The sequence below is a fragment of the Populus nigra genome, chromosome 2 (assembly GCF_951802175.1).
Source record: "Populus nigra chromosome 2, ddPopNigr1.1, whole genome shotgun sequence".
NCBI classification, from domain to species: Eukaryota; Viridiplantae; Streptophyta; class Magnoliopsida; order Malpighiales; family Salicaceae; genus Populus; species Populus nigra.
The window spans coordinates 35868886-35938482 of record NC_084853.1 but is presented as its reverse complement, the minus strand read 5'-3'; the positions used below and the strand labels follow the sequence as shown (position 1 = coordinate 35938482).

Sequence of the window (69597 nt, the reverse complement as noted above, 5' to 3'; positions counted from 1 at the left end):
TTTGTGTATGTTGGGAGATAATGTGAGAGAAGGTTTTTTATTTTTATTTTTAGCCTTTTTTATTTTTATTTTTTTTATTCTTCCTGTTAGGGTTTTTTTTTATGGCTCTCCATAAAATTCTCTTCTCTTTTGTGTGCATAAAATTCTCTTCTCTTTTGTGTGCGTGTGAGTCTTCTTCTTTTTAATTGCTTGGTCCCAAGTAATCTAAATTTGTTTTTGTTCTTCATTTTTTTCTTTTCACTTTTGATTCCTTTATTTTTATAACGTTTTTAGATTTTTTATTATGATTATGATAAAAATAAATTTTAAAAAATAAAAAAATTAATGTTATACATTTCAAACAAAAAAATAATAAAAAACAATCATCACAGCAATAATTAGCTGATGCGTATTGCCGACAGATCACAGAACCCCAACAAATTGGCATGAGAAGAACACTCCAGGCCAGAAAGAGAGAATTGGTGTAAAACCATAACAAAAAAAAATAAAAATGGAGAAGCGCTGTAAAGCTCACTGCTTAGTCGTATCCTTTCCAGCCCAAGGCCACATAAACCCCATGCTTCAATTCTCCAAACGCTTAGAACACAAAGGAGTTAAAGTAACTCCAGTTACTACGATCGTTTTATCTCCAACGCCATCATGTCTGGATCATCCTCCAGTTCCATTTCACTCCAAACTATATCTGATGGATATGATGAAGGAGGTATAGACCAGGCAGAAAGCATCAAGTCATACCTTGATCGCTTTTGGAAGGTGGGATTGCAAACTCTTGACAATCTTGTCGAGGAGCTTAGTGGTTCAGACTGCCCTCTTGATTGCATCATTTATGACGCCTTTATGCCTTGGGGTCTTGATGTAGCCAAGAAATTTGGGTTGGTTGGTGCTGCTTTCTTCACCCAGTCTTGTGCTGTTGATAGCATATACTATCACGTCCATCGAGGGTTGATCAAACTTCCTGTCACGGAGACTCAAATTTTGGTTCCTGGATTGCCTCCTCTAGAGCCTCAAGATTTGCCCTCTTTCATTTATCATTTGGGGACGTACCCAGATTTCTTTGACATGCTTTTGGATCAGTTCTCCAATATTGATAGAGCGGATTGGGTCTTTTGCAACTCATTTTATATGTTGGAAAGAGAGGTGTGGTATACACCACACATATACATTTCTTTGTGCTATGTAAATCAAATTCTAACTTAAATTGATTTATTTATTTCTTTTCTTTTCTTTTCATTTTGGGTTATAGGTGGCAGATTGGTTTGCCAAGCTTTGGCCATTTCGAAGTATTGGACCAACTTTACCGTCTATGTATTTAGATAAACAACTTGAGAACGACAGAGACTATGGTTTCAGCTTGTTCATGCAGAAAAATGATGTTTGCATGAATTGGCTTAATGATAGGCCAAAAGGCTCGGTTGTACATGTGTCATTTGGGAGCCTGGTAGATCTCAAAGCAGAGCAAATGGAAGAGCTAGCTTGGGGATTGAAGAGGAGTGATTGTTATTTCTTGTGGGTGGTAAGAGCATCTGAAGAATCTAAACTGTCGAAAGATTTCGCAGAAGAAAGCTCTGCGAAAGGTTTGGTGGTCAGATGGTGTTCACAGTTGGAGGTTTTAGCTCACGAGGCAGTGGGATGCTTTGTTACACACTGTGGCTGGAACTCTAGCCTGGAGGCTTTGAGTTTAGGAGTCCCAATGGTGGCAATGCCACAACGAACAGATCAAAGCACCAACGCAAAGTACATTACAGATGTTTGGAACATGGGAGTTAAAGCTGCGGTGGATGAGAAAGAGATTGCTAGGCGGGAAACAATAGAGAGTTGCATAAGAGAGATATTGGAGGGGGAGAAAGGGAAGGAGATCAAAAGAAATGCTAGTAAATGGAAGGAACTGGCCAAAGAAGCAGTGTAAGAAGGTGGTAGTTCAGATAAAAACATTGATGAATTTGTGGCTAATTTGGTTCTCTCCCGAAGCTCTTGCTGATGCTTCTTCTCCATTTATCATTTTCCTTTTCCAGTTTCTTGCTTGTTCGCATTAATTATATTCGAGATTCTTCCTCGAAATTCAGCTTAATTAACCAATGAATCTGTAGCTTCCTTTCCGAAAAGATTTCAGATTTCATAAACAGAAGAGCATCTTTATCTACATTCATTGCATTAGAAACTTACATCCGATGGAACTGACATTAGAGGCAAGGAAGCGGCAGAAGGCATCGAAGTTAGCTAACAAGACAACCTCCACTCTGTCAGATTGATCCGCCGCCGCCGCCGCCCACAGGATGGTCATCCCATAAGAAGATAATAACATGGGACTTCAATTATTTATTTGATCCACCGGAAACACATGATCGCCAATTCGCCATCATCCATGCACGATACAACCACAAACAATTACTCTCTCTCTCTCTCTCTCTCTCTCTCTCTATATATATATATATATATATATATATATATATATATATATATATATATTATTAGTTTTCGTCTAGACAGCTGGATTTTAATATTTAATTAATTAGTCATGGTCTAAATAATTGATTTTAATATATTCAATTAATTAGTCTTTTGTACAAACGACAAACTTTAACATTAATTAAAACAACTGTGTTGTAATTCATTTTAAAGCTAATTTCACATGTATAAATAAATTTTTAGTATTTTTAATTTGCATTTAGCACTTGCTGACCAAAATACAACACACACACTCACTTCAACTCTCAATCAATTTATAAACATCACCACATCATTAAAAATTCTAAACACTTACATAAATCTACCATTTCGTATGTTTTTTATTCTCTACATTTCCAAACATAACCCGCATCAACCCACTTATTCCACATTATAATATTCCAACCAATCTCAAACATTCCATAACATCATTAGTTCTTCTTCATTAAAATATCAATACATCATTACAACGTAGGTGGTTTCCTCCACTATTAGAACACTGCCATCTTTGTGACTAAGAAGCATATTCATTAAATCTTGACTGGCCTGACAGGTTTATTTAGAGGCTAGATTATTTTGGATTTGTTAAAAAACCGGAGGTATAACAACTCAGCCAAACTTGATTGACCCAGCGGATCAACTCGTGACCTAGATATAAATAAAATTTTGATTTAAATACTTCAATTTAAAAGTTTAACATAATATCTTTTGAATGTGGGATAAAAAACTTTTTTAAAATATTCTTTTAAACTTCATTATTTACAATATGTATAGCCTATATTTACATGGATTTTTTCTTAATTTTTTCATATAAAATATTAAAACTTTAATTTTTTTTAAATTTTTTCTGGTTGATCCATAAAACCCGGAACCCGGCTCCTTGGCCGGCTCAACCCCCAGGCCTGGTTTAATAACTATGCTATGGAGGCATCAAAGTAAGGTCATTTTGATGGTGTGGCACGTGTAGTTGGTAAAGGTACTTGATGTATTTTTTTTCCTCCACTTTATTTTATATCTATTATCCTTGATTTTCGCACTCATTCTCTCCAAAATAAAAATAACAAGGTTCTATTATTTTATTTTTTAAAGAAATTAATTATTATTCTTTTAATTGTTATTTATTTTGTTTTGGATCTTTTTTAATTGATTTTTTTTCAATTTCATCCCTCATTATTAGGTTTTTTGAGAATTGAGCTTCGTGATTTTTCTGGTTTTCTTTTTATGTGGTAATCCTGGTCTCATGATTTGGGTCATGAGTTTGAAATGTTAGTCTAACTTGCGTCAGTCTATTTTTTAGATCCTTTCTTAAAATTGATTTTTCTATTTTGTCCTTTAACATTGTGTTAGTTGGGGATTGAACTTTGTAATTTCTTTCATTTTCTTTTCTATGTGGTTATCTTGGTCTCATGACCTAGGTCACAAGTTTGGCGGGTTGACTCGGGTTTTATTTCCTTGTTTTTTTTAATTGAATTTTTTCTATTGTCACCCTTTAACAATGGGTTGGTTGAGAGTTAAGCTCCATAATTTTTTTTTCAATTTTTTTTCTATTAGATAATCTCATTCTCATGACTTGAGTCGTGCGTTTATTCAAGTTGACTTGAACCATTATATTTTGTCCTTTTTTAGATTGAATATTTTCTTTTATTTTTACTTATTGAAAATTGAACTTTTCAATTTATTTTGCTTTGTTTTTTATGGGTTATCATGATTTCAAGAAGTTTTGCAAGGTAATGAATGTTAGTTGGGTAAATCTAATATTATATTTTCTCAATGTTAGTCCTGCAACCTCTTAACCAGACGAGGAGTTTCGTCCCCTAGTACTGCTTAATTTTTACAGAGAACCTGTTCTTCCTGACCTAACGATATGCTATTTGTTGAAGTTGTTGGCAGCCTTCAAAAGGTCACTCAATCTCATTTTAGAAACTGATTTCTCAAACATTGAAACCTGGAATCACAAAATCTTCTTAATCAGTACATACCTAGTGAACAAGCATGTCAAGGAGAAAAGGATTGTCAATGCATTTTTCCAGACTAGAGGTCGAGAGACGTGGCATGCTGAATTATTTTAGAGATATTTTGTGGAATAGATCCAAAGAGCTCATTGCTGGAGAGATCTATGCCCGTTATGCTTGTGCAATGTTTAAGGCCAAGAGGGAACCTGCTCTTGAGACCCATATCCGGGAATTCTGATATTCAATACCCTATTCTCACTAGGATCGATGCCACCATTCAACCCCCAAAAGGTACAAATGAATCCTTCAGTAGAGTTCTCAAAGTTCCATGAAGAGTTCAATAATTATCAGGGAAAGGTTTAGCCAGCTAGACAGGCCAGTTGAGCAACAATGGTTGTCACGGCTGCAGCAAAGTTGTCAATGGCAGCAACGTTGTGGGCAACAATTAATGTTGCTGGCACGAGTCACGGCAGCAATGTTTCTGTCCATGATGGTTAATTCCTTGAGATTGTTGGTAAGGAAACAATGGAGGAAGAACATTAAAGACACTATCCTTAAAGATATTTTTTCTACAAAAGATTATATTTAAGAATTCAATAAGTTCCTCCTGGGATACAAAGCGCGAAGCAACATAAAAAAAGTCCAACAATCTAAAGAGAATTATAGTTATATTCTTCAAAAGGTGCAGAGGTTTATATATATAGGCTTGGAATCTGTAACATCCATGCAAAAATAAATGGAGAATTTAAAAGAGAATTATATAGTGCAATCAGAATTTAAAAAATAGTTGTTAGAAAAAATAGATAATTGTTGGGAAAAAATATAGCCGTTACAAAAATAAAATTTTAAAAACTTTGATTTCAGAGCTAAAAAATAAATTATTATTATTATAGACAAAAAAAAAACTCAGAAAATATAGGTTTTACCTCGTACATAGAGTCATTAAGCATCCCAGAAGCCTATTTTGAAAGATTTATTAAAAAATTTCTCTATTAATGGAGGTTGATTTCAAAGTAAAAGCCTATAATACCTCAGTTAGACACAGTAAATCAAATTTGACCCTTACATTTTGACTTCTTTTTCTTTTGATCCTTGAGATGTGGCAAAGCTTCAACCATTTTATTTCTTTCCTGCTCTTTTGGTTTCTTTCTTCTTCTTTCATTATCATTTTTTTTTCATGTGAACAGAGCAAGAGAGGAGATCAGGGCAACATCTTAAATCCAAACCCTATTTATGCAGATCATGGGTTTCTCTTTCTGTTGGAGAAATGGAGCCAATTTCATAGGTTTTCTCTTCCAATCTTGATTTGTAATAAAGGTATCAAGTTCCTTTTTATTTTTTTCTTCATGATATTGTTCAAATCTTCAAGTTTTGTTTATTAACTGTTTTGCTAATTTGTTTTTTTAGATGATTTTCTAATATTTAAGGATCGAGTTTTTAACTTTGTTGTTTATTTTAGGCTCTTGATGATCAAAACAATCTGTTCTTGGGTTTCACTGGAATGCAGAAACCTAGCTGATTGTTCTTGGTGTTCTAGGAATTGGGTCCTTTAATTTGGTTGATCCTCACCAGAAAAATGAGTTTTTAGCCTCTTTTGGTGTTGGGATTTTGCAATTTCAAAACTGATGTTAATTCCCAGATTGCTTCCATGGCACCAAACTAATGTTTTTTTTACCTAGTTGTTGGCTGATGGTGATTCATGAAAGTCTTTCTTTTCTACCAGTTACAGGTTGGTAAAAGAATTCATTAGTCAGAATTGAACGAGATTTTGATGTTTTACGTTAACTTGATTTTGACGTGGTTGGTAGTCTGAGCATGAAATCTTTCTTTTATTTTTTCTACATTGTTGCAGTGAACAAACACATAGCTGTCATCCATTTTGCTAGCCATGGTAGTAGGTAGTTGAAAGATGAATTCTTATGACTATTTTTAAAAAAACCCACTCTACGTTCATTCTTTACATGCTTGCAGGTATTAAGAATTTGCAAGGCTTGCTTTGTTGCTTCTGATTTTTCAGTTGTCTGTAAAAATGGTTGTTTCTCACGGTGGATTACATTTTAGGTAATGATTTCTTACTTTTTTGTTGGGTTTTGGCAGGTAATTACGGAGATAAAAGTGACAACAATTATTTTTTTTATTTTTTTTTACTTTTTTGTTGACGGGTCTCCCACATCCTTTTTAAAAGTCAAGGCTAGTTTCATTCAGTTTATAAATATATTTTTTATTCATCAAACTATATTTTTATTTTTATAGCTATATATTAGTATCTTAACAACTAGATCAACACTTTATTCGTTAAAAATAATAATTATCTGTTAGTTGCTTGGTGAACTTGAGAAAATATTAAAATATAATATAAATTATATCTTGATATTTCATCTAATAATTTAAAAAAAATTTAGTTGAATTAAATTTTTGGTATGATATTAGAGTCTTAATGTTTAAACGGTTATGGAGTTCGAATCTCATATCTCTATTTATTTAATAAAAATTAATCACCAAAAAACATGAGTATTACATATTTAAAGTTCAAAAAATTTCACTTAAAAGAGTGTTGTAGAAAATAATATAAATTATATTTTAAAATTTTATCTAAAAATTAAAACTTTTAAATTGAATTCTTTCTTTAACCATTCTAGAATATATCTTGATACATCGCAATGTGTCTATTTTTATATATCATGACTGTCAGATTAGCAGCATCAACTAAGAAAATGAATGCAAATTGATTTAGCAAAAGAAAAGAACACAAACTAGAAACAACTTGTTCATTCACGCAGATTCTCAAGCCCATTCTCTACTATGAACTAGACTTGCTCCGTTACAAAATTGAATCTAGGCAGCATGTTCTCTTGAGTAATTTTTAGGTGTTTTTCCAAGTTAAAACTGAACAGCACAGTGCATTAAAAAGGAGCTTGTGCCATGGTTGGTAGCATTAGGTTAGGTTAAAATCTCACAATTCTAATGTTAAAATATATTTTTTGTATTTTTTTAATGTTAAAATATATTTTTTATATTTTTTTTAATATCAAAAATATTTTTTACGTATAAATTCGTAACGTGACATTAGAACAAATAAAATAATTTTTTTGTATTTTTAAAATGTGGTCCAAGTTTTAATGAATTTAATAAACTGATTATTAAATCCAAAAATACATTCAAATATATCAACAAAACTATTTTTCTTGAATTTTTGTATTTAAAGATGTTAAATCATACCATGTATTTTTTTTTAGAGACTTGGTTATATACAAATTAAAATAAAAATTATATTTTTAAAATAAAGATTTTTAATATTTTTAAGGAAATTGATTTATTTAATACTAAAAAAAAACCCTCACGTATATATCACAATTTCAAATATTAAATTGATGAGGGCAAACAAGTGAGGAATTCAAAATTACTTACAAGATTATCTTAAAAAAAATTTAAAAATTATTAAAATTAGACTAAGATTATGTTTGGCAAAAAAACAATACATTTTAAAATCAAACTATTTTAATTAGAATATTATCTCAAGATAAATTATCATGAATCAACTCAAGATCAAGCAAAATCAAAAATCCATATAAATCTTGTTAATTTTATAAAATTCATTCGAATCACATATTAATTCAAATAAAATAACATCAACACAAACATAATTCATGCATCAATATTAATGTCAAAAAATACAATGACAACCTAAAATAATAAATTTATAATTCAATACAAATAATTAAATTATTTCAAAATCTAACCACGACAAACCAGAATGATAATGTCTAAATAGTCTAAATATTATATAAAATAATAAGCATTTATCTCTAAATTTTATAATTTTAACAATTTATCAATCAAAATAATTTGAGATTATATATCAATCGTCTGAAAATGGGGAGTTAAATAGAGAGACCGTTGTAGCCAAGAAAAAAGTGTTTTAAAATTTTGAGAAGTGAAGGAATAATAGCAGCATGTGGATTCAAGAAATGAGTGGACCGACTTTTACTCATTTTATTTTTTAGATTAATATAGGTGTCCGGGTCAGCTTGCACACACCTCGACTAATCCTACGGACCTTGAAGTTAACAACCATGTAAGCCTCTAGTGCCCCTGAAATTTATGGGACTTAAATTGGTGACCTCTGGAAAACAAATCCAAAGTCTGACCAGTTGAGCTATACACCTCATGGTTGACTTTTTACTCTTCTTCCTTCTTATTAGGGGTGAGCAAAAAAAACAAAAAAACCAATTAAACTGAGAAAAACAGAAAAAAATAACTAAATAAATCGAACCGTGAAAAAAAACCAATTAAACCGATTATAATTTTTAAAAAACCACCTGGTTCGATTTGATTTTGGTTTTATAAGTCTGAAACAAAAAAAAATAAATTGAACTGAACTGAACCCAAATAAAAAAAATTGAGCCAAACTGAAAAAACCGAGCCAAACAAAAAAAACAAGTATAATCTGAACGGGTCGATTTAAACCAGGTTTTGTTCTAAAAAAACTGAATCAAACTAGTCAATTTAAACCGGTTTCAATTCTGTTTAAGGTTTTTTAAAATAAAAAATCAATTTAACTTTTTTTTAATAAAAATTAAATCGGATCAAAAATAATTACAGCTACTTTTAATGCAGATAGTGAGCCTAAACAATACCTACCAAACATTTTAAAAAAAAAAAAAACAGAGCAAAGCCGCGGTTCTCTCTCTTTTTATTTACAGGTCTGTTTTTATCTCCATCTCTCTACTGGTTCTCAATGTTTTTCTTTCACTATGACTGCTGATTTTTGGTGTGGTTGTCGGCGCAGCTTGTGGGATAACTGGAGCTCACGGTGTCAAGGGGGTTTTGCTGTTGCCGCAGTCGTCCGTGGCTGGTTTTGTTGAAGCTGAAGAGGTCACTGATTGCTGTACATGGTGGATGCTTCTATTGTATCTCTTGGGGGAAAATGAGTACTGCTCACAGTGGTTAGTTCCGGTGGTGACTGTCATCGTGGGGAAAGGGAGTTGTTGCTGGGTCAGTGGGTGATAGTGGAGAAAAATAAAAGGGAAAGAGATGAGAAGGATTGTCCACCCGAAATTGATAGAAAGGGGATATGCTGTTGATTGTGGTAGAGTGAGGTTGAAGATGAAGCTTGATTTTTTTTCAAGAGAGAAGGTACTGGTTTTGGGAATGAAGGCCATGGTAGGAGGAGTGGCAAATTGATGGAATCAATGGGGTTTTTTGTTTACTTTGTATGTAAAAAAAAAAAGATGTAGAATGGGGTTGATGTATGATGCTGGAAAAGGGAAGGAGGCTGATAGCTTAAAAAAATAGAGCAACTTTATTCATCAAGTAATCCAAAATTATTTTGGTTTTTTATATATATATATATATATATTTTAATTTCTTTATCTAAATATTTTTTTATTTTTAATATATTTTATTTTTTTATATTTTGATATTTTAAAAAAATAAAATCAATGTCGATTTATTAAGAAAAATTGATTAATAATTTTAAAATGTTAAAAATCAAACACATTAAAAATAAATTTTTAATTCTTTTGAAAAATCTAATAAGTTAAAAGTAAATTTTTAATTTTTAAAAAAAGATGTTGTATTTGCAATTAAAAGTAAATTTTTAATTTTTTTAAAAGATGTTGTATTTGCAAAAAAATAATGTGAATACGTTAAAAATATTATTTTTTAGATTTTTTGTTATTTTTTTATTTTTTCAAAAAAAAAGAATTCAGAAATCAGTTGACGATAGTAATTAAGATAGTCTAATTGAAAGTCAAGCGTAAGGAGTCGAGCCATTTTTCGCTGAATGCACCCCATAACGTTAAAGACGCGATCATTGTATTAAAATAATTAAAAAATATTTAAAAATATCAATTTAATATTTTTTAAAATTAAAAATAATTTTTATCATCAAATAGACACATAGTATAAAGCAACATTTCTTAAAAGTTAATATAAAAAGACATAAAACATTTATATTTATGTAATTATTATAAACAAGCTACGAAACTAAGAGTAATCATTACAAATTAGTTATCACGCACAATTATTTTAAAAAATATAACAGAGTTCGTTCCGAAGTAAAAAATTAGTCGATAAGTCCCATGAGAAACTTTATTATTATTATTATTCTTGATTTTGTCTTTTTTTTATATTCCCTAATACCAACAAATTTTTTTGTCTATATATATATATGTTTTACTGTATAACTAAATATAATTTACTGTAAATTACTAATTTAATTTTACCGTAAAATTATTTTTTTTTGGAGTGAAAAAAAAAAAAACCTTGAAGGTGTGGTGTTTTGATCCTTTTCACTGATTCATTTATTATTATAAGATTATTGAGGATATATTAATTTTTTTCAATTTTTATAGTAAGAATATGTTTTTGTCCTCAATAACAACAAAAATTAGAGTTACTGACCAAATATTTTTTAACTTTTCATAAGCTTTTAAACAGAAAAACACTTATTTATGTTTAGGATAAAAAAAATTTTAGGTTGTTGGTTAAAGGTTTTTTTTTTCATTCTTTATATACAGTTAAAACATGTTATTGGCCTTGGAAGAGACCCAAAAAAAAATAAATTTTATTTGTTTTTAATTTTTTTTTTAATTACAATTTTTTATGTGTTTTTTTATTCTTTTGATTTTTAATATATTTTCTTGGTCATTTTATTAAAGTTTTATGCTTTTAATTTTATCATTTAATCAAAATTCTTTATTTTTTATTTTTTTATTTCAGTCCTTATTTTTTTTTTATTTCTTCTTATTTCTTTTATAGAAGTTTTGTTTATTTTCAATTTAGTCATTCAATTATAATTTCTCATATACTTTTTATTTTTCATTATGGTTCTTATTTTTTTAATATATTTCCTTAGCCTTTTTGTTAAAGTTTTATTGATTTTCAATTTTATTTTTCAATCAAAGTTTATGTTGTTTTATTTTTTTCAATTTGACCCTAATTCTTTTGATTTATTTTTTATCTTTTGTTAAAGCTATTTTTCAATTCAATTTAACCCTCAAATTAAAATTTTTTGTTTGTCCTCTACTTAATTTTTTTTTATGTTCACCCTCACTCTTTTAATGAAATTTTTTTCTTAGATCCTTTTGTGTATTTGATTTTTTTTTCTAATTTCATCTTTCGACATTTTATTTGTTGGGGATTCGCCTTCATATGTTTTTTTTATTTGTAGCGCTTATAATCTAATGACTCAAGTCACAAGTTTTAAAAGTTAATGTCGTTTGACATCTTCATTTTTTTTCTTATTTTCTTTTACAATCTTATCGTTCTGCATTAAGTTTTTAAAAAATATTGGCTTTTTTACTATCTTTGATTTTTTTTCTATAAGTTTATTTCAGTCTCATGAACTATGTTATAGGTTTTGCATGCATTTTTTGGATAGAAGTCTTTTTAAAATTGTTTTGTTTATGTTTGGTTTCTTAAGATATTATTCTAATTTATCTGTATTTTTTTTGTTTTATAAAAATGAACTTTACTTTTCAAAATAAAAAATATTTATTTTTAAATAATTTTTCTTATATATTCAGTCTTGTGTAATATTGTTTTTAGGGTGTGAGTTTATTCTATCAATTTTATTTGTGTTTTTATTTCTATTATTTTTTATTGATTTAAATAAATAAGTTCAGTAAACTCAATCGGGTAGATGTCTCATTTTGAGTAATTGAATATCTTAATCTACATTCATCTCTTAATTTTTCCAATTTCTCTTTTGATTATTGTTAATGAATTTTTTTTGTTTATTTACATAGAAGGTTATTGATTTATATTAATTAGATATCTGCATAATTTTTTTAATTTACTTTTTGAATGTTTTTATGTAAAAAAAACACATTGAGATATCCTGCATACCCAATATTTTTAAAAACATTAACAACCCGCTACAAATCATAGATTAAGGGGGTGTTTGGTTTGGAGATGTGAAATATCTTTTTTTGGTGGGGTCCACATAAAAAGTATGTATTTTTTTATTTCTATGAGGAGTGATTTGTGCTTTTATATCTTAAAAAAAAACCAACAACAACTCCAAGCTAAACACACGCTAAATAGCTAGAGTGTGTGTATGATGTAAGGAGGAAAAGCAGGACTATAAGAGCATGAGCGTGTTTGGGAGTGTGGTTACGATTATTTTTTAAAATTGTTTTCACTCGAAAATATATCAAAAAATTTTTATTTTTAAAAAATTATTTTTAACATCAGTGCATCAAAATGATCTAAAAATATAAAAAAATTAATTTTTTTAAAAAAATTAATTAAAAAAAACACTTTTAAACCATGAAAATAATCGGTATCTAAAATGTGGCAAAAGGAACACCACTGTTTTCGTGAATTCCGCATCAGATTGATGAGAACCTATTTTCATCATGAATTGAACACAGCAGTTCCCCTCGCTCAAGGCATGAGTGATGGGAATTCTTGAGCGAGGGGAATTGGGAACTTGCCAAACTCTGTTCAGATGACTCACCCTCGCTCAAGGTATAATTAATAACAAGACCATTTATGTCAGGTATCACAGCAGTTTAAGACTAAAATGTATTATAACCCCAATCTTAAGACCATGCTGAATAGTCATGAGCTAAACAGCCCGGTTAGAAGTTTAAGCCATGCAACCACCCTCCCATAGATGATTAGGAATGATACCACCTTCACCACCCTTTCCTCTCAACGGAACTATCATCCAATATTAATTAAATAGGTTGGGGTTTTTATCAAATTTATTAAAATTGTGTCCGTCAATGAATTGACTCAAGATTTGAATTATGCATTTAACAGTTTATTCTAAGTTAAAAAAAATTATATAACATCATTTTAAAGAGAAAAAAATCAACTTTGAATTGATTTTTTTAACCCAACTTAAAGTAAGAATTAGATTGATTTGACGAGATAAAACGAGTTTAATAACTATAATTTTTATTAATCAATTGTGTAGTGGGTTTTCTTTTTTGTTTTCTAATGCTATTAAGAGTATTTAATAAACATATTGATTTAATATATGATTTTTATTCATGTTTTAGTTTTTTCTTTTCATTTTTTACATAATGTGATTAATTTTCTTGGAAATCTATATTTGGAGCTCATCGAAATTTGAGGATCTTGTTTTTTCTTCTCCGCTTCATATTGGGTATCCAAGGAAAACGCAATATGAAAGGTTAGTTTTCTTTTAATTTGTCGATCTTGGTGATATGAATTTTCTTCTTTTTCAAATTGTTGATCTTGGTGTATACAAGTTCCATTTGATGGGGAAGTTTACCTTGGGTGTTATTTCACCTTAAAATTACCTGAAAACATAAATTTGATATTGAGAAATTTTTGGATTTCAGGTTGGTTTTTTTTCATTTTTGGATAAATTTTTGGTTGTTTTAAGGAATAAATGATTTTACTTAGGTCTATAGGTTGTTTTCTAGAAGTTTTTTACATCAAAAAAGGATTGAAAAATGGATTTTTTTGGGTTTAAAACCGCTGCATTGATTTTCTAGCGACCTTTTGGTCCCTAGATTATGGGCCTACAACTGCAGCCTTAGACGGCACGTTTTCTAAAGGAAACGATGATGTGTTGTCTATGGGGTTTAATAGAAAAGAATGAGGGCGGACGAAACTAACAATTAAAAAAAAGGTGTGGCACCTAACCTATTTGTTTTTTTAATATATTTTCTAAAGTTATTAAGCTGACCTAGGACAACAATCAGGAGGGTCAACTTGGATTCACAATAAAAATTTGTTTTTTTTAAAAAAATTAAAATGACATCGTTTTTAGTTTATTTTTGTAAAAATTCAACAGGTTTTATATTAAGTTTTGAGTGGGTTTTACTTGAGATGAAAAGGTCATGAGTCAACTCAGGCTTTTGAGAGAGCCGCATCGGGTCAGTTCTCCCCTTTTATTAAATCCGATCTGGCCTAGGCCTTGGGTCACCCGGGGACATCGGTCAGCCCACTAGGGTGGCCCAAGTTTTATAGCGGTGGCATTTTCAACCCTTTAGACTTGAAAATAATATACTATTTCATCCTTTGTTTGGTATTTAAATGTCTTTTGTTTTTACTTAAAAGAAAAGCCTTTTTATCAACATTTAAAAATATTAGGCATGCTTTTTATTTTAGTCACGTGAGCCACCCCAAATTTTCTTTCTTTTTTGTTGTTGTTTTGTATGAGAGAAAAAACTCATGTGGGGTATAGTTAAATGAAAAATAATTTTGGAGATAAAAATTTGTTAATTTTGGTTGGTGCATCTCCAGATATGCCATGTTTGCCCAGGGTTAATTAGGGTATTTTTTTGTTCTTATTTTAATTTAATACTTTTACTTTCAATTCCATCACTTGACATTAAGTTAGTTGAGAATTGGGCATTGTAATTTATTTTGGTTTGATATTTGTAAGTTTATCACGATCTCAACATATACGCCCTAGTATTTAGTTAGTCTCTTAACTAGTATTGATTATTCTCAACTTAGTAGTTTATTTTCTTTCTAAAATGCCTCATTTTCTCACCAAATTAACCAATACCTACTTCTCATTTCTTAATTCTAATTTTCATGAAATAAAAAATAAAATAAATTGGAAAATAATATAATTGGTAAAAGAATAAGTTATAAATGAATTTAAAAATATAGTTTTTGAAACAAATTTAAGAAATAGGTTATAATTCACTCGAATGCAAAATATGTGAAGAATTCATTGGTCCAAACCATCAACAAAAAAAGAAAAAAGAAAAAGTAAAATGGTGTTTTACTAAACAAAAAGACTCAATTGTACATATTATTCATTATGAGTTAAAATGATGTTGTTTTAAGCCTTTTAGCATGAAACGATGTGATAAAATTAAATTTAATGGGTAAAAAAAAAAACCCAAGAGACCCAAAAAAAACATCCATGTGGACTCGAACGTAGTAGCTCGAGCCTATATTGGGCATACACTCAGGTTGGGCATGTTGTCATGCCTAGTTAGTGTTGGGCATGTTGCCTACTGTAATAACCCAAGTTTAGATTCTCTGAAATTTTCTTGAATGTTATTTTATTGTTATTTTTATTAATAAAATCCAAAAATAAAAACCATTGAAATTGAATTGTTTGTAGGGCCTCATATGTTTTTAATAACCCTACAAGTGATGGATATCCATCCTTCTTATAGCATATTGTTAGGAAGGTCATGGATACACGCCATTAGGGCTAAGACAGCATCTCTACATCAATGTCTAAAGTATATTATCAATGGTAGAAGAGACCTTGTCCATGATAAGGAATGTGTTGGTTCCTTATATTGAAGCAAAAGATTGCAAAGATGTAAATCTCCATGCCTTTAAGATTGTGAACACTAAATGGGTACTAGAGAATATTGTGTTAAGAAGACCAGAATGATAGCTAAATGCTTTTTGAAACATGGGTTACCATTCCAATATGATCTAATTTCTGGAAATCCTAAGAGAGTTAACATAATGAAAATTAAAGCTACTGATAAGAGGTTTGGGCTTAGCATTAAGCCTAAGAAAGATGATCATAAAAAAGCTACTAGGATTAAGCGAGAAAAAAGATTGGCCCGAATGAAAGGAAGAAAACCAGAAAAAAAGGGCATTGTAATCCCACCCATCCATATTTCTTTCTCAAAGTCAATATATGTAATGAAACCTGAAAACATGATGAAAGTTTTGGGACAGAAGCTTGCTGCCATGGATGTCGCCAATATAGAAGAAGGTGAAGAAAAGGGTCAGAACTGTAATGATGAGCTAAAAACAATGAAATAAGATGAATTGTTGCCTCAGTTAACTATCCACTCTTTAGAAAAAGCTCCAGCTAACGCCTTTGTGCGAAAGCTTTCAGTTGATGAAATATTCCAAAAATAGGATATTGAAGAAGCCCCATTAGTTTTCAAGAAGTAATGATTAAGCGTCTACTTATATTTGCTTTTATGTGCTTTGTATTGTAAATTGCTTTGTGTTTTTGCACCTAGTTGGCAATCTTGGCTTAAGATGTCAACATAAGGTCTTTTCATAATTATTGAGCCAACTTTTAAAATATTATTGAGATCATGTATTTTCTTCAACAATTCTTGTTTTTTTTTTTGTTTTGTTTGTCTACAAGATATGTATTTACACTAAAAACACCTTCTGTTTTCAAGAATTCTAAAAACAAATCCTCCACGAATCCAATTGAAAATAAATGGCTAAACTTTGATAAGGATGTGATTGCAATGGATGAAGAAGAATGAAAGGGAGATTATATAAAAGAGTTTACTAGATTAGTAAAACAGTCTGAGCATGCCTGGAAACCTATAAAAGAAGAATTAGAGGTTATAAATGTAGGCACCGAGCAGGATAAAAGGGAGCTAAAGATTGGAACTTTGATTACTGCAGAAGAAAGATGTAGTTTAACCTCACTACTACAAGAGTATACAGATGTGTTTGCCTAGTTTTATGCAGATATGCCTGGTTTAGACATTGACATTGTAATACACAGAGTGCCTTTGATAAAAGGATGTAAACATGTTAAGTAGAAATTGAGAAAAACTTGTTCTAATATAGTTAAATAAAAATTAGCTTTGGAAAAAAATAAATTATAATCTCATTGAAGTTCATAACTCGGTTCACAGGTTTGACGTGCTAGCCTGGGTTATCTGGTTTATAATTTTGACGAGTTCACCCACTGGCCAAATATTTTTTTTTTGTCTTTTAATTGTTTTTAAATTTTTTTCCCTATTATATCCTTCAATAATGGATTGGTTAATAAATAAACTACATGATTTATTTTTGTTTGTTTTTTATATGGTTATTATTGTCTCAAATAAGTTTTAATTTTTAGGTTGATACTCGATTTTATGATCATATATTTTTACTATATAATTAAAAAATAGTTTATAAAAAAAGTTATTGAACTCAATAAAATCCATGACATGGGTCGATGAGAAATTGAGATCAATTCAATTTGTTATTGTCTCAATAATTTTTTTTTAAAAAAAGTTTTTATCTTGAAGTTTTTTTAAAAGTCAAGTCATGTTTTTACCAGTCATTAAAATTGTATTTAGATTCATGAAATCAATTAATTTAATTTGAGCCAACTCCCACCTAATTTAGTTAAAAACTTGAGTTAGACAAATAAATTATAAGATTTCAAGATCAAACTATTTATTATATCAGATTTAATAACAGATTAAAAAATTATTTACACAAGATTAAAAAATTATTCTTACTTTTAATAATTTTTTAATTTTAAAAAATTAATCTTAGTTGCGGCAGACCACGGAACACTAAACTAGTTTACATATCAAGTGAGGGTAAGAGGTGAAGAGCACACATGGTAGTGCAAATAGCAAAAAAAGGTGTGGACAAGAAAAAGCAAAAGGAAAGAAGGCTGCTGCGGTATCGCATTCCCTTCTTTTGTCTTCCTTCTCTCTGAATTTCCTCTCTTTCCTCCTCCTAGGGATCGAAGGGTAAGCAGCGAAACCCACCTACCTACCCACCTACCCCACTCATACACAGTCCAATCTAATCCGCCATGGATTGATCGTTACGCTGCTCAATTCTCACTTATTATCACTCAGGCAAGTCACTCTTTCTTTTAAACTGATATGATTTGTAGATCGCCTTCCCTTGTTTGCTCCAGAAATCAGCTCCATTTAGCTACAATTTCGGCTTAGATGTGCTTATTGGCTAGTAATACTTAGGAAACGAAAAGACAAAACTGTTACTCAATCACGGATTTATTGAATTGTAGATTTGCAGTTTTGTTTGTTTGTTTGTTTGTTTTCTGTTATTTTTCGCTGTTTCTGATGGTTAGGCTTTGTTTCTTCAGGGTTTCAGTCATTTTGTTTGTCTGTTTTTGCTCGATCTCTTACTTGTCTGTTGATTTAAGCTCACTTTCAGCTCGTTGAGGAATCAGCGGTAAGTTATTATTGCGTGTTAATTTGATTTCTACCTCCTCAACCGTTCCTCTGTGATGAAATTTCAGAATTGTTTTGTTTTGAGCTGCTGTTTGCTCTCACTTGTTGTTAATTTATTGGGTTTCGAGTTTTAAAACATCTTGGAGGTTTAGTTATCCATGCTGTTTAGGGTTTTGAGATACCTGATGTGTGTTTGTGTGACTACCAAGGCTAGGTGATAAACTCGCATTGCACAGCCGTATCACATTCAACTCATTAAAAAAAAAGTGGGAAATATATTCTTGCTTCATTTTGATTTATGTAGTTTAATAATAGTAAGACCCTTACAATTGTGCTCTATTACAGGTTACTGGATCGTTATCTGTACTGTCAGTTTTGGTTATGAAGAGAAGTGTCTTCGAGATTGTGATTTTTTTTTGTGTCGTCATTTTAGGTTACATCAATTATTTGCTGCTCCTGGCTGAACCTGGATCAGCCTGTAATTATTTACATTCTGTGTTAAAAATAAAAATAAAAATATAGGCAGTGTATTCTGGTCTTTTCTAAAGAAGCTTTTACTGAGGTGGTTGTTGGTATTTTGTCACTTGGATTCATAGTCCACAACAAAATTGACACTTAGTTAGCATCTGTTCCCTTGATGGAATTTGGGTTTATCTTATTCAATAAATTCATTGCAGTTCAAAGGGGATAAGAAAAGCGGTGTAGCAAAGGACCTTAGATGATTGCATTTACTATCATGGTGCTTTAATGATCTTAAATTGTTAGTTTGAAACGAGTTCATAGTACTTTTGGAAAGCTTTCAGTTTTAGTTTGTAGGCCTGTTCCTTCACAATTCCTCCAACATCAAAGTCAAATTAGCACCTGTTAAGTTCTTTGAAAGAGTTTCTTCATCCTGTTGGATTTTCACCTGGGCCAGGCTCTAGGTGGATAAAGATTATCTATTTCTATTCTCTACCACATGCCATCTGATGATTTTCATGCTGCCATCCTTTTGTTCTTGGGTCAGTTAAAATGCTATAAAAAAAGATAATAGAAGAATAAAACCTTTGACAACAACTATATGTTCCACTTGAGTTCCTCTCTGGTGCATCAGAAGCCTTGGTTGGAATGCTGTATTTTTCCTTATTCTCCACTATTACTTCCTCAAATTGTTTGAGTTCGTAAGGGGGAGCTGCCTTCTTCCAAACCAGTTCTGTAAAGGGGACTTACATATTATGACGATGCATATATGAACTGACCGGACACGTTTTATACCAACCTGCAAGCCAATGTGTTGGCATTGATTGTGTATGGAGGATAGTTCTGATGCCAACGTCCACTTTATAGTGATTCATGATTTTAGCCATAGCATTTGTTGTCCATGTTGTTTATTTCACATGACCGAGTAGGTGTATTACACCCATTATGACAATGCATATATGAACTGACCGGACACGTTTTATACCAACCTGCAAGCCAATGTGTTGGCATTGATTGTGTATGGAGGATAGTTCTGATGCCAATGTCCACTTTATAGTGATTCATGATTTTAGCCATAGCATTTGTTGTCCATGTTGTTTATTTCACATGACCGAGTAGGTGTATTACACCCTGGAGTAGAACTTGGTCTCCAAATCTTGGAGAATTCTGACATCAGTTTTCATACTTTTGTCTTCAAAGATGTTAGGAAGAAATGTTGTCACTATTTTGTTATGACTGATGAGCAACTTTATTCAAGTACCTGACCTGTCATTTTGTGTTAACCTTAATATGTAAACATGTTTTTTCACTATATTGTTTCCATGTACTTTGATTGGTTCTTTCATCGGGTTTGACATTGATCTGTTCTGTGTACCAGAAAGCCACCTGCATCATCTAGCATATGATAGTTGTCAATTTATGTACTTTTTTTCTAAAAAACAATTGTCATACATAGCCTTCCTTCTGTTTTGTAATATCATTTGTCTCATTTTCCTCAGCTTTCTGCTATGGAAGATTCTGAATCAGTTGCAACACTCATGGACTCAACAACGTCTAAGATACATCAACTTCAGAAAGCATTTGCTGAACTTGAAAGTCACCGGGCTGTAACACTCAACCTGAAATGGAAAGAACTTGAGGAGCATTTCCATGGGCTTGAAAGATCTTTGAAGAGGCGGTTTCACGAGTTGGAAGATCAAGAAAAGCAGTACGAAACCAAAACTAGGAGAGCCAGGGAAATATTAGAGAAACGAGAAGCTGCTGTTGTGGCCAAAGAACATGTTTCATTGGAGAAACTCCAAGAGAAACGAGATGCTGCTATCTTTTCCATTTCGAATGCTCTACAGAAGCACAGGAAGGTATCTTCTGTGGAATCTGCTGTTGTGTCCTATGATGACCAATTTGGATCACCGGCTATTGATGACCAACCACCTGAAGCCATGACTGCTGAAAGTAACTTAGGTGAAATAATAGATCCTTCTGAAAATGGAAATTTGGAGTATCCGCAGTTAGTCGAACTATGTGAACAGATGGACTCAGAAGGACTGCACAAATTTATTTCTGACAACCGCAAGAACCTTGTGGTCCTAAAAGAGGAAATTCCACTTGCTTTAAAGGCTGCAGCAAACCCAGCTCAATTTGTGTTGAACTCTCTGGAAGATTTTTACCCCAAGGAAGTGTCAAATGTTGATGGAAAGAAAGACTCAACCTTATTGGGTGTCCGCCGAACCTGTATCATGTTGATGGAATGCCTTAGCATTTTGTTAATGTATGCAGATCTAGTTTCTGTATCTGATGTAATTTCAGAAGATGTTAAAGATCAGGCAAAGGCTATTGCTGAAGAGTGGAAGCCAAGATTGGATTCTTTGGACGTGGATGCTAACAATGGGAACTCCTTGGAAGCACATGCCTTTTTGCAACTTTTAGCTACCTTTGGGATTGCTTCTGATTTTGATGAGGAAGAGTTATCCAGGCTAATCCCAATGGTTTCTCGTCGTCGCCAAGCAGCTGAACTATGTCGTTTTCTAGGGCTGTCGGAGAAAATGCCAGGTTTGTTGAAATCCTGTTGCACTTAAATCATCATATCAGGAAGCATATCATTGCTTAAGTTAAAAAATGTAGGCAATAGCACAAATTCTGTGGCACAGTGTTAAAAACCTTATTACTGAAGAGTATATGAAATCTTCCCTTAGAAAGAAAATATGAAACTTTCGTGTTAGATTAGAATCATGATGATTCGATGACTTTGTTTTGGTGTTTATTGAACCAAGCATGTAAATTTTCCTTTTTCTGGATTCTTGTTTAAAGCAACATTGCATAAATCTTGTTGGCTTTTGCTCAATTGGTAAGTTCATACCTTGGACAAATGAATTTGGTACAAACTGCAAAGAGCATAGAGGCTATTTGTTTCCTTTTTTTTTGTGTCAATCTTGCTACTTTTTATTTCCCACTGTTTTTCTTTTTCATTTTACCTCTTATACACATGGATTCTTCAGGTGTAATTGAAGTATTGGTAAATAGTGGAAGGCAAATTGATGCAGTGAACTTGGCCTTTGCATTTGACTTAACGGAACAGTTCTCACCAGTTACTCTACTGAAATCATACTTGAAGGAGGCAAGAAAAGTTTCTTCATCAGTCAAGCCTGGAAATGCATCCCCCATCACTGGGCAGGTGCGTGTCCTTTCTCCGCTAGATTAATTAATTGTCCTTTCCTTTCTACCATTATCTCTAGACAATTTGATATTGTGCTGTTGTGTATTCTGAAGTAAATTGTTGTTTGATAACTACAACTCGTAGCTAAGATTGGTTTGGATTGCTAATGCTAAGACTCCCACCTAAATGAATTGTGGCAGGTGCTTATTATACATAAAAGGGGGCTTTCTAGTTGGATGCCAAGAAAGGATAGATAGATGATATTGTATTGCATATATGCTCAAGAACAATTTCCATAGAAATCTTATCTTAGCTTTTGATGTAAAGCCACACTCATGCTACATCCCTTCTCAAAAACTCTTGAGGACCTTTTAAGAAATCTTCTGTTGTTTCAGAATGAGGTCAACGAACGAGAGCTGGCTGCCCTCAAGGCTGTGATCAAGTGCATCGAAGAGCATAAACTTGAGGAGCAGTATCCTGGGGATCCGCTCCAAAAACGCCTTCTTCAGCTAGAGAAGGCCAAGGCAGAAAAGAAAAGGGCAACCGAAGCTGCCAAGCCTCAACCCAAGAGACCACGCGCTAGCGGCGTCGGATGCGGGCCCCGCGTCACTATCAGTGCTCCTGAGAGGACATTCTATCCGAGAGTACCTGATAGGTACCCACAGTACGTGTACGACAGACCATACATTTACACTGGACCTGCTGACAACCATGTTCCTCCACTCATGAGTTCTGCTGCTACATACAACTTCTCTCCCAGTCACGGCAACTACTTCGGAAATGGCTACCAGTACCAGACCCCGTATCATCACTAGTTAGTAAAGATGGCGAAAAGGTGACCTTGATCCTCATTTTAACTGCTAGCCTTAACCCGTCAGCTCGTTGATGTTGTATGAATGAATTTAGTATCTAAAAAACCAAAAAAAAAAAAAAAAAAAAAACTTGCTATGTGAATTTTTAATCTGCTGTACAAGAGATAATTTGATCCTCTAATATATGCACTCTGTTTTCTGTATATTTCTGATTCGTTTTGTCTTGCCCCCCCAGCTCTCTTTTGTTTATGGAAAACTCTTTCGAACGTGGATGTCTATAGTGTGAACAAAGTGCAGCAATTATATTTTTTAAAAATTTTATATTTTTTTATTGTTTTAATAGGTTGATGGAAGAAATAAATTTTAAAATATTAAAAAAATTTATTTTAATATATTTTTAAATAAAAAATATTTTAAAAAATATAACGCAGAAGACATAAAAGAAATGCTAAAAGTTGGATTTTTGCAACACTCCCTCCCTAAAATATTTAAATTCATCATTAGTTTATGAGACTTTTTTCATTATAGGGATCCCTCTTTAAATCATTTCTATAAAAATAAAATGCAAGCTACAAAATATAAAACATCTTCATTTATAAATTATAAAATCATAAAATATAAATTTATAAAAATACTCCACTAATCATAACATAAAGTCTGCGTATTGTAATGAAAATTAAAATTATTACTTTATAAGACAAAAAAAAATTAAAATAAGTTTGGATAATGGAGGCAAATGAACATCTTTATTTATTTTTTCGCTCTTTTTGGTTAAATTAAATTAAAATTTATTAATTTTTAATTTGATTTTAATAAATTCAAAAAATTATTTATTTAACAAATAACGTGTTTATTATTTTAATAGTGGTTATTTTCAAAGTGTTTTTTTGTTTGTAAATATATCAAAATAATATATTTTTATTTTTTAAAATATAATTTTGACACAATCATATTAAAATGATATAAAAATATTAAAAAATAATTAATTTAAATAAAATAAAAAAATTTAATTTTTTTTTAAAATAATTTCAAAATACAAAAACAATGAAGCTAAAATTGAATAACACTCAATATTGAATGAATCAAATGAAATTACCCGACCTTGTCTTGTAGCCTTATGCAGGCTACTAGAAGCCCAACTATATATTTATAGCTAGGCGTTATTGGCAGGCACGCCTTTCTCTCTCTCCCTCTCTTCCCTCCAAAAAAGAAAACCGTTTTCGCTCCTTCAAATTCAAAATTAATTTCAGATTTTCTCCCTCCCTCTCTTTCTCAAAATGAAAATCACCGAGATGTACTCGCCGGATCTCCGGAAACCAAACCACGACAACCAATTTATTCAGTCCAACCACCTCCACCAACACCTCCTCTCTCAGATAGAATCCCTAATCATACAAACCGAAAACCTATCCCCTAACTACCATTCCTTACCGGAAACTATCTCCTCAGATCTCCGCCAAACCCTAACTCACCTCACTCAACTCCCTCCATTTCCTAACTCACTCAAGCTCCATATCTGGAAGCTTGCCTACCGCCTCTGGAATGCCTGCATCGACATCTCCAATGCCGTCTCCATCCTCCCTTCCTCCCCCTCCCACTCCCCCTCCCCCTCCTCCTTCGAAAACCACGCCAAGCTCCGTCACATCGCCGCCGATATGATCTCCCTCGCCGGAGACGTCACCAGCGTTACTTCTCCTGCTGTCAAATCCGCCTCTTTCTACCTCAAGACCGGCCTCATCTGGCACGATCTGAGAAAATTTGATCTCGCGTCGTCCTGCTTTGAGAGAGCTACTGATATCGTTTCAAAGTTCGACGTAGCCGCAATATCGGACTCCGGAGAGAGAAAACTGCTGTTAGATTTAAATCTCGCGAGATCTCGAACTGCCTGGGATTTATCGGACCGAAACCTCGCGATAATACTGTTAACTCGGGCGAAAACTCTCCTCTTCGGGTCATCAGATCACTACAAACAACTAGCCAATCAGTACTTGATATTTGGAAAGAGCGTGTTATCCAAAAACAACGATACCGATAACAGTTTAAAAGAAGCTTTGAAGCTAATGAGCGAAGCTCTGGATTTAAGTGAGAAAGGATCCAGTGCAGCGAGAACAAGAGAGCAAATCATGGAAATCAAGGAGTTAAGATCAAAATCACTCCGATTCATCTCGGCTGTTCATTTACAAAAAGGAGAGTACGAGAGTGTGATTAAATGCGTTAAGGTATTGAGGGAGGGAAATGGCGGTGGTGATGGCGGGGACCACCATGCTAGTCTCCCTGTTTTGGCAATGAAGGCGTGGTTGGGTTTGGGGAGGTATGGAGAGGCAGAGAAGGAGCTGAGGGACATGGTTGTCAATAAGGGAATTCCTGAGAGTGTTTGGGTTTCTGCAGTAGAGGCGTACTTTGATGCTGCGGGGACTGCAGGGGCGGAGACAGTGAAGGGAGTGTTTTTGGGGCTTTTAGGAAGGTGCCAGGTGAGTGCCAGAGCTGCATTCAGGGTGGCGAATAGAGTGCTTGGGTGTGTTGGAAGTGGTGGAGAAGGTTCGAGTCTAAGGACTAAAGTGGTGGCAGATTTGGTATCTGATGAGAGAGTGGTGGCGCTTTTTGCTAGCGAGGCGACTGCTAAGGAAAGGGCGGCAATGCATGCTGTTCTTTGGAACTGGTGAGTTTCAAAAGAATTTCCCGCCAAACTTGTGTCTGCTTTGAATGAAGAGTTGTTTATTTTCTTTATTTTTTTTCTTTGTATTGCATTTCATGAACTATAAAATTTTGGTTTCTTTATCTGAGTTTGTGATTTCTGTGAAACATGAAAAATGATGGCTTGCATTCATTGTATTGATCAAGGCCTGTGTTACGTAGGCTTGTTGATACTGGCTAGGATAATCAATTTTTTTAACGGGATTTGGGATGCCCATGGCTAATGTTTCCTTGAAACTTGACTTGTTATTCCTTTTATCCTGGAATTGCTTAATAGAAGGAAAAGAAAACAGAAAAGAAAACCTGAATCCCTAGAATTTCTTCTTATTATTATTCCGAAAAACCTGTTTGATTTTCTTACAAAGAAATTGTGGTTTCCAGGAGTAAAATAAGTTGTTTACCAAGTATGGAAGCGTTGCGATGGTATATAGGATTGTTCAAATTTATTCAACCCATGTTAACACATTCCATGGAGTAAAATAGAACTCTATATTTGGATACATCCTAGATACTGGGATATGATATGGCCCATGGTGCTGTGACCTCAGATGCTAGGCAGCTGAATGGATCATTATTCCGTAACCTTCACAATCTGTTGTTTTAAGTGGTGCCATGCATATCGTTTCTGAAGCCCTTTGCGGCAAACCCTGCCTACCGTCCACTTCTTTTCACTGATTTAATATTTGTCTCACACCTTTGCTGAACAAAAAGCAATTCATACGTGAACCTTCATTTGCTGCAAATTAACTGTCTTCCTAAACTTGATTCATTACATTGGATTTTTTCCTTTAAGATTTCTCCTTGCTGCTGGAATTTAACGGCAAGTCAAAGGAAAGGAAATGATTTCTATCCAAAATCTTTAAAAAATGGAGAGTTTCATTAGGCATGGAGACAAAAGCCTAGCATTTTAGAAACTGGTATTCATTGAAAACATTCCTTGTGATCTTTTAACCACTCCCTCTTTGTTTTTGCAGTGCTTCTGAACATTTTAGATCGAAAGATTATGAGACAAGTGCAGTGATGTTTGAGAAATCACTGCTCTACATATCACATGACATCGAGAACAGAATTCTCCGTGCAAAGGGCTTCAGAGTTTTGTGTCTATGCTATCTTGGCCTCTCCCAGCTTGATAGAGCTCAAGAATACATTAACGAAGCTGAAAAGGTATCTTAATCAACTGCAAGCTGGTGTTTCGGTGTATAAATTAGCTAAGCGTAAATGATCTTATTACCTTTGGAAAAGCTAAGCTGGGTAGTAATTCCATTTTTTTGGGATGCTTTCCATTTGTGCAGCTTGAGCCCAACATAGCAAGTGCTTTTCTTAAGGTACCCTCCCTCCCTCCCTCCCTCCCTCCCTCCCTCCCTCTCTCTCTCTCTCTCTCTCACACACACACACACACACACACACACACACACACAAGTACAAATACATACTGTATTTAACATATTGATCGCTGAAATTTTCTCCTGTTGAATCAGCACAAACCTTTATTTCATCTTCGCAATACCAGGACTTCCTAAGATTATTTTATTGATGATTACCACATCTTGATATTTCTTCGTGCTCATGCAGTTTAAAATCTATCTGCAAAACAACGACCATAATGGTGCTATCAATCAGGTCCAGGCAATGAAAACTTGCTTTGATTTCACTCCAGACTTTCTCTCCCTTTCAGCTCATGAAGCTGTTGCTTGCCATGCTCTTCCTGTTGCTATTTCCTCTCTATCCAATCTCCTGAGCTTCTACACCTTGGGAAGACCCATGCCAACAACAGAAGTTGTAGTGCTACGCACATTGATCACAATCCTCGTTCAAGACCCTGGAAACGAGGTAGAAGTCCTCAAATTCATGAAAAGGGTTCACGACCGGGCATCTGAGCTTGGGACAGAGTGCTTTTTTGGAAAAGAGGAGACTGGCAGACGAGAAAAAAACTGGTTTGCTGTGACTTCATGGAACATTGGGACTAAATGTGGAAAGGAGAAGAAATATGAATTATGTGCAGAATTTTTGAGACTGGTATCAGGATTTTATGGTCTGGTTGACTGTCAAGAGGAAGAAAACAGTATTATGGTCTGCAAGTCATTGATATTGTCTGTCTCAGCCATGGTGGCTTCAGAGAATCAAAAGAAGACTGCATTGACGGACTCTGAAGTGAAACAAGCTGTTGAACTGCTAGATAGAGCAGGGAAGGTATGCCCTATCAGTTGTTTTCTTGATTATAATACACTGAGTTGAAAAAACAGATTTGTTGGAAACTCTCTGTTTGTTGATATCCTTCGCCCTCATTTATTAACATTTTGGTGCATGGACGCAGATCCTAACTTCAATCTCAGCAGGAACCCAACTTGGTGGTGACAAAATCACCACAGTTGAGCCAGACCTCTTCTTCGTGCACACCTTCAATGCCTACGATATATACGGCAGACTTGATAATTTTGGGCCACAGCAACAGCTCCACTTCGTAAAGAGTTTTGCCACCTCAAAGGCATGCGATCCCAAGTACCTTCTTCAAATTGGTCTTAGCGCCTCACAGGGTCCGCGGTCTAACCCTGAAGTAGCCAGCTTTGCTCTAAACGAGTGTCTTTCAGCTCTCCTTTCCTCCCCCTCACCGGACTACCCCGACGTTGCTCTTGTAGTTCGAAGGTTGATTGCATTAGCAAGCATTCACAAAGGTGATTCAGATGATAATGCTGTGCATAATCTGTACAAGCAAGCATATAGGATAATGGTCGGGTTAAAAGAAGGCGAGTATCCCACGGAGGAGGGAAAATGGCTTGCAATGACTGCATGGAACAGGGCGGCAGTCCCAGTGAGGCTAGGGCAGGTTGATGCGGCGCAGCGGTGGATGGATGCTGGGTTGGAGCTTGCAAGGGAGGTTTCAGGGATGGAGACTTACAGGGCATGCATGGAGGATTTTGCAACTGCTTTTAATAAGAAATCTCATTCGCACAGTAATGGTTAAAACCAGTCTCATCTTGTACATAGCACAGACTATACATGATAAAAATCGCTGGCGCAATATTCTCTGTCGAGTAAGATAGCAATTCATACTGCAGTCCTGTTTGATACATTTTGAACCTCGCAAGTGTATTTAATTAATAAGCATTATTTTTTAAAATATTTTTTATTTATAAATTAATTAAAACAATATTTTTTAAAAATTATTTTTAATATTAATATATACAAAAAATTATTTTGAGTGAAAGAATAAAAAAAGAGCTCGATGAAATATTAACTGGAGTTTTTGATTTATTATTATATATTAATATTAAAAATAAATTTAAAAAAATAAAAAAATATTATTTTAATATATTTTAGTATTCTAAACACCATCTTGATTTGTAAAATAAAATAAAAAAACCGGTTATTATGGTTGGAAGTAATTAAATTGTTAAACATTAACAAAATATAAAATGAAAAAAAAAAACACCTCAACTTTACAAATAAAAATCATGATTTAACAACTCATGTTTTTTCTTATTATTTTTCTTAAATATTTAATATTAATGGTTGTCAGAGAAAAAAAAAATCAAGTCTTTGATTGATTGTCGCCTACCTATCAGAATCAATGGGCGTTTGTTTATATATTGCAGAAACATCTTCTCAAGTGGGCAAAATCATGAGTTGTTTTTCTTCGTCTTGGGACGGAACCCTCTCGCAGAATGATTTCTCTGTTGCTGCTCACGTTTTTACCGAGAGATGGGAGAGGAATAACTCTTCTTCCCCTTCATGGTTTTGGGTCAATTCTCCAAAAGGACCTCCTTTCCTAGCTTCTTCTCAACATGTTGCTGTTCTTTCTTTCTTATCGATTTCTTTTTAATCTTCAATTCCTCCTTCGCTTCTCTTACTTTTTGTTTGTTTTATCTTTCCTTTCTTTTCCCAGGTGGAGGGATACTTGTCTTTGGAGAGCATGTGTGTTCTTGTCTCAGCTGAGGTCTGCTCTGGTCTTCATCATATAATGAGCCTCTAATTCCTTAAGTTTAACCCCAGAAATTGTTATTGAATTTTTTTTTTTTTAACAGGATAGTAATGAAGAAGTAAGTTGCACTGTGGAAGAGGAGGCTGGTTTCTCTGAGATTGAAGGGGCAGCTGATAGTGCCACACTTGTATTTCCTTCCTCCTTCCTCAGATAGTCAATGTTCTATGTTACTGTTTCTTCATACAGGCTTAAGCTTGTGTACCTAGAAACTTGCTCTTGTGGAAGTTATGTGTTACAATTATCCCCTTTTTCACTCTCATCTTCTTGCCATTATCGATGTTGTTCTTGTCCTTTGCTGCCAGGTTCATAGCAATCGTCATGAAGCGCATTACTACGATTTTCATATAGTCTATAGTGCATCATACAGGGTTCCTGTGCTATATTTCCGTGCATACTGCAGTGGTATGTGCTTCTCTCTTTCTCTATGCTGATGGACATACATGTATAGTATGCACGCGCACCTCTTAAATTTTGTGAACATCTTGGTATCTGGAGTTATGTCTTCATCTGACTCTTTACCAAACTATTCTTACAGCCACTGATCTTAAATGATCCAACGCAATCTAACAAAAGCTAATTCAACGTATTGATCAAGTCTAAATGTTGGGCTGATATTATTCTAGGCTTCTAGCTGTAAATGACAGAGGAATTGAGCCATTGTGTCCATGATTGTTTTCACAGTGATGTCAATGAGTTGTTTGAGCATCTTGATTTTTGTTGAGTGTATAGATGGAAGGCCGTTGCGGTTGAATGAAATTGAAAAGGACCTTCCAGCTTGCTCCTCGAAGGTGTTGTTGGAAACAAAGTGGACTTTCATAACTCAGGAGGTGCATTTTTTTCTTCTTTTTTCTTCTCAATTATCTTATCACTCTGCATTTGTTTTCTGGTTTTCTCTAATTTTGTTTTTTTGTTAAATTGCAACAAAACCATTAGATAGATATGATCCTTGTTTCTGGTAGGATGAACAAGGAGACCGTTTTTTAAGAGTGAGTCCATGTTTGCTCGGGTTGGGGGTACCACACATGATTTTGTATAATCAAGGAATGCACCAGTTGATTCACATAAATCTTTGAATTTTTTGAGCACTATCAAACTGGCATCATTTTTATTTCATGAATACATCGTAAGTGTTTATATGATGAGATCTACACTTGTCTGGTGTCCGGCGATGCAAGCATTGAAGGGATAATACACATGGATTCGAAGACTTTGGGCACTGACTGCATACAGTTTCCCTCTCCGGATAATGAAAAATAACATACTAACTTTATTCAGTAGCTGCTTCTGCATGTATTTTGGATATTGATCAAGCATTACTTGTCAATTCTTCTTGAGAAAGACTTTGTTTAATTGTTGAATTCATGCACGGGACTTGGAAATGGTAACTCGTTGAATGTTATCAATTCAGGAGCATCCATTCTTGAATAGGCCATGGTACAAATTACATCCATGTGGGACCAGTGAATGGATGAAGTTGCTTTGCCTTGGCGATGAGGTTGCAGCTAAGAATGGACTGGCCATTGAACTATATCTGGTGTCATGGTTCTCGGTCGTTGGGCAGGTGGTTGGTCTCAAGACCCCCCTAGAAATGGTGAAAAAATCAGTGTAATCGACGGCAATGCTTCGGACAAAAAATGAACTTAGCAGTAAATGGCTTAAAGAAGTGGATTACTACTCTTGCAGTGAGCTTTGATGCGTGCGTGTTGAATCGTGTTACTACTCTCTGTACGAGGCAGGGAAGCATCCTGGATCCAATTCTGACGATTCCTATGCCTCATGTCAGGCTGTTCTTCGTGTTTTTGTTCCGTAGTTTAAATTCTTCATCGATGATCCTAGAAATCGTTTCTTATTGCATAAGCTTTTTATACCCTTCTGATTTCCATAAAATTTGGATCAATAATCCACACCTCGTTTGTCTATCTTGGTGACTACCATGGATGATTGAAAGATGGCAAGCCTGTAAACCTCAATTCATAAACAAAATATTTCTGTAAAGGTTTATTCAAGAGATTACATGCATTAAGTTGTAAATCGAACACATTGTCAGTTGTCTCCATAGCAGGGGAGCGAGATTTACATCAGCAAGGTGGAGAATGCATTGAGCTTGACACACTGGACTCCTCACCAGCATAACGCAAAATACAAAAACAAATCAACTGTAACATCTGCGAGAAAATCACATAATTAAGGTCATAGGAGATGGGGTGATAGCATCACGTCTTGCATTTCTTGTGCTTTCAATTCTAGGAAAAAAAAAAAAAAGCTGGATGTAATTTACATACATTAGAAGCCATGGATTCTTGTTTCTGTAAGGTGCGAGTGAACTTCACATGGAACATGATTCATCCATGGGGTCCTGGCATAATGCGGAGCCTTTTTTTTTTCATGCCAGTAGTGATCATTCTGCACTATTTTCATGTATTCGACTGAAGTGCACAAGAAATTCTATGTTACCCTCAGCACCCTTTAGAGGAGACTCAATCCAACCATTGCTGCGGAATCCAAAGCCCTCCACGCCTTTTGTTATCCTCTCTAGAACCTACACATTAGAAGCAAATTCATTCCACATTTTTGCTTAGCACTATCATGTAATTTCTACTCTTGTTCATTTTGTGAATTATCTCAATTGTCCAGTGAGTCTAGAAGCAAATTTATTACATTTTTGGCCTTATAATTCATAAATAATATCATATAAGACATTACTCCAACAAATACATTCTGCCAGCTTTTGCCATATATATATATATACTAGGCAACCCGTGCTCCGCCTGAGATTAGATAAAAAAAATTGAAGACAAAAATGATGTTCGGTTGGCAAAAACACATTTTAAAAAAGTTAAAAAAAAAAACAATGATAAATGATGAAAACAAAATAATAATAATAATAATATCAACCTATGTACACCCATTAAGCTCGTGACCTGTCATTTGATAAGTAATAAACTTGGAAAAACCTTGAAACTTAATTTTTAACTAACCAAATGTTGAATGACTAAATTAAAAAAATAAATCAAATATACAAAAGGAAAAAAATAGTAATTATAAGTTAAAAGACAACCCAAGGCTACTTAGGCCAACCCGCCTAACCTACAAATCAAGTTATAAGATCAAGATATCCTAATAAAAAGTAAAATGAAAAATAAATAACGATACCTATTTTTTTTTAAAAAAACAATGTTAAATGTTGAATCATGAGATGAAAAGGATTAGAAATAAAACAATTATAGGCAAAAAAAAAATCTTGAACTTACCTAGGTTAACTTGCCAAACTCATGGGTCAGGTTATGAAATCAAGATAACTTCATAGAGAAAGGAAAACAAAGAAAATCATGAAATCCAATTTAAAAAAAAAAACCAATGTCGAATAATGACATGGAACAACAATAAATAAATAAAAAAATGATATCAACTCTTGTTAGCTTATAAAACCTATGTTATATGATCAGAAGTATCAAATATGAAAAATAAACCAGGAAAATCAATTCCCAATAAATTAAATATTAAAAGATAAAATAAAATGAAAACAATAACACAAAAGGGTCCAAAAAAAAATTAGTTATTAAAAAGGGAAAAAAAAGCGTTACCTAGTTTAACCCGTTAAACCCACATATTAGGTCATGAGACCGGGATAACTCTATATTAAAAAAATAAAGAAAACCATGAAGCCTTATTTTTAAAAATACCATCGTTGAGTAATGAGACCAAAAATAATAAAAAAAAATTACAGGAACCATGCCAACTTATAAAACCTGTGATTCGGGCTATTTGATTGGAGACACTAAATCTAAAAAAACCACAATTCTCAAACTTAAAAAAATCAAAATGGTGAAATTAAAAAAAAATCACCAAAAAAATTCAAATGAAATATTATAAATTATAAGAACAACGGAAAACTTTGAAAGAAAAAAAATGAAAAGAAAAATAAATTCCACAAAATAATTAAAAGACAAAACCACTAAAAGAATAAGGATCAAATTTAAAAACAAATTAACAAATTAAAAATCTTGATTAATAATAAAATTGAAAACAATTGAAAGTTTATGAAAAAAAATGAAGGAAAAAAAAAGAACCAGAGTTAAATTTAACAAATTAAAAAAATAAAAATACTAGATTGAAGGATGCAATTTTTTTTTTTAAAAACTCACAAAAGGATCAAGGATAAAAATTAACAAATTAAAAGAATGAATACTGATACACAAATATACCCAACCAAGGGGATTATCCTGAAATTTTAAATGCCAAGCATGAATCTCAAGGGAGGTGAGAGAAAAATAAAGCATCTCCAGCGACAATCCATCCATAAAAAAAAGCAACATGCGTTGCCTAGATGGAAGAGGATGTTGTGAGGAATCCAATGACATGATTGGAGAATTTTTTGACCGTTATATGAAGGTGCCGCCCCGCCGAAGCATGAAGGTGCTGCCCCGCCGAAGCATGGTGACCTCTCCCATGTGCCTGACAACTTCTGTTTTATTTCTTTTATTTTTTAATCACTTTAAAAGACCAATCTACCCCTCAACTAATCTGCTTATAACTAAAAACACTCACATAAAAACACAAAATTGCCCCTAAACCAAGCTTTAATAAATTCTAAAATAAATGTTAATTTCGTGATTTCACTGTGCTAAGAGTAATGAAAATCCACAAATTCCCCCCAAAAAAAGCATAATTAATTCTTACATAAAGGATAAGGTAGTAATTAAACTGTAAAAAAAAAACATGAAATCTCAAAAAAGCCTTTGGCAACCAAATATGCAAGTGTTTTCTTTCAAGGATAGTGAAGGTTTTTCATTGCTCAAAAATAAAAAAAGAAGATAAAAATATGTTTGTATCCCTATCAAAAATAAAAATGACAAATGGATTACATGGAAAAGACTATATTACCCAAAAGACCTAATTTGAGGAAAGGCAAAAACATCATTTTACTATTCCAATCCATGGTAAATTCTCTCTTGTGCTCCAGTAGATATCTCACACCCTATATATTTTTGGTAATATATATATATATATATATATATATATATATATATATATTGTGAATTAAAAATCTGGAGAATCATGTTGCGAAAAAAGATTCAGAGATGGCCTGGGGGATGCATACCTCTTGGTGGACTTGGGAATCTCTTACTATCCCGCCACTTCCTACCTGAGAAGGGACTATGAATTATTTATTCTGGAGATGATAATTAAACTGTGTTCCCCAAGGAAGAACAAAGGCTAACTTGCAAAATACAATGAAAAGACCATTTGTATCAACTCAAGCCTAAGAAAAAGGCACACTACGAGTCCACATATAGCCAGCCATTCGTAAAAGAAACTAAAGTTATTGGAAAGTGTTTTTCAAACATTAAACGGCCAGCTCATTTTATATCATGTACACTACTAGTACTACTAACCGATGTAGACCGGCAGTAATGACATACAAAAAACTGAAAAAGAAAAAAAATTAGGATAAGCTACTACTCCACCACCAAGGCATGTTTAATACTTTCTTCCACTCAAGTCGGCTGTAATGTTTATTACATTATGTGGCAAATTCTAGTAAAAAAATAAAAGAAAAAAAAAGTGCATAAATTGGGCTATGCAAAAGGCTGTTATTCTAATGCTCTTGCTTGATTGGAATTTGAAATCTTAAGCCAACGCCTAAACTTTTCAACTTTATTGTAAATGGTTCTGCATGAAAAAATAATCAGATTTAACTACTTTGAAACATCTTTCTTTAGCCATAATTGAATGGTGAAGACAATCATAAACAAAGGTAAACCTAAAGAAGTCTTTACAAGTATTTTTTTTGAGAAAAAAGGTAAACCTAAAGCATTATTACCAAAAAATTAGAAAGGTTTTCTTTCAAGTTTTGTGTAGACACACTTCATAGATTCAATTTTCAACAATAATCTGGATTACAATTGGATAGCAGTTAAAATTTAAAGACAGGAATATTAAAATTCTACTTTCTTACTTGAGATCTGCGAGCTTCAAATTGAGGTTTAACCAGGGTCACTAACGTTGCCTCTTCCTTCATGACATTGACTACAGCAGGCATGACCTGCAAAAATAACTAAAGTTTTTGAAGCACCACAAAAAGGTATAACACAACCTTGGACTAAAGAGGCCTCTCCCATGAAAGGAGAAAAAGGAGTAGCTGAATGAAACAGTAAAAAAATCTGTAAATATAGCAAGAAACTATTTTACCAATGTTTGAAGGCTTACCAGGAGAATAGAGATGAATGAGAGGTCCAGAGTCACCAAATCAACTTTTTGGGGGAGTTCAGAGAGGTATCTTAAGTTTGTTCTTTCTATCACACAAACACGTTCATCTCGACGTATCTTGTCTGCCACCTGATGTGGAAGTCACTGTAAATATTTATCAACAGCCACTAAGAAACCACCACCAAGACTTTGGTGTCTAAAGGTTGCATACACCATCATTTATAGAGCAACAAAAGTCATGATCTTACTAGTAAGAGTTTCCTGTTTAACAGTCAGCTACACCATCATTTCTATAACAAAAGTCGATTTAAATTTGCTATAATAAAAAATAAAGATTTACATACCTGTCCATAACCTACATCAACTCCATAAACAAATGATGCACCATACTGAAGCAAGCAATCAGTAAATCCTCCAGTGGACAATCCTGAATCCAGAGCTACTTTTCCAGCTACATCAACATCCAGTTGTTCAATGGCAGCTTCTAGTTTATATCCTGCCCTGGATTAGCAAACCAAAAAGTAAAGTTCAACACTTCAAGCCTCACAACCCTGACCAAATTTACTGCAGACTGGAATTTCATGTATTCAAATTGCATTACGAGTTGTTTCAGGGGGGGTAATCACCTACATACATATTTTGGAACTTCAGCAATTATCTCAACAACAGATTTCTCAGACACAGGTGTGCCAGCTTTGTTCGCCACCTTTCCATCCACAAATACTTTACCTACACCAAAACATATCAAACTATTAAACTCAAACTCCCAACATCAACTATGCTTAATATTACGACGATGAATGAAAATACAAAGCAGGCTATCTCACAGACATGACACTGTTACATAGTAGTATATGAACAAACTCAGCTATTAAGCAACACAAATTGCCATGCTCATACAGAGGAAACTAGTAATGTGCATCAATAACAACACTTTGCGGCAGGCTTACATTAGCTAAAATCCATACCAGGTATTTGTTTCCCATAATATTCATGGGAGAAAAACTGGATTTATAACCTCTTCCTTGTCAAAGTAACTAAATCATAGGGCTAGAGAATGTTGATAATACAATTAAGTTATTTCACCAGTTATTGAAAAAGGTTATTCGATTGCTTAGATTGCAGCGGACTAAAAACTTGAGGTGATCACCAATTCAAGAATATGGCTAACCTTGTAAAATCCATGATTGTATAAATGTTCGGCTGTATTGCTGGAACCTTTCAAGACATATTTCATCCAGCCTCCGTTTCCTGAAATTGTCAAAAGTAAAAAAGTGAAACAATGAAAAGAATATATAAAAGAGCTTTTGAGACAAGTTCCGACACCAATTGCACAACTTACTGTCCTTTCTTGATTCCTGAATACATGGTGTTTAAATTAGAAAAAATCGTAGTTTAATGCTATTTCCTGTTTCTTATAAGCACTTAATATGGTGGATAAAAGCATGAATAAAATTAACAAGCTGAGCAAGCAAGCGAAAGCAATGGGAAGTAATCATGGAAATGTGTGTATGGTAAAACATGGGAAACACAATGAGAAGAGGAAGGATAGCTTAGCTTACTTTTTAGGTAGTTGAAGCTTTCCAGCCTTAGCAGGAGCAGCAGCAAAGCTTCTAATTGGACTACAGTGCATTTCTGGTTTGACCCATCTAACTGAAAGTTCGAGAAAGGAAATAACAACAACAATAATGATAATGCATGTTAAGAAGCTGCAGCTCAGAAATGAACAAGTCTGTTATTTTAGTTTTCTTTTCATCTATTAGCAAAATCAATTTGAAGAAAATCAAACACCCGCCCCATAAATAATAATAATACTAATAATAATCATCATCATGAAAAGAAAAACTCCCTTAAAGACTAATGGGTCATCGTGATAAAAGAAAAACTCCCTTTCTTATGATGTTAATTTATGAAGCCTCCAAGTGTTTGTGAAAATTACTGACTGCATGGAAAGATGCATGGGGAAAGAGGGAAAGAGAAGAAAACCTGGAGGAAGATTAGAAGCGTAGTAATGGTGGCAGTGGTAGGATCTGGATAAGAGAAGCAAGCTTGAATTTTCAGTACTACAGGCGGAGCGTGAGAAAATAATGGGAAGCTTAAGATACTGCGCCATTTTTTGCCTTCGCTGCTCCTGTCTAGCTCCAGCCGCACTCCAATATCTACGTCCTATTTTATAGTCAGAGATGACATGTCGTAAATATTTATAAACGACGTGTAGCCTTGTAGGTAGTTTTTAAAAACCGAATAAAATCGCAAAATCCGCTTTCAATTCTCTAGGGATTCGTCTGCTTAAAATATGGCAAGCAAATCCAAATTATCCGACTTTAACTAATTTTGGGTCAAATTAGATACTATAAATATTATAAATAAATTGATTTTTCAAAAAATATCTTTACAATTAATTATCAAATATATTAAAAAAAAAATACTTGAAAAGAGGAATAGTTACATTAAAAAAAAAGATTATTCATTGCATATGAATAGCATATCTTGATTATCAAATTTTTTTTATTTATAATTTTATTATCTCGAGTCATATTGATATGTTTTATATATTAATATTTTTTTATTTGTATTTTTATGCACATGAAAAACATTGAGGAATATTTCAATAATGAATTAAAACTTGATTTTTTCAAAACACAACTTTATTGATAGTTAAAAATAAATAAATAAAGAATGATAAAATTTAAGAAAAAAAAAGACTCCAATTTCAATGATGAAATAAAGATTGAATTTTTCAAAACACAACTTTATTGATAGTTAAAAATAAATAAATAAATAAATAATGATAAAATTTAAGAAAAGAAAAGACTCCAATTGGATATTATCACCAAATACTTCAATTTACTCCCTAAAGTTTTAGTTTACCTATTTATTTAGTATCTTTTGTTTTAGAATTTCACATTTCACTCCAAAACTTAAACTTTTTTTTATATTTAAGCCCATGTATGTTAAGAGAGAAGAGAGAACAACATTAAAAAAATATCATGGAGAGAAAGTGCATGGATGACGACATTCTACCTATTAAAAAAACTTATCTTAATGTCAATGGATTTGTCTTTTTAAGAAGAGTTTAATGGAGATGGTGTTGTCTTTTAATCATGCTTGAAAAAGTAAATTGAGGTCCTTAAAGTTTTTCATTTATTTATTTATTGTTTTTTTTATAAAGATTAGAGGCTGTTTATGGGTTTAAAATGACTTTATCAAGGTTTCTAGGTTTTTTTTTTTATGTTTTCAAGTGAAAACAAATTGAAAACATATTTTTAATATCCAAAAACTTGATGTGATTTTTCTGTTATTGGTGGTGATCTAAGATTAGTGCAAAAGATAATAAGTTAATCTATTATAAAAGACGACTTGTTGTTCATTAAAAAAACAAGTGTAAATAATAAATCATCCACTTCTTTAAAAAAACAAAAAGAAAAAAAGAAAAATAACTAAATGCGTAGTCTTGGCTTGCGGGTCATAACATCTCACTATTTTTAGCTTTTTATTAATTTTTTATTTAAATTTTAATTAATACATTCTCCCTTATTTTTTATGTTATTTATTTTACATTATTTTTTATTTAAATCTCAATTAATACATTTTATATTCTTCTTTAAATAGTTTTGTTCACTTTTTATTAAAATAGTAATTAATCTTTTAATTTATTTTTGTTTCGTAATGCTTTAAAGAGAATATTGTGATTTATTTTTAAATTTTTCCTTCTATATTTTATATAAATAAATTGTGTTTACGTGATATATTTATAAAAATAAAAATTGTTTGATTTTAGTGACAAGGATTAACTTTTAAGGTGAAATAAATAACACATAAAATAAAAAGGGCATTAAAGTTAAATATTAGCATGTACATTTTTCTTTACTTTCTTGAGAATTTCAACAACAACCCAATTCTTTTATTTGCTTAACAACATTTAATGATCCAATCTAACATGAAAACCCACCTAATATCACTGATTCGAAAAACTTAAAGGTTTCTCATTTTCATTTCTTTTTTTCATTTAATTTGATTTCTTTATTTGTTTGATTAATCAATCAATTATTGCTAATAATAATAATAAGAAGAAGAAGAAGAAGAAGAAGAAGAAGAAAAAGGAGAAGGAAGAGAAAGAGAACAAAAAAGAAAAGTAAGAAGAAGAGTTAGAGAGAGGACTGACTCGATTGTCGATATTATAGAACTTGTTTTTGTTGTAATCTATACGTATCAATTGTAGAGTTTATGGTGGAACAACTTGTCAATCATCATTATCACTAACTTCTACATCTTATTTGACATAGCATCCATGCTATTGACTTCATCCTCTCCCTCTCTCTTTAAAATAGAATTTCAATTAAAATGGGTATTTTTGAAATGTTATTTTCAAATAAAAGGTTATTGTAGCAAATTAGAGTCTTTTATGATTTACTTTTACTTTTTTTTTTTAAGAATTGAATTCCATTTAGAATTTAAATCAATATCCTTAAAAGAGTTTCAAATATAAAAATTCATTTAACCCTTATAAAATGAATTCACTTCAGAGGATTCCAAATAAGTTGTAAGTTTCAATTCAGAGGACTCTAAACAAGTTGTAAGTAAATGTTTTCATTGTGTAGACTTAATGATAACACAACATTCTTATTTATCTAAGGATCGTTGTCTCTTTATTTTGGTAAATGTCCAACACAACTCTCTTTTTTTACTTTTTCTTCTCTTTTCTTTTTCCTTCTCTACATCCTTTTATTTTTATTTTTCTTTAGTTTCTTTTTATAGATCTAGATTTTTTTAAATAAAGATATAATTTTTTATTTATTTATATTACATCATAAGTATGTTTTATAGGTGAATCTAGATTTTTGTCTAGATCTAAATGTTTATGGGATTTTATTTTTCTCTTTCTTTTGCCTTATTTTTTTTAGAGTCTACTTCCATGCATATTAGATTTTTTCCTTTTTGAATAAAGATTTGGTGTTTATATCTGATTAGTTAAAATATTTTGATATTGATTGATGGATAAGTGATATAGCCTAAATTAAATAGATTAGGATTCATAGGACACACAAAGATAAAATTCACAAAATAGACTAAACAAGAACCCTAACCACATTACTATTTTTTGAATAAAATTCTTCTGCAAATATCTACCTTAACTAGAAAGAAAAAATGAACTATAGAAAAATAAGAAAATTAAAAGCCAAAATTTAAAATTAAATAAGAAAAAAAATAAAACTAAAAAATAATATATTTTAGGCCTAATTTGATGACCTGACATCGAATAGTTATAACCAATCAATCCATTATAAAACAAGGTTTGTAAAATCTCCTGGAAATATTTAAACTCAATTCAATGGCAAGATAAAAAAACACCAATTTTTATTAAAAATGTCATTTGACATAACCAAACCTCTTATTGGGCTTGGAGTTGCTCACTTGATCCATATATAAGTCTATTAGATTTGTATGTGGTCTAATTGTAATAAATTCATATTCAACTATTCAAATCCTTTAAAACCTTTTATATTAGTCTCTTAGGATTGGAGACAACTTTTCATCGAGTTCTAACCATCCATTAAACATCAGAATAAATGCTATATATTAAAGATGTTAAAGGTCTTTAGATATATAAGAAGACAAAGTTTGCAGGCATTGTCATTGATCTTTTGCAATATTTTATAAAGACTAATCTTTTTTTTTAATCTTTTTACACTATGTCACATGAAACCAAACATGAGTAAAAATTACCCATTCTAAGTCATCAACCTCAAAAGTGACCTTCTTACATTGGTTGTTTACTTGGGTTTTGTATTTAGTATGACTGTAAAAAATCATATGCTTGACCTGACCATGCACTTCATAAAGATAATATATCATGTCTTTAACTTGGACACTCAAAATCCCAACATGAATAATAGGTTCCAACTCAAGTATACTTTATGGATTTTGGCCACATAAAAAAAAACTCAGCTAAGTGGTTTGTTTTTTGGATATATTATTAGCAAACTCATCTTTTGACAAGGTAAGATCTTATTTATATGGTTTGTTTCTTGCTAAAATCTGTAGCAGATTCCTTAATCTTTAATTCACCACTTCTTCATGTTTATTTGTTTGAGGATAATAGACATTGATAAAATCCAATTAAGTTCTCAACTTATTTCATAAACTCTTCTAGAAGTTGCTTATAAACTTGGTATCCTGGTTCTAAGTAATGGACCTCAAACCCCATACAAATGAACCACCTTTTTAAAGTAAAAATATACAATTTATGTAGCATCCATGATCTTTCTAAAAGCAAGAAAATAGATTATCTTAGAGAACTTGTTCAATATCACCAAAATAGATTCCTAAACATGTTGGATACAAGGGAAACCTAAGATGAAATCTATACTAAAATCTAACTAATGAGCATCTAGTATGGACAAAAAGTGGGCAAACCAACATTAATGAGAGAACCCTCAGACCACTCATATGTGATACACCTATTCATAAATTTTAACAATTGACTCATACATCTCAGGCTAATAATAATTAGATGATAATAAGGCCAACATCTTATTAGGATCGAAGTGACCATTCTAATATAACTCACAAATAATATACTCCATAAAGGAATAACTAAGAATACTCAATTATATAACACAAAACAAGTAACTATGAACAAACATATAATCACCTCGCTTATCACTAGTAGATAACTTAAAAAAAATATATCTAAAGGATATATCTTTTAGGTACAAGTTATGAAAAGTATTAAAACCTACAATATAGGGATACATGGTGTTAGGGAGAATAGGAGCCTATTTAGTGTATCATCTACCTTGTTAAAGTTGTTATATTGGTTCTTAAAGGAAAATGTGAACTCTTGTAGATAGGACATCCTTTTCATATATTGATGACTCAACTTATTATGCCTATTGATGTACTTCAAGGCCTCATGATTTATAATTAGTATGAACTCTTTATGTAACAAGAAGGGTCGCTAATATTTTAATGACTCAATAATGACATAGAACTTTACATGGAGTTGTTTTTTTTGGAACTTGTTAGATTCTCACTGAAAAATACCTTGAGATGGTCTTCTTGTCTAAGAAAACCATCAATCTTTAAACCTGAAGCATTATAATTCAAATCAAATAACCTATTAAAGTTTGGAAGAGTTAGGACAAGATCAATAATCTTTTGTTTCACTAATTAAAAATTGGCTTCCACTTCTTCTATTAATAAGAAAGTATGTCCTTTAAAACAATTTATAATGTGTAATTAAAAAAACTAAAATTATGAATGAATTGCCTATAAAAATAGGCTAACTCGTGAAAACTCTTAACATCATGAATGTTTTTAAAAATGGGACACTACAAAATAGCTTCCACCTTGGCTTGATCAACATGCACACAATTAACAAAAACAATAAAACCTAAAAAAATGATGGTATTAGTAAAGAACATGCATTTCTTGTCATTTATAAATAGTTGCTTATGCCTTAATATATCAAAAAATAGCTTATTGATGCTTTAAATATAATCCAATGATGGGCTATAAATCAAAATATCATCAAAGTAAACCACCATAAATCTGCCCATTAATGGCCCTCAACACATGATGTATGAATCAAATGTAGATACACAATGTATTAGATAGTCTAAATGACATCACCATCTACTCATTAACCAATACTGCATCTTCAACGCCATCTTTTACTCATCCTCTAGCTTAATCTGAATATAGTGGTAACCGTTTTTAAGGTTAGTTTTAGAGAAGACCTTAAAACTAACTAGCTAATCTAACATGTCATCCAATTATGGTATAAGGTACATATACTTCATAGTGATTTAGTAGATGGGTTTACTATCTATATGTCTATACTATATGACATTTTCTTTCGATACCAGAAGAACTAGGACTATGCAAGGACTTATACTTTCCTTAATATACCCTTTCTCTAACAACTCTATCACCTAACACTGCAACTCTTTAGAATCGAGTCTTTATACATTAATTTAAAAACCACTATTTCATTATCTACCTCTTTTAAAAATCAAGATATGGTTAACTAACTCCTTTTCTTATTTAGCTCAACCACAAAAACTACCCCCTCTTTTCTAGGCATTAATACTATACATTTTCTTTTGATGTTGAGGGTGTATGCGTTGCATTACCTATCATGCATTACACTTTTACCATACTACTGTGACTGGTCTAACAATAGATGACATACATCTATAGATATTACATCACACTAATCATTACCAAGATACGTATGGCTTAAGAAAAAAAAACCAATCATCATTATCTACAATTACCTCACATCCTCTCTTGAACTAAATTAGTTTATTAGGTTTAAGGTGGATGTTTGTTTTGAGTAATAATTTTTTAACCGCCTTTTTCGATAACACATTTTCATAGTTGTCATTGTAAATGATTTTGTTGTATGTGTGTGTGTATTTTAAATCATGCACGTCATATGAAAGATGTTAATGCATAACAAATCTTAGCATGAATCATCTTTAGGAGTCAACAAATTTTTTTAGATGACTGAGGATGAACTGCCATAACATATAAAACCTCTTCATTATCTTGTCATCATAAAAATCTCTCTAATGACTTAACTCTTTTTCTCGGAGATCATCTTTTATTAATATATTCATGTTTGTATGACTCATTGACTTATAAAACTCATTGGTGAAGCTCCTGGTCACTACACTTGTAACATCTAATAATAGACCCAAAACCTTGAACTATAGTTTGCTAAAGAATGGGTTTAAAACGACTAGGTGACCATTAGTCATTGGTGCACACACCTCTAATACTCTAGTTTACTCGAGTGCCTTTATTAACTCATTTAACTTGTTGTTTATTTATGGTTAAAGCTATTTAAGCCTTCAAAATTATCCATAATGACTAAAAATAAAGTACATCATATAAGGATTACTATAATCCATTTAAGTATCGTGCTACCAACTACTCTTCTGTTTTTGACAATGTTATTTTTGATTATTAGTTGGTAGAACTCCTTGGTGTACTCGTCTAAAATTATCTCCCCTTGTCTCAATATATGGATTCATCAGTACAAGGTCTAAGTGAACTGAAAGGAAGAAAATAATCTTTTATCTTATTCTTTATTTCCTTCCAATTATAAATTTTAGGTTTTCCTCGTCTTTTATGAATTCTTTTTTACTATTCCTATTATAAAGAAGCTTACTCCTTTTAATATGATGGTGATCAACTCATATTCATCTATTCCAAATCTTTCTTGTACTAAGAACTTCATTTCCACTTCATATAACCAATCAATGGATCCCTTAACCTGTAGGATTCCTATAAACTCAAGAAGTTCTACCAAAAAACCTAAGTCTTTATGGTATTTAACTCAGTTATGAGGCTACCTTCTTCGCTTTAGCTTATAATATAGGTTCTCAAAATTGAATATGAAATTGTCATCTCTCATCTCAAGATCTTAAAGATCCCGATATTCTAAATGACAAGTTAATTCTATAACCTACCTTTATAAATCCTCAACCACTAGTTTGTGAATGTTTTATTTTTAAACAGAACCTCCCTTACAAAAAAAATGTTCCCTTCCACTATAACCAATTCTACTTTATGACCTTTAGCAATGGTTATTTAATAGCATATTTGAAAAACCATTAGGATCATTGGACTCTAATATTAATCTACACAACTTGAACTAATTAGACTAGGAATCAAAGGATATAAGAAGATAAAAATAAAAAAAAGGCTAAACAAAAACCCTAGCCATACTATTAATTTTCTTATAAAAATCTTCTACCAATATATACATCATAAAAAAGGTTTTACAATAGCTTAAATGATCTATCTTTGACATTAACTAGAAAGGGAAAAAGAATTCAAATCAAATAGGAAAGTTAAAAGCCAAAATCCAAAATTAAATATGAATAAACTAAAACTTAAAAAATAATTTCTTCTAAATGTAATTTGGAAGCCTTCCTAACTCAGCTAGTTATAACCAATTGATTCACTATAGAATAAAACTTGTAAAATCTTTTGGTAAAATTTAAGCATGATTCAATGGTCAAATCAAAAGTTATGTTTGTTTTTGTTAGATAGGTCATTTGACGAGACCAAACATCTTTTTTAGGCTTGGACTTATCCATTTGGTCTATAAATATGTTTTCTAGGCTTTTCACGTGGTCTAACTTCAACATATTCAAATCCTACTATTCATATCCTTTAAAACCCCTGACATCAATTGTTGCACCTTGGTGGACTTCGCGACAAGGGCTAAAATGTTTATCGTGTAAAATTAGAGGTCACCATATAGTAATTAGAGAAAACTAGGAATCTTAAAAATTAGCAATTATTCCAGAATTCAGGTAAGAGATTAGTTATTCCTAAAGGAAGAATGATGTTACCCTTACATTATCCTTTATTATGAAAGGTTATCTTTACCACGTATTTTCTCCTAAAATTATTATTTTTTGATTGCCATTAATTATCCTAGCTTTTTATTTTATTTTTATTTTTTGATTGTTTTATGAAAAAAATGATGTCTTTTTAGACACTTTTGAAAATGATATTAGGCCCTAAAAATATGAGACTCGTTAAAGATGTTAACGTTAAGTCCTAGAAAGAAATTATCATTGAAATTGCTAAAAATAAATGTAACCTGCATTTGATTTTAAAATTTAAACACCGATCTCTTTATAAGGAGATGCGTCAAAAATAACGCTTATCCCTAAAAAGAGAGGTTACGTCGAAATTGTTAATAACATGCATTAGACCCACGCGGATGACAAAAATTAAGTTTTGAACCTATATTGATGATGCGAGTTGGGCTTTGGACCCAACAATTAACTACATGAGCTTAATGGGATTTGGGCTTTGACCCATTTATTTTCGTTGGTTTTTTTTATATCATTATATTTTTACAATTTTTATATTTTTTGTTTTATTTTTTTTCATTAGATGAGAATATCACAACAAAAAAATATTCAAATTTTCACAGTGTAAAAAAAAATCAATATACATGAAATTTAAACACACAAACAACAAAAGTATTTATTCGGAGTTTGAAATTGACCTTGGGGTAGAAAACACCATAAATCACTGGAAAATACCGTCGGGCCACGTTGTGCGTGTGCAACCCACACATTACCTAGTTGACTAAAAATAAAACAAAATTAGGATTTTATGTATTAGCATTAAAATTTATTTTTTTCACACTTTAGTCCCTGCATGTTAAAAAAGTGAGAGAAAGCAACTGAAAATTAGGGAAGAGAGAGAAATGGCTTGATGGATCACATTTAAGCCATAAAAAAATTGATTGGCAAAAAAAATAAATTCTTAGTGTCAATAAATTCATGTTAGAGAGAGAAGTTCAAGAAAGATATTTTTTTTTCTTTAAAAAATGCTAGAGAAAGTAGAATGGGTCATATGAAGTTTTTTTAAATTTGGTTTGGATTTGGGTTTTTAAAGTGATTATAAGTGATTCAGGGTAAAAAATAAGTTTATTGATGCATTTTCTTGGGTGAAAATTAGTTGAAATATGAGTTTTGGATCCAACACTTGAACCCAACTCTTTGGCTATCAGTGGTAGTTGGAGAACAAAATAGAGATGACATATCGTCTACTTAGACAAACAAAATATTGTCAATAGTATTTTTTTTTAAAATTAGATGGACAAGTCCACACCTTTTTTTTAAAAAATATCACAAACCGATTTCACTGACCAAACTTCCATGCCTAGACACACTTATGCATTTTGCTTTTAGGCCAATACATGAACATGCCCTACTAAGCTCAACAATGCACGATCCATTTTGTAGGGAAACTTTGTCCAATCCCCTTCTATTTTCTTCTTTTCATTATTTGTTTTTAAAGATTTTCAAATAATATTATCAAGATTATATTTTTAGATTGTCTAATTATGCCATAACTTTTAAATACATTTATATTTTTTTTATGATAATATTAGTAATTATTTTAAAAATAATTATATATGAATTTAATATATAAATTTTTCAAATACTTTTTCAAGAAAACACAGTGAAAATAAAATATTTTTAGTTATTTTTTATTTAGTAAAATCAAAATATTAGTTAGATCCATAATGTATCAAAGGATTTTCAATCAGATTCTTCCCTTTAGTTTTAGCTAATAAATTAATAAGTAGTCACATGAAACTCAATAGATTTCTATTTTCCTAGAAATAAACATTAGATTTCCTAAGAACTTTGCCTCGCAATCATGTGGAACTGAATACTAAAAATTAAACCATGCAAAGAAACATAAAACATTTGTATCTTTTTTATATAGTTTGTTCTTGTGATTGGGGATCTTTTAGTAAATTCATTTCTCTATATGAAAAGAAGAAGAAGAAAGAAATCACTTGAGTGAACTTTTTTAAAGTTTGCCCTAACTTTTTCATTCATTATTTTTTTTTCTTTTCTTTTTCTAAAAAAGCAATCTCCTTAGCCTCACCATGTCAACACGTTTTGCAATTGTAGATAGGGCTATGGATAAGGTTACGAATGAAATCCCTCCAATGGACATTGAACAAGTTGACACCTCACCAATAACAGCCACAAGTTTGTAAGCAATAGATACTCTCTTAGCTTAACTCAAGAGAATCAGACACCTTCCTTCCTCGTGTTGCTCGCATATTTGGACACTCTGTACTCCAAGCTGTTTTAACAAAGGAAAAAAGAAGGCAGTCAAATGGCCACTACTGCTTCTCCAATGGCCAGCCAGCTCAAAAGCAGCCTTGCCTCATCTCTAGGAAGGAGGCTTGTCATCCCCAGAGGCATTTCTGGAGCTCCATTTAGAGTTTCGCCCAACAAGAGAAGCTTCACTGTCAAAGCCGTTCAAGCAGACAAGGTACGTAAGAAATATTCTTTTCTCCTGCCTGTCTTTTCTTGTTGACCATGTCTAGCTAGTACTGTTGTTGTTTAGATGCTCCGAGCACAACCAGTTAGTTACTGACCATGTACTTCTGTTATGTCAAAAGTTATAACTTGTAGTGGAAAATTGAAATGGATAGAAAGGGCTCGTGTGAAACCATAATAAGGACATCCTTTGTTCAAATCTTGCAGCCAAATTACCAAGTGATTCAACCAATCAATGGCGATCCCTTCATTGGAAGTCTTGAGACTCCCGTTACATCAAGCCCGCTGATTGCATGGTACCTGTCCAACCTGCCCGCCTACAGGACAGCAGTCAGTCCACTTCTCCGCGGAATCGAGGTGGGGCTGGCCCATGGCTTCCTCCTCGTAGGTCCATTTGTCAAGGCTGGTCCACTGAGGAACACAGAGTATGCAGGTGCTGCTGGATCTTTGGCTGCAGGTGGTCTGATCGTAATCCTAAGCATTTGCTTGACCATGTATGGAGCTGCATCCTTCGCTGAAGGAGAGCCATCTATTGCCCCAAGTCTAACCTTGACTGGAAGGAAGAAGGTGCCTGACCAGTTGCAAACTGCAGATGGCTGGGCCAAGTTCACTGGAGGATTCTTCTTTGGCGGGATTTCTGGTGTCACTTGGGCATTTTTCCTTCTCTATGTCATTAACCTTCCTTACTATGTTAAGTAGAGAAAATCTACATTTTCCTTTGTTTGTTGCAACTCTCTCTGTCAATGTATATTTACTTATTTGGGATAGTCATTTGCAAATGGAAACTGCAATATGTTTGTCTCGGTGAACATCAATGTATGATCAAGAAATTGGAATTGTTTGCTTGTTGCATGTATTTAACCATTTAAGCATTTGCTACGAACTCTACTACTACTACTCATGCACTCTCTTTTAAAAGCAACACGTTCGTTTACAAATTCCACCCACTGCGATCTTCAAGCTAGAGGGTCGTTTTCCTTTCACAAATTTTCTTCTCTTTTGGTTCTTGTTTCTCGTCAAAAATATGTGACAATATTGAGGTCATGAAATTAATGGGGATTTACATTTACACGAGGTAGAGAAAATGAAAAAGAATGCCAAAAGCAAGGGATTGTAGGAACCATGTTTTAACCCACCAAATCCGAACGCAAATTTCAGCTCAAACCTAACCCAACTGACCTCGATATTTTTAAAAAAGTTTGTCAGGATTTGTTTTTCTCTCTTTTCGTTCTTTCTGTCGTGACTTCCTCCACAAAGTACCAAGAATTTCAGTTTAAACTTAAGCTTTGATTTTGAGAAAGGTCGAAGTATTTAAGGGCTTGAATTAATATTTTATGGGGTTAGTTAATTTAAAACAAATTGATTAGATATCTAGAATTTCATGCTTTCAAGAACATATTATGTTTTTATAAAATTAACAGATTTGAGGATTGCTAAATTAGAATTTTGAAAATCTTGATCAACCAACCGACTAGGTGGTTTAAATTAGCTGATCGATTGACTTACGGTAGCAGTCAACTAGTTGATTAAACAATAGGAGTTAATTGAGTCTGTTAGGCTCGATTAATTTGGGTTATATTTGAAATCGATCATGTGAATCAACTCAGCTTTATAATTATATTTTGATATCTAAACTTAAAGCTTTTTAATCTTTCTGTGTTACTTTGCTTTGAGTTGTTTTTTTAATGTTTTCCGTATCCGTTATAGGTTGATGTTTTTTTTAACGATTTTCAATAGTCTCTGGTTTTGCATCCTCTTGTCTTTTGCTTTTGTTTTCTAGGTGAACAAAAAAATCTTTAATATACATGTAATATAAATAATATATGTATGTTAATTATATGATGAGTACAATTGATAAGTTCTTGAATGTTTATATATGTTGCTTTATTATATGAGTAATTATTTATTCTTAAATTTACACTCGTATTCTGTTGAATTAAATTCTATTTGATATGATGTTCGTTTGCTTAGATAATTATACAAATATCTATTATGTCTTAATATAGGACTTGTCAGTAACTCCACACTAATATAACGTAGTTAATCTATGTGTACATATTATTTTGTATACCTAGCGGGCAAGAGAGACACCTTCCTGTGGCGACTGATCCTCCTATAGTAGTCACTTTTGAGTGTCATCTGGTTATATACTGGTGTTATCTGATCTCTAACATGTATTCCACTACCTTATGTTAATTTATTTAGTGTGTATATTTATATCAAGATATGTATGACTTACAAATTATTAATATCTGAGATGTGTATTAAATGATATTTCCTTTCTGAGTTGGTTGAACTTGCCCTTTCATTTTAATATTTATTTAGGTTTTTAGCTTTCATTAATATGTCGATATTTGATTGAGAGTTCCTGCTACTTTGTTTGTTGGTATGCTTTACTTGCTTCCGCAAAGCTTTTCTTTTAGTTTTTAATTTAATGTCTTTGATACTCCACTATTATACTGTTTTATTTAAGTTTAGAATTTGATAATATAATAAGTATTATAAATATTTGTTTTTGTTCTATTTGATGATAAGGAGTTTTGAAGTATCATTTGATTTTATTGTTTGAAGAATATTATTTATTGAAAGATTATGAAACACTGTGAAATTATTAAATAATTTATTTTTGATATGTATATTATAAGACTTAGCGTAAATAAAATGTTTTTATGACATTATTTTTGTATTGCTGTTTATTGGATCCGGAATTTGGGTCGACACAAGAATAGCAATAAATGTTTATAACTTGAGCATTAATACCAAGCAGAAACCTAAACAAACCCAGGAAAAAGAAAAGAGCAAACTTTTACTATAACTTGAAGTTATTAAAACCTCGTATGACTAAGTGAGAAATACTGAAAAATCACATCAACTTGAGCAGTGAAAGTTACTAATTATAACAACACATACATACTGGTGAATGATTAGAATTGAGTTTGAAGAGTGATAATCAATAACTCTGACTCCTTTTTTTTGGGAATTTTAGTATCATGCATGTGATGTTATTGTTTCAACCAAAAAAAATATGAGAGCCAGAGAATACCTATCTTCTCACTGAAACTTTATATTTTCTTTTTGGGAAGAAGTCCAACTACTCCTACTTACGTTCCATTAACGGTCTCTTTTATTCTGCTTGCACTTGCATAAGCATAACTCAATCAACAATGGCAATTCTTCAACCACAAATCCCTTTGTCTCTTTACCCCCATCACTCTCCTACTGCAGCACCTTTTCTTTGCACGCCCTTCAAAACACCAAGAAAACCACTCAATCTCACCTGCTCATCCAAAGGCCAAGATGTACGCTTCTTTTTACTTTTTTTTTCTTTTGAATAATTTGGTTGTCATGTACAAGTAATTCCTTTTCTCCCTTGAATTAAAAGCAGGATTATCTGATAGATGCTCCTGTTTCTGCTGGAGATGGGTTTTCTTTCTCTGGAGGTGCCCTCCTATTCTTGCCTTTTTCCTTATAAACATAAAAATTATGAACTTGATAAGACATTGATAAGTCGTGTGTTTTTGTATCAGGGAAATATTCAGACGGGCCTAGCCCGTCCGATGAATGGTTTAAGCAAGGAAAGATTGTATGTTTTGGTGTCCTCATTTTTTTTTTTTATATATTTTATGCTGCAGTATTTTTGTATCATGTAGATATTATATTCACAATGTCTATTGGCTGGCAAGAAAAAAAGGGAAATGTTGCTGGATCATAGAGGGTTCTCTTTTGCAGGTGAAAGCTCATCCTGTTTCTGGCACTGGAGATAAGGCGAAAGATCCTATATTTGGACTTAAAATGGGTGCTGCTTCTCAGGCCTCAAATGATCTTTTCAGGTGTTAAAAATCTCGAACTATGTTCGTAACAGTTATACTAATTTTTTTTATAGGGGTTTTTGTTATAGGCTGAGCTATATAATATCAAGAAATTGAGATTGGATTATTTGCAGGGCTTACCGATTGAAACATGCTCTCTCTATATATGATTTTGTGCAATAGATGGTTTTGCGTGGAAAGCGGAAATCCTGATAATCCTACTGTTATATTAATTCATGGTTTCCCTTCACAGGTGAGCTCTTTCTTCAACGGCTGGTATTGGGAATTCAATTATCTTTATGCAACATGCATTCTTGTTCTCTCTCCACACTCTCACTTAGAGGACTTGTGATTTTTCATACAATCTGTTGGATGAACTTGTGTTAGTGAATCGTGATATTTCAGTTTGGCTTAGCAGCAGCTAAGTGCCTGTAGGTGTTTAGTACAATGCCTTGGTCTAAAAACTAAAGGCACTGCCATTGTTGGACGACATTTAGTTGTCTCTCACAGAATGTTTTATGACCAAAATTCAGTCAAGCATGGCTGAATGTTTGTGATTTTCGCCGAAAATTCAGCCATATCATAATGTTTTGGATTGTTATATTTATCATTCTATAACTTATGCCATGTAATTCAATGTGTATTTTCTTCTCTTTCGTTTTTCTTTTCACTTGCATATTTATTGAATAGCAGTCATCAAACCATCAAGAAAGATCTCATAATGCTCACGTTCCTAAACCATGCTCAAATTTGATATAGAACAGTTCAGTTAATGGTGTTTGATGCTGGTTAAATATCTGCATTTGTTCATAGTAGAAATCTATGTGAAGCTACATGATTTTTAGAATTACTTTATGTGTAGCTAGCTGTTGTCCATGTTCTTTTCATCTGATTTCAAACCCCATTCACTAGCATATTGTCCTTGATATGCATGTCTGTCATTGTCGTTTTTTTGACTTATAGAAGAGTTTGATGCATAGTCTTAATATATTCTGTCACAGGCATATTCATACCGCAAAGTTCTTCCCGCTCTGTCCAAAAATTATCATGCTATTGCTTTTGATTGGTTAGGTAAGATCGTAATTCTTGTACTGTGAATTGTTTGTTTTCAGATTATAGTGTTGATTTTACGACAAAGTATGGAAGCTTCAGTCCAATTATCGGAAATTAAATGCATGAGTGTGGCAATGAAGCTTGAAATAGTTTATAGACAATACACAGAGCTTTCTTAATGTCTTAACCACGTGGATCACAGTTACAATAGTGGTTAGAAAAGGATTCTTCAACTTCAACGGTTGATTTCACTTGTAATCGCTTTCATGAAGATCTTTTTAATTACATGTTAATTTTCCTGAAGTGACCTGCTTTTTGTGAATTTACTCTGTAATCAGCTTTAGGCTAGAATTGATTGCAGTTTTGACTTCACTTCTTTTACAGGATTTGGATTTTCAGACAAGCCTCAACCCAGATACGGATTTGACTACACTATGGATGGTATTTAGTTGTGTTTACCTTATCAGCCTTAACAATGGCAGGGGTTCGGGTTAAAGATGAGGTCTTCTGCCATTGTTTCATGCTCCAATGGGTATCTTAGGGGAAAGAAGACGTATCGTGATATCATATAGAGGAAACGATGTTCATAGAGTGTTTTTTTTTTTGTTATGACTTTGCAGAATTTGTAGCATCCTTGGAGTCCTTAATCAATGAAATTGCCACTGAGAAGGTATCGCTTGTTGTGCAGGTGTGTTTTCCTACTTTTCATCCAAAAGCATTGATGCACAGGTTAAATCTTTTCATCATGTACTATGCAACTGAAGAACTTCTAACTTTTGATGTGCTTCTCAGGGATACTTTTCACCAATTGCTGTCAAATATGCTAGCAATCTTCAGGGAAAGCTCAATGATCTAATACTCCTCAATCCCCCAGTACGTGTTTCTTAAATCTCACCATTTAGTTCTCGCTTTCTGTTCATTACTTCATGTATCATTTTCGTCATCCTAGAACTTCTAAGATCAACCAAGTACATAACTAAACGCCATACAGTGAAATTTTCCTTGATGTTTTTAAAATAGTAATCTTTTCTCCTTTTGGATTCGACAATTGACCCACACAACAAGTGCAGCCTTATCTATACAGTAAAAAACCATTTTAGAGCAGCAGCATGCAAGAGTAACCCGGCCTCCATAACATAACCCACCCCACTCCCTCCAAATTCTTGATGTGAACAGGATTTGATTCCAAGTCTTGGCATGATGCCAAGAAACTTTATCAGCTAAGCGGTGACTTCTTTAGTTTCAGTACCGACTTACCTTCATTTTTCTCTATTCAAATTTTCCAGTCAAGAAATGAAAGGAAGAAAGACTCTGTAGATGTCTGCAATTTCACAAATCTTATTACTCATCCCTCACGCCTCCTTATTACATGCTCTTCTCCTTTCCCAGCTATTACCCACATTTCCCATGTTCTCTTTCCATCTACAGCTAACTTCCCTGCTCTATGGTGACACATTTTTGTTTTTTCACATGAAAACGGAAAGCTTGTAAGGCTCGGTGTCTTCCAATGTATATCTATCGTTAGAATCATGAAAAAAATTATATTGTATTCTTCGATTTTTATTTGAGGATAATTACTGAAACGTGCTGTTTTTCTTACTTTATAAGCTAACTGCCACACATGCCAATCTTCCATCAGCCTTGTCCATTTTCAGCACCTTCTTACTGGGTGAAATCTTTTGCCAGGTAAAAAGATTCATTTTATGTTCCTGCCAATGACATGAGGCTTGTGCTTCTATTTCTATTTCTTTCTTTGTGAGCTTGTCCATCTATTGGTCCACAACTAATGACTTCACACCTGTGCCGAAATAGGATCCTTTAAGGGCCAGTGACAAAACCTTGACCAGCTCTGGACCCTATAAAATGAAAGAGGATGATGCAATGGTATATAGAAGACCTTATCTCACATCTGGGTCTGCAGGGTTTGCATTGAACGTGATTAGTAAGGCCATGAAGAAGGATCTAAAGGTAAGTTCAACATATATATAAGATCTTCATTTTCCTCATCATCTAAGAGCTTGTTAAAATACACTTTGACACTTTCCTTTTTGAGTCTCAAGGCCTACTTAAATCGAGTCAGCACTTTACCATTACCTCTGGCGTCTATCTATGCATCTGCTGCTTCTTCGAGCAGTCAGTCTCATCAGTGTTCTTTCTTCTACTACTCACCTGTGCTTTTCAGAATTTTCTTTAGTTTTTTCAAGAAAAAGAAAGAGAACATAATAGCATTAGCAGTATCAGTCTCATCTCAACCAAGAAAAAGGCTTGCATTAATCCAACCGAATGACTTTATTTGTCTGTATTTCTGTAGTTTAGGTTAAACGACATGAGCTGGTCTACCTGATTTATTCCACATGACAATTCTTGCATGATTCCCGGGCTAAAAATTCACTGCATGCTCACATGTTATCATCTTCACGAAGAGTCAAGGGTTTTGACATCAGTGTTAAATGTGCACATTCTTAAGATAACATACATACCATTTACTTGATGGTCTTAGATGAAAAAAAAGAAGATTATCTTGTCAAAAACTTTTCTTCTGTTCACCATGCACGATTTTAGCTCAGACAATTTAAGGCATGTGTTTGAGGTTACAACCGGCCTCTACTAATATTTTTAGTTGTAGATTTGGAACAAGTTGATTCTATTACATTTTGTGCCATAAACGTTTTATCTTGGTAAAGGGCTCCTGGAGTTTGTGGAAACCTGAAAGCAAACTAACTTACAGATTGCTGTTGTGAAATAAGTTTATCACATGTTAATTAGTCCTATTCATCTTAGAGTTCTTCTTTCTTTACATCATAGGCCTATGTGGAAGAAACAAGGAAAACACTCTTGGATGAAAATTGGAAAGTTAAAACCACAGTGTGTTGGGGCCAGAGAGATCGTTGGTTGAGCTATGATGGAGTTGAAGACTTCTTGAAGAATTCCAAACATAAACTAATCGAGCTTCCAATGGTAGAAACTCTTCTCTTCTCTGGAAAAGCTCAAAATTCATTTCTCTCAGGAGAGGAAGCAGCAGCATATTTTGTACCGTTTACTTTTGCATCATTTACAAATGCTTACTCATCAATCATTATTGATATAAAGTGCATTCTCTGCCATCCCTTTTCTTTTCCTGGACTAGTAATTTGCAATTTATTGTTTTGTTAAAAAACCGGAAGACATGTAGAGATGTCATTGGAACTTAAATTGCACAATAAAAATCTTATGGAGCGAACCCTTTGTGTCAATGCCTTATAGCTGCTCTTCTTCCATTTTTCTTGTGTGTGGTTTCATCAATATCTGTTAAGCTACTCATTTTTTTTTCTTTGCTTCTGCATATTGGGGTTTAAGAGGAGTAGAATTGACTATTCTGTGGTGCTTAATCCTCAGCTAATTGCTCCCGAATATTAATGTTTACTAGCCATTCTCAAATAATGTCTTCAAAGTTAATCTTTATTTATCACTTGGTTCATATTTATGAGGAATAGCTTCCTGCTTCTGTATTGTTTTTAACCCTTTCTGCTACCCAAATTGCGTTGTGATTGATTCATTTGGCCTGGGGTTCTGACCTCTCTTTCCTTGCGTTCTTATCCACTTTCTTTAGTTATGCTTCTGACACTTAACTTTTTTTGCATTTTGAAGGCTGGTCATCATGTACAGGAGGATTGCGGTGAAGAACTTGGAGGAATCATTTCTGGAATCCTAGGCAGAAGGAGCAGAATTTGATTCTGTCCTACAATCATCTGTGGTACTGGTAGTTAAATGTTCAAAGAATTTAACTACCTAGTCTTTTGCACGTTATGTTATATTTTCAGCTAAGATTCAGGATAGAGACATGCAGGAGGAGCATCACTCAATCAGAGTCTGGATATGCTATCTTTTCAGATTTAAACTCTCCTATTTGTAGCAAGTAGCAAATATATATATCAAAACATTTGTTTTTCAAATTTAATGATACTACCTTTTAATCTTCTTCAAGAATACATATTTTTCTTCAATCGCAATCCATTTCTAAAGGAATTGTTGCTTTCTTCATTTAAAAGAATCGACAGCATAGACTACGATCTCAAGCTTTATTCACAGCTACTCATTGATAAGAATCTGGTACTACCTGGTAAGTGTTGTATATTGCAGAACACAGTTTTGTTCTCCTCCCTCACTTAAACGAGTTCAATGTCACAAAATAAAGCTCTAGTATTTCATCTGCGTCAGTTATTATCGATACGTATCAGTCCAACATTCATCATCCTTAACAGCCTTCTTCCATCTATTTTTGAACCTCTCTAGCTCGACAAATGACCATTTTTTTACCTGCAAAAGCCAGTTTGTGGAATGATGAACAGGACCATGTAAAATACTTAACAGATCCAATAAAGGGCATCTTTCTGCTTTTGATGATGATATTGACACCGTTTTGGCTTCTTACTGAGCCATCCACCAGCGGGAAACTGATAGGGAAAAGTTTCTACGCTTCAGGAACCAGAGCTTACCGAAAGTCTGCCAGCAGATTGACCGGACGATGATTGTGCCTGCAAATTCAATCATCATTAATTATAACACTGGACTTATAATGAAAATTCAAACTATTGATGATGGATGGAAAAAATGTGATATAGATGAGGCTATTAGTTTTGTTTGCCTCTGGCAAAAAAAATCTATGAGATATGGCATCAAGGAGCATATCATCAATAGAAGATAGGATCGATAAACTGCTGAGCTCTTTTAGCATACTGGCAGAACTGAAAAGGAGTGCCAAGTGCTTTGCTGAGTGAACTAATTGCAGTACAAATTAACTATGTCTAACCTTTTCTGATGCAGAGCCTCCTAGTGTAGGAAGACCATAATGAACTATGTACTCGGAGTCAACAATCCCAATGCTTTTGGTTCGATCACCCTGATAAGAGAGAAGAATTTTTTTAAACAACGTAGATATATTTTTCATTTTTTTTTTCTCCAAATAAAGGCATATGTAATTTTAGAATAGGTTAGATGCCTGTGCGCAGTAACCGAGCTGAAAATCTAAGCCCCACCCATGAACCAAGTCATTCTGACAAAAATATGAAAGAAAAGGAGTAAGGACACAGTTGTTAGATCAATGCAAGAAATTACATGAAGCATTACAACAATAAGAGAAAATGTTTAAATTTCTTTTGTAATGATCTTCCAAAGATTAAGTTTTATAAAGATGCCAGACCTGAATCATATGCCATGTGCAGCGCCAGGAAGCTTTTGAGAAAACCGGGGCCATCATTTCTACAAATCTGCACTAACAACATTCTTATTTCTTTTCACAGCACATGAGAGACTCAACCTGAAAGAAAAGGTAGAGGGGACACGCCCGAGAACCAGAAACTACCAAATTAGGAAGTAATGAATGCAGAATTTCTACCCTGTGCATGGAGGCCTTGTGCTGTTTTCATCACACCTTGTCTGACCAATTATCCTGAACACCTTCCTGTTAACACATTATTTGAACTAAAATTAAAAAAAAAAATTAATGATAAAGAACATTACTTCCGTCAAAATCTAGCTATCATCGACAGCAAGTCTGACAAGGAAGACACGAATTTGATGTAAAAAGAAGAACGATAATAAAGCCTCCAAAAGAAAGTTTTCTCTTTTGTTGTTGTTTTGTTGTTTGAACAAATCCAAAAGCAAACTTTCTCGCAGAAAAAAGTTAAACCTGTGTATTCTTGATCCATTTTTTCTCGTCGTAAGATGATGATGCACCTCTGAACTTTCTGGATCAAGTGCCGGCTGTGATATGTCAAGCCCTTCTTCTTTAATGATCGAAAGATATCTGTATTTCAGTAATTGAAGACGGAACATTAGTTTATTGGATGATTACCAAGAGCAATACACAATCTATTAAGTTTTCCACATATAAAATCTGTCTTTAATGTTGTTTTAGAACAGTGAGATTTGCTAGCCTTGGTCCAACTCCAAGATTGCAATATGTTGAGGATAGGACATTGTAGTTGCTTCTACTTCATATTAGTAGCAGAGGAAAAAGGGATTAATTTGGCAACTACAGAGGGAGTAGATCCCGAAGGGACAACTAAAACAAAGGTAATACATATGTCGATACCTTCCAGCATGAAAATCGTCAACTCCAAGGTCTTCATCCCACAGGAAGATGTAGTCATACTCCGAAACAATATCCGGGTGTAAGAATCGCTTTGCAAACCACCTAACTCACGTAAATATGGCAAAATTTGTACCGTCATCGAGAATTGAATGAACATATATAAAGCCAGGTGTAGAATGTATCTTAATTCCTAGAAGATATAGCTTGTTACCACTTAGTTTGATTTATGGCAGATACATGTATAGCACGATGATGCCATTCCATATCTCTCCATTCATCTATGATGCCATCATAATGGAAAAGCATCAGAACAAAATCAGTTGATGGAAACTGTGACAAATCAACAGATAGACAGATCAGCATTTGTAGAGACGAAAGAGGCAATGACGAAGAATGAAATTAAACAGGGTGTAAAAACCTTCTGGATAATTTTCTTGACGCTCAGTTTTTGCTTTATTCCAACTGCCATGGCCAGCACATGTTTTGGTTTCTTTGTTTTCTGTGCCCAAGATTACAAATGATATACCATGTCAGATTATCTATTTTTATCCAAATCAAAACAGAATATGCATATGGTGTCTCATAAACAAGTTTGGTTCATGCATGCGTAAGCTCGACAGCACCAGGTGGTCATTTTTCTGGTGCAGGACAAAATCCTATCTATACAGAAGAAATTTAAACTCTGAAATGTAACTGGTGATATGAGATCATGCACCTTTTTGTCGTCGCCCCATAACGATCGCATTTCCATGTCGGACATTGGAGACACAATACCTTTAGGTAGTGTCTCAGTTCCTTTAGGCCTCTTTTCAGTCTAAATGTACACACAGAGGAAATTAATAGAGTTAATCACTACACAATAGGAAAAGGGACCGGAATTTGGATCGACAAACCTCGCAAGTCTTCGGTCTTGTGTCCCATAAAACAACATTCACTGATGTCCATCCTGAAATCTTCTGTCAAAAAATAAAAAAACCTCAGTGTTTGCCATTTACAGGATTCAATGACACTGATACATGTATTAGTGAAACTGTTGAATCAAATGTGAGTGACTGAAGTGAATATGTATGTACCTGATTATAATCTGCGAACAAAAGTACACTCCCAATAAAAAAACCTGCTGAAAGTAGGCATAATAAAGGGAGAACTCGGCGAAGACATAATCTATGGTTTTTAGACTCGATCTGCGAGCAAAGAAGCAAGTAAGAAAGTAAATATATGTGGAAACTCAAATTCAACCAGGTCTTGTGGCAGTGTCGTTGATAAAACTACAAACAAAGTCACACAAAAACTCAAAAGACTACAGAAAGAAACCCATTATAAAAATCTAACTTTTTTCCAAGATTACTAATTCACTTCTCCTCATACAGAAATCAAGCTCATTCACACCACCCTCATTATTATTCTAGTGAAAACTGAAAACTGAAAACAACATATTAAAGCTACAAGGGAGCTGGGAGGCTTACGGAAGTTGACATGTTCATCTTCATCTTCATGCAATGAGCTTGTGAAAAAGTACAAGGGTCTAGTACTGTTTTACATGACAATAAATGAAAGCAGAAGAAGAAAAAACAAGAGTGCAGATGCAGTCAGAAAAGACTTTTTTTTTTTTTTAATAAGTTACTCGGGTCTGCAAAAGTTCTATTAGAAAAGGGAACATAGAAATGGATTTTTAGCTTTAAAATAGTCTAGTTATCTTTTAAAATATATGCATCTAACATGTATTGCGTGATAATCTTTGCCTAAATCACGTGGGAAGATCCAGATTATTAGAATAAAAAGGGGTAAAGTTTCCTGCTTTAGAAGCAACAATCCTCATCCTTTCTATCAGTTATTGTAACACACGCCATTTTTAATAAAATTCACATTTTTTCAGTCTTTTTGTCCTCTAATATTCATTGGAAATCCCCCCAAAAATTAAAATAATCAGAATTGCTTACTGGCATTCCTATCAGGTTGGCATGATTGCATCAGATTCGTGCACCTGAGACTAAACCTCACACTCATGAGTCATGCCCTTCAAGCTTTTAAGAAACCATTTTTTATGCGATATTTTCTTTTCTTCTCCTCTTGTTTTTTTGTTTTTTTTTTAGAGGGAGAAAAATTCATGAATAGGAAGCTATGAAGACACAACATACAGGAAGCTTTTATTATCGTCATCATGATATAAAAATAGAAGCAAAACCAGTAGATTAGCCACAAAAGAGCATGGAAATTCATAAGAGTAGAGCAGTACTCCCAAAAACAAACGGTTCCCGATAACAAAATCAACAGCAACAGGCTTCCAAATTGAGTTCAGAGTAGCAGCATGCAGCTGTGGAAAAAGTTTTCTTTGATGCTAAGGGCTTTCCATGCCCGTACTTCTCTCTGTTTTTGGTTCCAGGCCAACTTACTAGTTAATTGAAATTAAGTCCCTCTCTCTCAACGATTTTAACGGGGGAAAAAGGACAACCAGACCAAGTCTGAGTTGAGAATGTCCATATTGAAATCGAGTAGGGATATCTTATGGATACACTAATTTTAGCACTGCGAGCAAAAATGTACAGAAAATTGCTAACATTAAGAACCTTGGAATCTAGACATCATTTATCAAAGGACGTACCTATAATAAGCAAACCAACTTCCATGACAAACTAAATACTACTTGTTAGAATCATGGACATTTTTAATGTCAAATTAAAAGTAGAATCTGATCACTTTTAAGGTTTTAAGAATTATTCTCTAACATGAAATATGTGATTAAAACAAATTAGGAGTGAATAAAATTGATCTAAAAAATCCTTGCTTGACATGTATTTATGAAACCTAAAATTATTTATTCCACAATGGATAATTAAAAGATTTTCTTATAATATATATAATATGAAGTTAAAAAGTCACAAATTAGCCTAAGCAAATGGATAAATAAATAAATACAATATTTTCTTATAGTTTATGGAGCGAGAAATTGAAAAATCATAAGCCTAAACAAGATGGTTTTCAATTTTAAGCATGGCTTCTCGAACTAGGCTTGAGTTTGAGTTTGTTATAAAATAATTTTTTGGCCATAAATATTTTTTTTTTAAAAAACCATTAGTTTGTATAACTAATGAATAAAAAGTCTGAACAATCTTCTTCTTCAGCATGAATAATTGTTTCTTGAACATAAAACATCAAATTTTAAAGCCAAGTTGGCATGAAAAAGTTTATAATCAATAGATTTTTGGATTTCAAGATAGTTAATTCTACAACTGTTATAAGCTAATTTTAAGAGTTTTATCTTATCTTGTACAATATTCATGTTGAAGTTCTGGTTCTGAGTGAATCTTTTTGAGTAACTATAATTATTGAGAACTAATCACAATCTTGAAAACAATTCAAGAATTACATTAATAATAAATGTAAGGAAATGAGAGTTGAAGTCATCATTTTGAAGTTTAGGATAATAAGACAATAAGTTACTTGGAAGAAGAGCCAACTCTCCTAGTATGACCTTTATGACAAATATCGATAAATAAGTTGCGAAGTCCTACAATAAAAACTAAAAGAAAAAGCTTGTTATGAAGGAGAAGAGAATTACTAAAAAGTTCAATGACAAATGCTTTATCTATAAAAAAACTAAACACCCAACCAAGAATTATAAAAATAGGTCTCAACAAAAGAACCCTAAAGAGGGAAGGATTGCCCAATCCAATATCACTAAGGTCATTGACTTCATAAACAAAGTTTCAAAATTGATTTTGTCTTCTATTGTCTCTAAAGTCAATCATAAGTAGTGGTAGATTGATAATCATGCAACAAGACATGTGTGTGTTTAGAGAAGATTTTTTCACTTATAAAAAGTGGACGGTGAATAGTTGTACATGAGAAATTCATCAATATCCTAGGTACTGGGCATTGAGAAGGTCATACTAAAGATGACATTCGAAAAGCTTCTCACCCTAAATAATGTGCTTCATATTGTTGACATTAGAAAAAACTTAGTGTCTAGTTCAATGTTGAGTAAAAATGGTTTCATGATGGTTTTTGAGGGTGACAAATTTGTACTCTCTAAAAACTAAATATTTTTAAGAAATGGATATCTTTATGATGACCTCTTTAAAATAAATATAATGACTATTATAACTAAAGATGAAGTTAATAATAAGAATAATGCATCTTCTTCTTGCTTGCTTACGTCTTGTGATATGTGGCATGTCAAATAGGATATGTGAATTATAATTCTATATAAATATTTATTAATCTTGAATTATTACCAAGTATGGTTTTTGAGAAAAATCATCAGTATGAGGTTTGTATAAAATCAAAATTCACAAAACCTTCTTGTTCTCCAACATGGTTACTTTGATCTTAATACATACTTACATTTTGATAAAAAAAAAATTCACAAAACTTTCTTTTCAAAGAATTAAAAAAGTAGTGAACTTCTTGATTTAATTCACTCAGACATTGGTGATTTAAAATTTTCCATCTTTAATTTGCATAAAATTTAAGAATCCACAATCAAGAATTGAGATACTTACCTAAAAAAGCCAAAATTAGATTATAAAACCCTAGCCTATTGATTACTTGAATTAAGAACTAAAGTTATATAGCTAGCATGCCATAGAGATGATCTTTTTGATAAATTCTGAAAAGTTCAATGAAGAATCAAAAGCTAGACTACTCATATAGTTTTTATTCAAAAACCAATCTGTCTTCACACCCCAATAATGAAAAGTTATTTATATGTTTTACTTAAATAAAAATAAATCTTAATTAACTATGAGTTGAAAGTTAGACCCAAATAACTAACTAACTTAAAAATATGGGTAAAATAACAAAGCCCAAGTCTTGTATAACTAAAATTCCAATATGCATTGTAACTTGTAGGCCTTATCAAAACCCTTCCCAATGTATAATTGCTATAAAATTTTAACTCTATAGGAAAAAAGATCTTTAAAATCTTCTGTAAAAATTTCAGCTTGATCCAATACTTGAATTGAAAGTTATGATAATTAATATAAAGTTGTGTTGCCAAGCTATAATACATATTAAGTAGCCCTATCTTCTGCTTGGATCACATTGATAAAGGCTTGATCCTCTTTTGAATTCAACTTTGTCATAACCCAATTTTAACCCGAATTTTCTTACTTTCTTGAAAAACTCTGAACATAGAAAAAACCTTAAAAATATATTTTTAATGTATTTGTGTTGTTTTTAGCATTTTCAACATCTTTTAAAAAGAATTAAAAATTCAAAAAATTACTTTCAACGCATTCAGTTTTTAATGCACTCATTTTAAAATCATTGATTTATTTTTCTCATTGAGTCGACATTGACATTGCCTTTTCAAAAAAAAAATATTTGGACAAGGGGATTAAAAGTGCAAAAAAACAAAAAGGGCCAAAATGATTTTGGGCTACTTGGTCACCAAATTTGCTTGGGGACCAAGTAATTGGGAGGAAAAAGACAAATTATTTTGCTTATAAATAGTGAGGGAATCTCACACACAAAAAGAGGGGAGAATTTTAGAGAGAGGCGATTATAAAAAAAAGAAAAAAAAAACTAAAAGAAAAAAAAAACTCTCTCCAGCTCACATATACCCACACAACACAAAAAAAACCTAACCTTTTTTCTTTTTACTTTAGTAAAACGTATAAATACCCCTTGAAAATTAAAGTAGATAGAGGAAAAACAAAAAGGAAAAAGAGAGGAAAAACATAGAGAAACACATTGTGAAACGACCTTGGTATGAAGGTTCGAGAGCCTAAAATGAAGGGTCTAACAAGCTTTAAAAGGAAAAGACAGTGAAAAGAAAAGAGAAGGAAAATAGTAATCAATCGTTAGCAAGCTTAGAGAAGGTATAATCATGTAAAAGTTCAAGGGTGGAGTCCACGTGACCTGCCTATTCATGCTTTCTTAATGTTTAAACCTCTTTTGATGTTGTTTGAGCTCATCTTGTATTTTTTATTTGATTTTAGTGCTAGAATAATTTGGTATTTTATGGTAGAGTTTTTTTTTTAACATGTTTTAGATTGATCAAGCTTTCTTTATGATATTTTGTTTTAGTTTTAGTCAATAATATGTTAGTGAGGATTGCATTAAAGGCATGGTTCATGGTTTTGATGCTTATTTGATTTCGTATCTTTAGCCTAATACCATGTTAATGATGTATTTAAGGTATTTTGATTGGTGTTTGAATCTATTTTGTAATAAAATAGTAAGTTGCTTTTGTTTGTAAAGGTTAAGGATTTTATAAATATGTTGATCAATTTGATATTTTTAATGCAAGTTATGGTTTATACAAGTATGTTTTGGTATATAGATGTTAAAAATATCAAGTTTTGAATCTAAATAGCATGAATATGTTTGCTGTTTAGACACCCCTTTTATAGCCTAAAAAAGATAGGTGGTTGTGAAACCATTTGTGAGTCTAAATGTGGTTTTCAAAAACTAAATCATATAGAATTCTTTCCCATTTTGCCTCTAATTTGTTAGGGGACCACTCTCCTCTCTTCTTCTTTTTTTTTCTTCTTTTTTCCCTCTTCTTGGATGTCTATCAAACTCTTGGAACTTCTAGAAAAAGTAAGGAACTTTATAGTTAAAACTTGACAAAAAAATGGTTGATTAGGGGTGATCCTTTCATGAATTAATCGTGGCAAATAAGAGGTTAATGAAGCCAACCAAGCCATAGATCTTGTAGAGGGGATTCTAGTCTTCAACTAGAATCAAACCATGCTTGATTTGGTGGCCCGTAGCCTTCCCACCATCAATTCAAATTTAGGTGTAACACTGTCGAATTTTACTGAATCAGACAAGGCTGCATTGGGACAAGATATTAAAGGCTTCCATGTTGCAGGTGAGGCATAAACGTTGAGAAAAATGACTTAGCCTTGTAAAGGGGAAGTTTCTTTGTCAAATCGTGGTCTCTATTTGTATAGTGGTGGCCAGAGTTGCCATGATTGTTGCCTAGAAGAGTGGTCACGATCAGCCAAAATGGGAGAACCCTCACCAAAACAACATCGTTTTCCTTAAACCCTTAAAATTAAGGATTTAATAATTGGTATTAGGCAATCCCCAATTTAGTCTCTAGTCTTTTAATTTAAGCTCAAATGTTCTTAATAGAGACAAAATTGATTAATTTTATGCAACTAGACTTCTGCTAAACATCAAATAAGACCTTTCAAGTCAGACGCCTTTTTCAAAGTAGTTTTTTGTTTCCAATTTGTTCAATTTACCCCTAATTAAGCCTTAGTATTTGATTTTCTTCAATTTAGTCCTTGAAAAACTTCTATACAGTCCCCAATGTTGTGTGCCTTTTGTAGAAATGTTCTTTAGTCTTGAATTTATTTAATTTAGCCCATAATTGACCCTCTAAATTTTAATTTTCCTGCAATTGCACTCATGATTTCACTCGATTAAGCTTGTAAAAATTAAATTTGGTTCTCCAAAGTTCCAATCTTTTCTTCTCAATTAAGCCCAAATTAAGCTTTCAAACTTAATTTTTCATCAATTAAGTCCTTAATTAAATTAATTTGACCCACTAAAATTAATTTTTCATCAATTAGGCTTTCAAATTTAATTAGGTTCATGATTAAATGAAATCAACCTATTAAGAATCTAATTAAGTCCACAAACTTAATTTTTATGCAAATTCATTAAATATTCATTTATGTTAGCCTTGAATTTGGATTTTCTTTCACATTTTAGTGCTTCACGAGTGAAATTGAGTTTTCAATATTGTTAAAGATCTAGTTTGGCCCCTCTATATCTCATTTATGCATTTAGATCCCTCTCCAGCATGTTCTTGCTAACCAAGTCACTTGTCTTTCTGCATTTGTTTTTTATTTTTCATCCTTCTTTCTTTTATATTATTATTTTTGTATTATTATTATTATTATTATTATTATTATTATTAATAAAATAAAATGCCTAAAATTAAGTTATGACAATTTTATTTAGCAGAATTTTGTGTTGCTTGTTTATGCTGTCTTTTTTTATTATTTCCATTTGTGTCATAGATGTTTCATGTCAAGCTTTTTTACTTGAAAAAAACTTTTTCTTGAATTAATTGTTAGAAATTGAGCTCAACCATGTCAAAGAAAACAAATATTGAATATAGCAATATAAACAACTTAATTACATAATAACTTGTTTCATCAAGTTTATTTGTATAATTAATTTTTACATTATCTATATCAGCCATTTTGAAATCTTTTTTTTTTTAAAAAGCATTCAATTATTGACCTTTTCTTAATTCTATAGTTTATAGAATCAACATTAGAAACAAAAGTCATAATTATTTTTTAACTTCTTGATGTATATGTGAAATATCCAAAGTTTCTTTAATATTCTTATGAACTTTAGAAATATCATGTATGTCTTCTATTTTTCCAATTTGACCCAAATCCTCACCAACATCAAGCATTCTAATTTTAGTATGAAAGAAATCTATATTAGTTATCTTTTTTAGACTTGAAAACAATACATGCATCTTGAATTTTAGTCGACTTTGAGTTAACTACTTTGGGACCATTTCTTCAATCAACTAGTTCCTTATAAGATAATCTGGCTTTTTTTTTATACTCGATATCTAAGAAAACAAATCTATCTCTCACCTTATCTATCTCTTACCTTTTGATTTTTGGACTTGAAAACACTATATGAATTTTTCGTTTTAGTTAGCTTTGAGGTAACTACTTTGAGACCATTTCTTCAATCAACTAAGATGATTTGACCTTTTTTTTTATACTCATTATCTAAGAGAACGAACTATCTCTTAATAATTTTCTCATATAAAACCAAGACATAATAGGTGGCGTACCTTATGTGATCAAATCATATTTAATTTTTCTCCACTAAAAAGAAGCTTTACCTTTCAACCTGTATATGAATAATCTTGCCATCCATTACTCTAAGATATTCATGTATTTTATAAGTTTATCAAATTTAGCAACCTAATAAAAAAATTCCTCTATCTTTTTATCTCTAATAAAGTTATGAATATCAATTTTTAAATAGAATTCATTCATCTCATGATAACTTCTTTTAGGCCCATGCGTATTATAATCAACATAATTTTATAGCCTTTGTCAATTTCATCATCAAATTCCTTCAAATAAACTAGTTACCTATATAGAAATGTAGGAACATGTTTGGGGTCTAGTCTGCCCTAAGATAAGTTTCTAGCACATTCCTCTCCTCTTCACTATCATTGTTTTCTCCTTTCCCTAGCAATTGATACAACACTTAATTATGTTTACTACCGAACACCCTAACCATTCAATTCTTTGTAATAAGGTTCTTTATACTACCTTTTGAGTCATCATAACATTTTAAAAAGCCTTAATGTCTTTTTTTATTGAACATGTCAACCAACTTTGATACCATAGTCATATCATATAATAGAAAGAAAAAAACTAGGGTTTTATAAAGTCTAAAATTATAACTAAACTTTAGAGAAAACTCTGATTTGATAAATATTAAATGTCAATAATTGTTAATTGTTCTAAAAATAAGTTAGGCAATCCTATTTATACTAGTCCTATACCTGAATTCTAGTCCTTACAAGAGAAAAAATCTTTATTAAAAGTAAAATGACTAATATAGAATCCAACTAGCATTAAGATTCCTAAATTAAATATATAAAGTAGAATCTAATTAGCATTAAGATTCCTAAATTACATAATAAAAGTAAAATTACAAGGAAAATAAAATAAAAATTCCAAAACAAAAACTCCTAAACCTAATTTAGACATGAAAATGACCTCAGTTGGTTACAGTAAGCTAAATCCTTATAGAAGCACTCATAAATTTTAGCTTGGTCCAACGATTGGATTAAAAATTATGATAATATTTATAAACAAACTTGTTCAACTCATTCATATTTCTTTTTAAATTTGGACATATCGTTATGGCTTATGATTATACATGTTAAATGTTCTATGTTAGTTGATACACATGTCAGTAATGGTATGGATATTTGTAGTACTCATATTAACCTCAAGCTACACTGCAACCTTGGCCTTACTATTAACAATACAACAAATACAATCATTGAAACTATAAAACAAAACCTATATTGAGTCTTATGGTTACTCTATATTTGAACAAGTTAGGATCTACTTAAGATTCAAAGATTTAACACTTATGCCTTGTTTTTTTTCATTTAATACTCTTTCCTAGAAACTACTTTTCAAACTTTAGAAAAGTTAGTCAATGAAAAGTGGTTTTCAATTAAAGGAAAAAATAAGCTAATCTTTAAGGAAAATGTTTTCCTCTTCTTA

At 32.4% G+C, this 69597-nt stretch overlaps 8 protein-coding genes and 1 long non-coding RNA gene across 18 annotated transcripts in view; 7 read left to right on the top strand and 2 right to left on the bottom strand.

Annotated features, from left to right (window-relative positions):
* The window catches only part of LOC133681392 (UDP-glycosyltransferase 74G1-like), a 2416-nt gene extending 51 nt beyond the window's left edge, over positions 1 to 2365 (top strand). Inside the window, 3 exon segments of the mRNA XM_062104430.1 lie at positions 1 to 616; positions 619 to 1137; positions 1244 to 2365. The exon segment at positions 1 to 616 is cut by the window's left edge and continues 51 nt beyond it. Of these exon segments, the coding sequence (XP_061960414.1) occupies positions 491 to 616; positions 619 to 1137; positions 1244 to 1978 (1380 nt within the window). The 5' untranslated portion in view covers positions 1 to 490 and the 3' untranslated portion in view covers positions 1979 to 2365.
* Positions 2366 to 5318: 2953 nt separating this feature from the next.
* Positions 5319 to 9741, top strand: LOC133682107 (uncharacterized). 4 transcript variants are annotated; one of them, XR_009836611.1, is made up of 4 exons: positions 5330 to 5714; positions 5857 to 6458; positions 9015 to 9100; positions 9187 to 9741. It is a non-coding gene; the product is annotated as an uncharacterized LOC133682107 (long non-coding RNA). The 4 variants fall into 4 exon arrangements; XR_009836612.1 differs by having other exon boundaries at positions 5327 to 6458; positions 9019 to 9100; XR_009836609.1 differs by having other exon boundaries at positions 5330 to 6458.
* Positions 9742 to 17674: 7933 nt separating this feature from the next.
* On the top strand, positions 17675 to 22890 carry LOC133681939 (FRIGIDA-like protein 3). Of its 2 annotated transcripts, XM_062105146.1 has the most exons (5): positions 17675 to 17923; positions 18175 to 18263; positions 20221 to 21271; positions 21718 to 21893; positions 22271 to 22890. In XM_062105146.1, the coding sequence occupies exons 3-5, from the start codon at positions 20230 to 20232 to the stop codon at positions 22688 to 22690; spliced, it is 1638 nt and encodes a 545-aa protein (XP_061961130.1). In that variant the 5' UTR covers positions 17675 to 17923; positions 18175 to 18263; positions 20221 to 20229; the 3' UTR covers positions 22691 to 22890. The 2 variants fall into 2 exon arrangements, with proteins under 2 accessions (XP_061961130.1, XP_061961131.1); XM_062105147.1 differs by lacking the exon at positions 18175 to 18263.
* Positions 22891 to 23876: 986 nt separating this feature from the next.
* LOC133682844 (TPR repeat-containing protein ZIP4) lies at positions 23877 to 28413 on the top strand. Its single transcript, XM_062106380.1, has 5 exons — positions 23877 to 25346; positions 26356 to 26545; positions 26674 to 26706; positions 26954 to 27571; positions 27696 to 28413. The coding sequence occupies exons 1-5, from the start codon at positions 23965 to 23967 to the stop codon at positions 28341 to 28343; spliced, it is 2871 nt and encodes a 956-aa protein (XP_061962364.1). The 5' UTR covers positions 23877 to 23964; the 3' UTR covers positions 28344 to 28413.
* Positions 28397 to 31279, top strand: LOC133682846 (ubiquitin-like-conjugating enzyme ATG10). 3 transcript variants are annotated; one of them, XM_062106384.1, is made up of 7 exons: positions 28397 to 28413; positions 28975 to 29165; positions 29265 to 29315; positions 29404 to 29487; positions 29663 to 29762; positions 30090 to 30187; positions 30769 to 31279. In XM_062106384.1, the coding sequence occupies exons 2-7, from the start codon at positions 29001 to 29003 to the stop codon at positions 30967 to 30969; spliced, it is 699 nt and encodes a 232-aa protein (XP_061962368.1). In that variant the 5' UTR covers positions 28397 to 28413; positions 28975 to 29000; the 3' UTR covers positions 30970 to 31279. The 3 variants fall into 3 exon arrangements, with proteins under 3 accessions (XP_061962368.1, XP_061962369.1, XP_061962367.1); XM_062106385.1 differs by lacking the exons at positions 28397 to 28413; positions 30769 to 31279 and adding an exon at positions 30320 to 30745 and having other exon boundaries at positions 28875 to 29165; XM_062106383.1 differs by lacking the exon at positions 28397 to 28413 and having other exon boundaries at positions 28887 to 29165.
* A 19-nt stretch (positions 31280 to 31298) lies between these two features.
* LOC133682845 (uncharacterized) lies at positions 31299 to 37731 on the bottom strand. Of its 2 annotated transcripts, XR_009836729.1 has the most exons (10): positions 37557 to 37731; positions 37133 to 37223; positions 36742 to 36821; positions 36197 to 36299; positions 35915 to 36071; positions 35571 to 35699; positions 35320 to 35406; positions 34462 to 34506; positions 31643 to 31899; positions 31299 to 31525 (listed from the first exon to the last, which is right to left on the bottom strand). XR_009836729.1 is itself a non-coding variant. In XM_062106381.1 (9 exons), the coding sequence occupies exons 1-9, from the start codon at positions 37681 to 37683 to the stop codon at positions 31759 to 31761; spliced, it is 960 nt and encodes a 319-aa protein (XP_061962365.1). In that variant the 5' UTR covers positions 37684 to 37731; the 3' UTR covers positions 31299 to 31758. The 2 variants fall into 2 exon arrangements, 1 of the variants encoding a protein (XP_061962365.1); XM_062106381.1 differs by having other exon boundaries at positions 31299 to 31899.
* A 10410-nt stretch (positions 37732 to 48141) lies between these two features.
* Positions 48142 to 49260, top strand: LOC133682868 (photosystem I reaction center subunit XI, chloroplastic). The gene is made up of 2 exons (XM_062106411.1): positions 48142 to 48407; positions 48623 to 49260. Exons 1-2 carry the CDS (start codon positions 48249 to 48251, stop codon positions 49112 to 49114), a joined length of 651 nt encoding a protein of 216 aa, XP_061962395.1. The 5' UTR covers positions 48142 to 48248; the 3' UTR covers positions 49115 to 49260.
* Positions 49261 to 51411: 2151 nt separating this feature from the next.
* LOC133681739 (uncharacterized) lies at positions 51412 to 57222 on the top strand. 2 transcript variants are annotated; one of them, XM_062104860.1, is made up of 13 exons: positions 51412 to 51714; positions 51801 to 51855; positions 51943 to 51998; positions 52145 to 52245; positions 52408 to 52477; positions 53226 to 53295; positions 53662 to 53718; positions 53898 to 53965; positions 54070 to 54150; positions 54886 to 54963; positions 55090 to 55245; positions 56083 to 56235; positions 56905 to 57222. In XM_062104860.1, the coding sequence occupies exons 1-13, from the start codon at positions 51580 to 51582 to the stop codon at positions 56986 to 56988; spliced, it is 1164 nt and encodes a 387-aa protein (XP_061960844.1). In that variant the 5' UTR covers positions 51412 to 51579; the 3' UTR covers positions 56989 to 57222. The 2 variants fall into 2 exon arrangements, with proteins under 2 accessions (XP_061960844.1, XP_061960843.1); XM_062104859.1 differs by having other exon boundaries at positions 51798 to 51855.
* On the bottom strand, positions 57187 to 60987 carry LOC133681741 (uncharacterized). Of its 2 annotated transcripts, none has more exons than XM_062104861.1 (14): positions 60817 to 60987; positions 60424 to 60534; positions 60244 to 60306; positions 60066 to 60164; positions 59769 to 59849; positions 59562 to 59680; positions 59351 to 59452; positions 58946 to 59062; positions 58652 to 58717; positions 58457 to 58523; positions 58256 to 58309; positions 58067 to 58156; positions 57753 to 57791; positions 57187 to 57573 (listed from the first exon to the last, which is right to left on the bottom strand). In XM_062104861.1, exons 1-14 carry the CDS (start codon positions 60844 to 60846, stop codon positions 57478 to 57480), a joined length of 1134 nt encoding a protein of 377 aa, XP_061960845.1. In that variant the 5' UTR covers positions 60847 to 60987; the 3' UTR covers positions 57187 to 57477. The 2 variants fall into 2 exon arrangements, with proteins under 2 accessions (XP_061960845.1, XP_061960846.1); XM_062104862.1 differs by having other exon boundaries at positions 60244 to 60303.
* Between the last annotated feature and the right edge of the window lie 8610 nt (positions 60988 to 69597).

Coding starts and splice junctions, on each gene's coding strand:
- LOC133681939 (XM_062105147.1), top strand. CDS start 20,230: ATGGAAGATTCTGAATCAGTTGCAACACTCATGGACTCAACAACGTCT. Junction 21,272..21,717: donor GCTGTCGGAGAAAATGCCAG/GTTTGTTGAAAT, acceptor TGGATTCTTCAG/GTGTAATTGAAGTATTGGTA. Junction 21,894..22,270: donor CATCCCCCATCACTGGGCAG/GTGCGTGTCCTT, acceptor CTGTTGTTTCAG/AATGAGGTCAACGAACGAGA.
- LOC133682844 (XM_062106380.1), top strand. CDS start 23,965: ATGAAAATCACCGAGATGTACTCGCCGGATCTCCGGAAACCAAACCAC. Junction 25,347..26,355: donor CATGCTGTTCTTTGGAACTG/GTGAGTTTCAAA, acceptor TTGTTTTTGCAG/TGCTTCTGAACATTTTAGAT. Junction 26,707..26,953: donor TAGCAAGTGCTTTTCTTAAG/GTACCCTCCCTC, acceptor GTGCTCATGCAG/TTTAAAATCTATCTGCAAAA.
- LOC133682845 (XM_062106381.1), bottom strand. CDS start 37,683: ATGGCGCAGTATCTTAAGCTTCCCATTATTTTCTCACGCTCCGCCTGT. Junction 36,072..36,196: donor GTTCCAAAATATGTATGTAG/GTGATTACCCCC, acceptor TTGCTAATCCAG/GGCAGGATATAAACTAGAAG. Junction 35,407..35,570: donor CATTCATCTCTATTCTCCTG/GTAAGCCTTCAA, acceptor TTATTTTTGCAG/GTCATGCCTGCTGTAGTCAA.
- LOC133682846 (XM_062106383.1), top strand. CDS start 28,950: ATGGGCGTTTGTTTATATATTGCAGAAACATCTTCTCAAGTGGGCAAA. Junction 29,166..29,264: donor TCCTAGCTTCTTCTCAACAT/GTTGCTGTTCTT, acceptor TTCTTTTCCCAG/GTGGAGGGATACTTGTCTTT. Junction 29,763..30,089: donor TTTCCGTGCATACTGCAGTG/GTATGTGCTTCT, acceptor TTGAGTGTATAG/ATGGAAGGCCGTTGCGGTTG.
- LOC133681741 (XM_062104861.1), bottom strand. CDS start 60,846: ATGAAGATGAAGATGAACATGTCAACTTCC. Junction 60,307..60,423: donor TGTTCGCAGATTATAATCAG/GTACATACATAT, acceptor ATTTTTTGACAG/AAGATTTCAGGATGGACATC. Junction 57,792..58,066: donor GAGGCTCTGCATCAGAAAAG/GTTAGACATAGT, acceptor TTGAATTTGCAG/GCACAATCATCGTCCGGTCA.
- LOC133682868 (XM_062106411.1), top strand. CDS start 48,249: ATGGCCACTACTGCTTCTCCAATGGCCAGCCAGCTCAAAAGCAGCCTT. Junction 48,408..48,622: donor AAGCCGTTCAAGCAGACAAG/GTACGTAAGAAA, acceptor CAAATCTTGCAG/CCAAATTACCAAGTGATTCA.
- LOC133681739 (XM_062104859.1), top strand. CDS start 51,580: ATGGCAATTCTTCAACCACAAATCCCTTTGTCTCTTTACCCCCATCAC. Junction 51,715..51,797: donor GCTCATCCAAAGGCCAAGAT/GTACGCTTCTTT, acceptor TTGAATTAAAAG/CAGGATTATCTGATAGATGC. Junction 54,964..55,089: donor TGGGTGAAATCTTTTGCCAG/GTAAAAAGATTC, acceptor GTGCCGAAATAG/GATCCTTTAAGGGCCAGTGA.